Below are 71,486 nucleotides of genomic sequence, written 5' to 3'. Positions count from 1 at the left end.
CAGAGCTGTTCTCAAACTGGTTGCTGGTAATGGGGGTCTACTGCTTCTTAGTCTTCCACTGAATCCAGACCTGCATAAAACCTTGCAAATAAAGGAAATATCCCCAGAAAAGTTAAAAAAAAAATGCTGTGAAAACTTAACATCTACCAAAGTTGCATGAAGTTGCATAGGTGTTAGCCAAATATAGCCAACTCCAGATCCAATTTAGGAAAGTCCTTAGTCACGTGCTTACGTCCTTCATGCCCTTTGTCTGGAGAAAAATTTAATGTTGTAGTAGGTTGAGTAACCAATACATATTTCTGAAGTTTAATATATTGCCTTTTAATCATTTCTAAACTAGATGCATACCAGCTAGGGACAGAATAAAAGGCCTAATTCTCTGAACCCTACTCTAAACAATGCTGGAAACAGATTTAGGGGAAAACATCATCCACAGAATTTATCAATGTTTTTAATTAAATGTTGATTCAAGATCTCTATTTGCGTACTTCAAGCCGCTCTTCCACATTCTTCCAGGCTTATAGCCAAGAGCAGATAAATAGGAATTAAATCTATTGCAACAACACAAAGAGGGATTCCTTCCTGTGTAGTCACCTCAGTGGATTTCAAAGTCTCAATACAGGCAGAAATGTCACAGTCACCTAACATACAAATTGGCAATTTTGGTTTAAGAGCGTTTAAACAAACACCTAAGACTTAGGCAATAATAATATTTCTGCTTCAAAGGCCATATAAAGAGTGAGCCAATTTAAAACAACTCATTTAAAAATAAACTACCTGAAAAGGTTGTAAAATGAAATTAGAAGAAGGTTTTTGCTATAGAATTAAAGTATTGTAGTTAACCTATCTGCAATTCACTCTAAATACATACATAGCTTGAGTTTTTCCTCCAAGCCGATCTGAGGTAAGAGATTTTAAAGAAATTTACAAGGTCTTGTAACTCTCAGAAATGTACTTACTTTAAGAAAGCTCCACAACATACTAAGAAATGTATTCAAAAACATTTGGAGTGAAATAAAAGTCTTATCAGAACACAATTAACGATTTATGCTGTTGGTTTTGGTATTGAATGAAAATGAGTGATTTTTATTGGGGCTCTGAATGTTAGGATGTTAATATTTGATGGTTCTTGACATTCTTATATTGCTTTATTAGCAGTACCCCACATCAGTGCACAAACATCAACGCAGTGCCTTTTAAAGGAAAAAAAGGGAAGTCTTACTTTACTTCTCCATCAAATAAAATCAAAAAGATGTAAACAGTAAGTTAGAGTTGCTATGTGACAAAAAAAGCACTTACGTGAGCTGCAAAACTCAACTACTTCAACAAGACATGAACAGTGAAGGCATAAGTTTTGTACAGCCTCCATAATAAAAACATTCTCCATAAGTATAAAGAAATGTAAATCTCATCACCCTAATTCAATTTAATGGCTTTGTACTGTTTTGATATTGGAACCTACTAATAAAAGTCTTACATATGCCTAATTATTTTGAAAGAAGTAAAAAAAAAAATCTGGTTCTTGCTGAATAGATCACAGAATGGTTGAGGTTGGGAAGGACTTCTGGAGATCATCTAGTCCAACCCTCCTGCTCAAGTAGAAGCATCTAGAGCATATTGCCCAGGATCGCGTCCAGGCAGGTTTTGAATATCTCCAGCAAAAGAGACTCCACTACCTCTCTGGGCAACCTCTTCCAGTGCTCTGTCACCCTCACAGGAAAGAAGTTTCTCCTCATATTCAGACGGAACTTCCTGTGTTTCAGTTTATGCCCGCTGCATAAATCCCCCCCTCAGTCTTCTCTTCTCCAGGCTGAACAGACCCAGCTCCCTCAGCCTTTCCACATAGGAGAGATGCTCCAGTCCCCTCATCATCTTTGTAGCCCTCCACTGGACTCAGTCCAGGCGCTCCATGTCTCTCTCGCACTGGGGAGCCCATAACTGGGCACAATACTTCAGATGAGGCCTTACCAGGGCTGAGTAGAGGGGGAGGATCACCTCCCTTGACCTGCTGGCAACACTCCTCCCAATGCAACCTAAGATACCACTGGCCTTCTTGGCCCCAAGGGCACATTGCTGACTCATGGTCAATCTGTTGTCCACCAGGACTCTCAAGTCGTCCTCCACAGAGCTACTTTCTAGCAGGTCAGCCCCCAGCCTGTATTAGTACATAGGGTTATTGCTCCCCAGGTGCAGGACCCTGCACTTGCCTTTGTTGAACTTCATAAGATTCCTCTCTGCCCATTTCTCCAGGCTGTCCAGGTCCCTCTGAATGGCAGCACAGCCCTCTGGTGTATCAGCCCCTGCTCCCAGTTTTGTATCATCAAACTTGCTGGGGAGGCACTCTGTCCTTTCCTCCAGGTCACTGATAAATAAGTTAAACAATACTGGACCCCTGGGAGACACTGCTAGATATAGGCCTCCAACTAGACTCTGTGCCACTGATCACAACTCTCGGAGCTCTGCCATCCAGCCAGTTCTCAATGCACCTCACTGTCCACTCATCTAACCCGCACTTCCCGAGCTGGCCTATGAGGATGTGATGGGAGACTGTGTCAAAAGCCTTGCTGAAGTCAAGGTAGACAGCATCCACTGCTCTCCCCTCGTTGACCCAGCTAGTCATCACATCATAGAAGGCTATCAGATTGGGTAAGCATGATTTCCCCTTGGTGAATCCATGGGGACTACTATAGATGTTTGCATGTTGATAACGTAAAGATTGTGGTAAAATATCAGTCTTTATTGAATGCTTAAATAAATAATGGCTGTATAAGACTAAACAGAAATAGGAATTTTTATTTTTTATTTTCTAGCTTTATGAAAGTATCAGTCTCAGACAATCCTACAGAGATGCAAGCATTCTTACACTTTCAGCTATTTGAACTAAGTAAAATAACATCACCTGATGTTATATGCCTTTTTACAGTGCCTGCCTTTTTAGTGAGAAGATTGTCTTGACACTTTGCTGGTGCTACTCAAATTCTACATATCAATTAAATACCTACTTTCTGCTGGTAGATGTGCAAATCTCAGCATTAATGCAAACACTTATCATTAACTTTCAGGATATCATTCAATTAAAAACTGTGTTTAACACTTAGGAGTTCCTACTGTGATAATTTCCTAACTCCTGATTTATTCAGGAAAACTCTAGTCAGGTCTGCAGATCTATGGGCACTCTACTCTCAAAGGTGTCCAAGAAAGATAAGGAAGAAAATGAAGCCTATCATCAGTAGGCGTGAATTTGCTATAGAAAGGCTGGTACATCCAATAGCAAAGCTCTGCAAATGGAAAAGGTTGAAAAACACTAGTAGATACAGCAGACAAGAAGTGGGAAATAAGCCCTATCTTTCTTCCAGTCAAGCAGAATTTTATCTTTTGGGACAAAGGTTAAAAGGGTTTATAGGAATAAGAACAAAATAAGAGATCTTAGCTAACAGATCAACAGAAGCTGCTTTCACTAAAACAGACTGTTGTAGTCATAATCTGGAAATATATTTAGCATTGTTGCTTGACCACATTTCTGCCCTAGGGGAAGATAAAAATGTAAGACATCAAATATGCAACAAACGGCAAAAACCTTGATTCACCAAATTGCATGAGTGTGTATATCTTTAAGTGCAGGCAGAAAGTTAAGTGATATTTGATAAATATAAGTGATATTTGATAAATACAGCTGAACAGTAACACGAGCTTAAATACTTTTTAATAACAGAATCTAAGTTATTATTGGTCTCTATTTACAGAATTTAGAGTACACATGCCGAAAGCTTCTGAGTCTGCAGATAAAAAGGATATTCCCCATCCAAAGTGCACACTGACTTCAACAGGATTAGTTGCACTAATAGGAACGAAGAATTGCCTTTAGAGCTCTAAAACTGCAAGTTCACAGATGTTACCTGTTGTATACTTTCCCTTGCCATTAACTACTGTAGATTACTGTAAATTGAAGAATCAGCATCCACTGGAAGTCACATAGCTGAATCTTGCTCCCAGTTTATCTATTTGCATTCCACTTGAATATAATACTATTTTAGATCAGCATCCCATGAACAAAGGAACTAGCACTACTAGTGCTACAAAGGGACTGAGCTTTGCAGTGATCCACCTAAGCAAATACTGTCCTTTGACAGATAACTAATTTCAAGATCAAGACCTATTTCCTTCCTATTAGTGCAATGTGTCAGGCAAACAGTGTCCCAAATCACTTTTGGAAAGAAAGGCTAGAGCCGAGGATGTGGTAAAAAATCCAGAAGCCCATGGTGCAAAAATACTCTGAGGCCAAACTCTGACCTCATTTCTGTGTATGCAGCGACCATCAAAGCTAATACAGGGGAAGGCAGAATTTGGTCCCAAGGGGAATACATAGCAGGATCTATCCAGAAAGCCAGAATACTAGGGAAAAGAATGAAAGAGAAGGGAAATTGACATGCAAGCACACAGAGCCAAAAATTCATAATTTCACTGCCAAACTGCAGAAATAGTTAGGGGCTGAGCTTGGTCACTTTTTTTTTTAAAGCATGAAAAATATCTTGCATTCTATTTCCCGGGCCACAGTGTGTTCTTTTAAACTAATATAAAAAAAATCAACTAGATTTCACAAATTATATCAGACAACTTAAATCTTCCTTAAGCCAATTTATTTTTTTTATAATTAGAGAAACTGCAGAGCACAGAAACTCTTTGCTTGTCATTTAATTAGTTATTCCATGAACAGCAGAACTAACAAAAAAAATTTTTATGGATTCATATCGTTTGCTCTTTACTACCTCATTACAGTAACTCCAGACCTTCCTACCATGTCCTCTATGAACCAGACCAGACAAGAGACAGCACAAGTTACAGCTGGTCTAGAGCCAACACATTGAATTGCCAGCCAATTGCATCCCAACATGATGTACAAAGGCTGAATTCTTCCCGATTTTCCTTCGGTGAGAGCACGAGCTTGGGTCATTCACAGCTATTCATTCGCCAGTTTTCACAAGACTCATTAAGTCATTCTCTCAGCAACTACTACTCTTCATTTAAAATTTAATAGCCAACTGCGAAGAAGGGACAGGTAGATAGGCTGCATAATTAAGTAAACCCTATTTCCATAGAGAAATACATTAAGAGAAAGACAGGTACTAAACAGAAGCAGCAGTTCTTAATTTTTTTATTACTCCCTATTTTTTTCAGCAGTGGGAAAAAAAAAGAAATGAGATCACATATCTGCTGTTTCAGTAGCTTCTCCACACAGCTCTGACAGAAAAAGAACATGGATTCATCTTTCAAGTTGAAAAGCTTTTATTCCCACTTTCATACAGTTCAACTCAGTAAATTGCTAAGAGGATAATTTATTCTCCCCTAAGTCCTCCTGAATATCCATATATTCAAAAAAAATGGCTGCTGGCAGGCAGAGCTGTCACTAGGAATTTCAGCATGAGTAAATTGTTTAGTACTTGTAATGGAGTATAATAGCTATAATTTCATTTGAACTGTTGCCACTAACAAGCTAATAAAATTGTGAGTCAAGACCTAGCCATTCATCATTACGCACAGCCACTGGGAATTTTTCTGTGCATGCTTAACCACAGAACAGGTAACTCAGTCCTTTAAGTGTTACTATATCTGAAAAAATGATGAGCCAGGCCTGGCACATTCTCTCTTGTAATGGTGAAAGGCACAGCTGCATATAAACTGCAAAGGAGTTTCCTATCAGTATTTAAATAGGTGTTTTCACAGCTACCTCAATCCTCTGACAGAATGCAAACTAGCAATTTAAATGCATATACAGCTGAAAGTGTTTGAAAGGAAATTCAAATACATAATATAATACATACACTGAGATACATATAAGTGTGCATGTCCACTGCAAATTAACAGGGCAGGAAGCATGTTTTTCTGAAGAACTCTGCAAAGGGCCATAAAATATGACAGTTGCAACATACCTACTAATAGAAATTCTCATATATCAGTTATTGGGCTGAAGATACTATGTAATGTCACTAGATAATTTTTCTTCACCAAGAATTATGGTGAAGCAACTATAAAATTGCTTTAATCTAAATGGTATGATTAAAACAAAAATATTTATTTTCTCAGACCAAGAAAATAAAACACTTATTAATTCTGTGATGTTTACACATGCTCTGAATGACAGCACAGGATTAGTAAATGACCTATAAGACAATAAAACATAACTGATTGCAGAAAAAAGGCACTCTGACTGTAGTCAAGCTTACTTTTGCAATGGTACCCATTCTACCTAGAAACTGCAGATATAGTTGCCTCTGGTACGTGAAACTAAGTCACCATTGTGCAGGCAATCACAAAGATCTATATGGGAGCCCAGGGGGGCTGAGATGGTGAATAAGCTGTGTTGATTCTCTCCAGAAGAATTAATTTTATCCGATATGCATGTCTCATCAATGCTAATCAGCCAAGATACAGATCCTTTCTGCCAAACTCCCACTGAGATAAATGGGCAGACTTCTGCAGGTCATGAAGAAATTCGATGCCCATGTCAACTTCTTGCCATAATAGGCAGCACAACTGCACAGTGCAGACAAGCAAGACTGGCTAGGAACTCAGGGGCTGGCTCATGAGTGTCTCTAATTCAGCATATGAAGATAACGAGGGCTGCTGTAGGGAAAGAAGAGCAAGTATGGAGCTAGAAGAGGGTGTAAAAAGGAAAGACCCTTCCTTTTGCAAGGAAGGATACAAAGAGTAGCAAACAAAAATTTGAAAAGATAAGGAATAAAAAATAGAAGGACATGGAATAAGACATCACAGAGAACAAGACAAATACGAAGGCAGACAAAACTCCCTCACAGTGTGATATTTCCTGCCTACATCAGGTGGTATTTGCAAGAATTCATTCACTCAAGTTAGTGTACCACTCCGAAACCTAGTATGACAACTGTTACAACCACTAGAGCTTATGTGCCTTCAGGCCATAAAAGCATACTTCATGCCATCACATCCTGAACATGATGCATTCCCTCATGTTGTGACTACCACCTTCAGCTTTTTCTGATTATTATTCACTTCAGCTGTAGGAAGAATCAAGAACATAGTAAAAGGACTGGGAAGAAAGGAAGGGAGACAAAGAGGCAAAGCAGACAATAAAATCAGAATACTTGCAAAAAATTATAAACAATTATGCCAACCTATCTACACAACATAAGAGCCCATACTCTAGTAAACGCCTTAAGTATGAGTGAAAGCACATCAGTAAGTTTAGCATTGTTACTGTTATTATCATTTTCAACATCTTTTTTCTGGCTTCTGAAATATTTAGTAAACACATAGCCAAACAAAAGTTCACTCTTGAGGAAGACATTTGCACTCTCAAATAGAAACAGATCATAGTTTCATCCTCTAGCCTCACATTTGTTCCCATTTTCACTTTTAACCCATATACATTTAACAAATTATTCAGTAACTAAGCAACCAATGCTGCATAAATTACCAACTCCACGCTTTAGACAGGCCAAGGAATGAAATCTTGAGATTTATTGTGAAGCTGTTTACATATTGCCATAGCCACATCAAGGTTAGAAGCAAACTCAAGAGCAATCCCTTTAACACTAAAATTTATAGTATGCCACAAGAGGGAAATTTTGTCTCCTCTTCAAGGTAGGAATGAGCTGGTGCTTTCCATTTTAGGTGTGAACAATTATGTATACCATCACCTTCCATAGCAGAGAGCACACTTCATTGTTGTGGTGATTTTGTGCATCTGTAAAGTCTGTTTCAGGTATGGACTAATTTTCATGCTCTTCCATAAGGCTTATGGCACTAAGATGAAAGCCTGTATACTACCTTATGTATTAGCTTTAATATTGTCAACGGTTGCATCATGAACACATGTCTGCATATGGATTTCTGGGCAGAAGTACCCCCATCACCTTTGGTTAGCATAAGTAACAGTCACCAGAATGTTAATAATGACATTTGCAAACCCTTCTGGACAAGCTAATCGCTGATCTGGAGAAATATCAGTGTGCGGGAGGAAATGTAAGCAATAAGAGGTCAAGATCATAGATTTTTCACACTACTAATAGCAATTATTCACTTACTTTAAAAATACTTATTAAAATGGAAACTTTCATTCTCCTAACCAGTTCACGTAGGTGGATCCTTACAACTTTATAGAATTTCATTAATCATAACAGCTCTGCAAACCTTAGAGATCAAGGTCAGGGTCAAACCTGTGTAAACAAACCTTAGAGATCAAGGCCCCAGGAACTAGATTTTTAAAGCATAGGCATAATAACATGCTTCTATACTTTTGTGGGCAATTTTATTAAAGTCTACTTCACATCAGAAAAGCAGACAACTGGTGCTTTTTCTTGTGCTTATACATTTAGAAGCTCTTACCTAGCACTTTCTTAACACACTTTCCAATAGGGAGCAGGAGCAACAATGTTTCATTAGCCCTTTCTATTAAAAGTTAATATCTGCATTGACTAGAATTTCTCAGAATTGGTGTAAGAAAACCCATCTGCAAGCAAGAACCAAAACAAGCAATTGTATGGAAGGAACTGGAGGTTTGTTCCTTAATACCTCTGCTAATGAAGAAAAATTATTGTGAAAGTTTCTTTAAGATTCTAGCTCTAGGGTATGCTCACAAAGAAAATCTAGAAAACATGCTACAACTATACAGCAAACAACTCAAAAACTAGAAGGAAAATAACGATTTGCCTGGGGAAATTCCAAAGTGACCACCTGAAGACTTCTTATTGTGCCAGGGTTCCACACTTGCAAGCACTTACTTAATGACTCTATTATCTCACTTCACTACTACTGCTCAAGAGAGTTGAGCTGAGCATCTTTCTGATTAATTGACAGATTTAGACCTTCATATTTTGATTCCTAAAGTACATGAGTGACATATTAAACAACTCCTAATTAAATCATTTCTGAAAACTAAACTATTGGCTTGTAAGTCTAACTTTAGGAGCTAATTTAGGCATCTCTTTTTACCTTTTTTCAAAGGTAGGCTGGAATATTGTCAAACAACATTGCAAATTCTCATACCTGAGAATCAGGTTCATTCTGTTACCCTGAGGGCTGTGTGAACAGATTAAACAGAGACTTCCTAGATGATGTATGCCACAGGAAAGTGATAAATAAGTAACATACATATTTATATGATAAATGTGCAATAGAGGTTACAAATATGCAACATGCAGTGCAGCCTTGTGGCCAACAACATCCTGGGCTGCATTAGGCAGAGTGTTTCTGGCAGGGCAAGGGAGGTCATTCTTCTCCTTCACTCAGCCCTGGTAAGACACACCTGAAACTGTGTCCAGCTCTGGGCTCCCCATACAAGACAGACATGGATGTACTGGAGCAAGTCCATTAAAGGGCCACAAACCTGATGGAGAAAAACAAAGACAGAGCCAGACTCTTCTCAGGGTGCCCAGTGACAGAATAAGGCAATGGGCACAGATTGAAACACGGGAAATTCTGTCTAAACATAAGAAAAACTTTTACTGGGGGAGTGATGGAACATTGGAATAAGTTACCCAGAGAGGTTGTGGAGTCTCTGTCCTTGGAGGTATTCAAAACCTGACTGGACACAGGCCAGAGCAACTCGCTCAAGATGTCCCTGCTTTGCATAGAGGGGTTAGACTAGACGGTCTCTGGAGGTCCCGTCCAATCTCTGCCACTGTGTATTTCTAGACTGCTCAGAGCTTTAAGCTTTTGGGAGCACAGACAGGAACTTTGTTACATGAATTCCCAGAGGAACTCCAGTACCAAAGGTAGACTTCCTGACCATCATACATTTGTTGTTCTCTCTCCAATAAGTCACTAGTGTCATTGAGACTTTTACTGTCAACAATGGAATATCTACAGTAATCCAGTTGGCAACATTTTGATATGATGTATCTAGGTAAAATGATAGGGCAATTAAAGTGCCACGAACCTTGGTACTTTGTCTATACGAGCACTACTAGTATTGTTAAAAGCTACACTTGTACTTGAAGAACAACGTGAGCTTTTCAGGTACTTTAGTGTAGACATGTTCAAAGAAAAAGTGAGAAACCTCTTTGGGTATATTTGACACCGGGGTCTGTCAAAGTTTTTAGCGCAGGATTTTGAGGGGAAAGAACATATGCCAATTTCACCTTTTTGGGGATGAGGTCGGGCTGCCAATTTGCCTAAAGACTGCTCTAATTTGTGTCCGTCAATCCAGGACATAAAAGATGAGTTTTACCTTCTTTTTCTACCTGCTATTGACCTACATTAGGACCTGTGTATTTAGCCAGCTAATGACCACTAGCCCTATTGTAAAGTCATCAGAAGTACTACCTAAATTAATCAGCTGCTAAACCAAAGAAAATATATTGCTGAAATACACCAGTATCAGCCTCCCAACATGTGAAAGGAATTCTAATCAGACAGCTATTCTGAAAAGAGTGATTCAAAGCACACTGCCTAGCACCATCTTCTGGTAAGCAAGAAGTTCAGTTTTTTCTCTGAAACTTTGAGTAAAAGCTTTAATGAAATCAAAGAAAATTTTCATGTAAGAAGTAATAATGTTACTAAGTTTTAAGAATAACCAATTTAAAATAAGCAACATCTATAAATCATCAAAAAAGAAAAGATTACCAAAAAATGGTAAGCCCATTACTTCTAGAAGCAAAGATCAGAATGAAAAAAGCATTTCCCATCCTTTCCATTGCTTATTTACTTAGTTCACTTAATTCATTATAGCCCTTGTCAACACTTTCCTTTTTTCTGATACTTCTCTGAGTGAAATACATAGAGCTCTGCTTTTTGTACTGAATAGAGCTGTATATTTTCAATAACATGTGAAATGTGCATGACTGCCCAAAGGGGTTAACCAGTGAAGCTGTTAAAAGCAACAGTTTGAGGTCCAAAAGATCTAGATTCTATTCCAGATTTTGCCCCTGGTTTGCTAGGTGGCCTTCAGAAGGTCACTTTGCCTCTTTAGTTCCTGTTAAATGCAGATTTGATGATAACCTTTGACTGGAGGTCTGAAACTTACCATGGATGTTTTTATTGAAGTGAGAAAGTTGCATTCACTTGCAAACAATGAGAAACTGTTCAAAAATCAATTTATATCCCTTCCAGGTGACAGGAGAATTACTTGAACTCTGGAATCTTGTCTCATGTAGTTTATCTGCACAGAGGAAGTGGTATTCCTAGGTGGCACTCAACCTGAGAATTTTATAGCAGCAGCTATTGTTTCCTCTGTGAGGCATTACCTTTCCTGCCCTGCAGGTAGTTTGTAGTAAATGTGTTTTAAAAGCCCTTCTCCAAGTGTAAAAGTAGCAATTAAGTTATCTTTAATGTTCCTATCAAGTATCTGGGGACTGCATACAGGTAAAGCAGTATGTAAAGTACATAGATAAATTACACCTGTGAATCAGTACATGTTTTTCAATAAGAATAATTACACAGATACAAATTATGTGATACAGGATTTGCAGCAGAACATCATACTCACCTAAATAGGAAAGGCAAAGCATGACACAGCAGGGATCAGACTGATTTGCACTGCTAGCATAGGAATGCTTTTCCAGGCTGTCTGTGCCCAGCATACCTTTAAGTGACTAAAACCTTTTTTTTTTTTTTTTTTTTTTTTTTTAAGTCTAAAGCTGATCCATCTCTTATTTGCCCATGCAGTGGTATCTGTTTCAGAAGTGCACACTCCCATCATTAAATATGCATACCTTACCCACATATACAAATAGATGCACATTACATTCATATATACACAAACACATCTACACAAGAATGAGTTGTTTTTTTAAAAAACAAAAATAGTAGGGATGCTTCGCAAAAGTCAGTCAAGACACTACTCAATGGTTAGGTTTCCCTTTAATTATCAAGGTGGAAAAGACATTATATGATTTTATAAATAATCTTTCAGTATTCATGAGACTCTTGAAAAGCATGGCAGGTAATTAAATTCTTTATATCTGAAAATTTATAGGAGATTTTATAAGCAATATGTAACAGACTACAAAAAATACCAACCTATTTCATACTGTCTTCTAGAAAGGAGGGGTTCACACAGCCCTGACACATTCAATATAAAAACCACACATATTCTATGAAACAGGATTTTTACTAAATTTAGAAATGTTTTTCATAGGAAAGGATTGTAGTAGGTGCACTCACTGAACAATGAAAATAACAAATAAAGCTCAGCTCCTCTTTCACCATACACTAGGCAATCTCAATATAAACGAGGCTGAAGATAAACAGAATACAACTGCAAAATAAAGATCATATTAGCATACACAAGCACAGGTACTCAATGCAAAGCTGGCAAAGCATTCTTAATTTGTATTGAGTTTTGAGTACTCCACTTAGTTTTAAAGCTCCACTCAGAATCATGATTTTAAGGAAGCTGTTTAAGTGTAGCTTCTTAAAGTGTCCAAAATTCTTTCTCTCTTCTCCATTCTAAGCACAGGTATTTCGTAAAGTTTCCTACGAAAGCCAACCTGACAATCAAAAATCTGTCAAATAGTCTGTCATGCTGTCTTAGGCTTATGCTATTTATCATGACCAATTATTTTCTTAGGTTTGTACCTGCAAGGCCAAGATTTTGTTGAGCAGCCTCTACATTGTGTAAGTTATTTTTGTTCCCAGGGGAAAAAAATTTGCAGATACCCTTTGTAAGCTCTCTTTTTTGCAACATACTCAAGCAGTCTACTTTCTATTGCTAATGCCCTCATAATTAACTATTTTCATCTTGGTTCTTGCTACAAACTTCATATAAGTATTAGGAACTGACTTTGAAAAATGACTGTCATGTGAACATGGCCACGAATTTCAGCTGGACTTAGAGATGACTGTTGCAGGACTGGAACCAAATTCACTTTCTCTCTCAAAAACTACAGTCCATTTATTATTTCACAATTCTTCCCTTACAAATTTGCAGCAGGTTGAAATAAAAACAACTACTCGACTACCATAAATTCAAGGAATAAGTTTCTATCGATTTCTTGTTCAACCACTCACTCTCAGAGTCACCAAGCAAAAATATTTAGAAAGAAACAGATTCTTTTCCTGTTGCTTTGTTTGCCATGTAAAACACTCAGTTTTTCATCACAATGCTACACCAGAAAGCTTTTGCTTGATGTATTTTTTCTTTTATAATAGCAGTAACATAACAGGAGTAAAATAAGCACACCTAAGTTTCCTTAATAAACATAACCAGCCTCTTCAGAAAACAACTGAATCCACATACCTCTCTCTGTTTTGAAATGAACTTTGCTGCGCAGGGGGAAAGACGCCCCAAAGGGCTTTATCTGCGCTACCGCAACACGCAGGAGGCTTCCTCAGGTCAGAGCGTGAAACCCTGCGGTGTTTTCTGGCCTAACTTTCCCCAGGACTTAAGGTATCAGCGCTGTTTTCAAGTGAAGGCTGTGCCGACACTAACTGGGCACTGTTACCTCGACTCCCCCTAGCAAAGGCCGGGCGAGGCCGAGGGGCCGGCAGCGGTGCCCCTTCGCCCCAGGGGTGAAGGGGAGAAGAACGCAGGCGAGCCCAGCTGAGCGAGTCACCTGAGGGGATGCAGAGGGAGACTTCGAGAGGCCCGGCCTCCCCTACGACTCGGCCCTGACAGGAATTGGGGGGGAAGGAGCGCTGAGGGCGTCGAGCCCCAGCCCCCGCGCACGAGCCCAACGGCTCGCCGCTTCCCGCCGCGCTCCTTTTAAAGGCGTCCGCTGACGTCACGGCTGAAGCGGGCAGCCGTTAGGCGCGCGCGCTGCCCCGCCCCCGGGCGGTTGGCGGCCGCGCGGCGAGCATGTGCCCCGCCCCCCCGCCTCCCCCCCCGCGGGGGAGGGGGCGGGGGCGGGGGCGGGGGCGGCCCGCTAGGCGCAGGCGGCGCGGGGGCTGCGGGGCGGTTGGCGCGCAGGCGCGGTGGGGGCGCGGGGCAGTGCGGGGCTGGCGGCTCGCATGAGCAGGCGGTGCCGGGCGGCCGCCGCTGCCTGGCTGCTGCGGGGTCTCGCCGGCCCCGCCGCCCGCTGCCTGGGCAGGAGCATGAGCCTCTGCGGGGCCCCGGCCGCCTGCGCCGCGGGGCCTGCGGGCGGCGGCGGCGCGGGCTTCTCCTCGGCGCGGCTGAGCCCGCCGTGGCTGCGGCTGCCCGAGGTGCCGGGCGCCGAGGCGCAGCGGGCCAACGAGCTGCTGCTGCTGCTGCCGGCGGCGGCGGCGCCGCGGCGCGGCCCGGAGCCGCCGCAGCACCACGTCGTCTACTTCCCGGGGGACGTGCAGGTAGGCGGCGGGGGCCGTCGGGGCTCGGCCGGGGAGGAGGCCCCTGTGACGGCCGCTCCGGGGCGGATCTGGCGGGGCTCGGCCGTGCTTCACGGCGGCGGGTCGGGCCGTCGTTCCCGGTGGCGATGTCTGAAATCAGGGCGAAAGGACTCGGCCCTGCGGAGAGGCGGTGGCGAAGCGGGGGGGGGGGCAGCCTGCGCCGCGCTCCCCCGCCGCCTCCGCCGCCGCCGAGGCGCCCTCGGCCCGCCGCGGCCCATGGGCTGGGCTGCGATGGCCGGGACAGACCGGGCGTCTCTGTTCCGGGTGTGGCTTGTCAAGGGCCTGCGTGGCTGGTAGCCAGAGGCGCTGGTCCATGTATTGTGGGCCGGAACGCGCTCAGCGGTGAGGATCGTGAATGATTCAGGCGTTAACTTCTTCCTGCCTCTGTCCGCTGTGGATGCGAGCGAGGGGAGTAAACGCTCCCGGCAGCTGAACGAGAGGGAAATGGTCTTCTGTCTATAAAAGACAGAAAACGAGTTACTAAAGTCTGAAGTCTGTTGTTTGTAATAAAGCCATCGGTATTTCTGCAGATGGAGAAAATACAGTAAAATGCTGTATTTATGTCACGTTAAGCTGATTAATCCTTTCCTCTTCCCTTGGAGTGAAGTCAACAAGAAATGACGAGTGCTTCCGTGTGCTTATTTTTATTGTGGTGATTTTGTGTGATAAAATTATTGGGGTAGAATAAGTAGTCTAAATATGCCAGTAATTAAACAAATTGTTTCTTGTTCTGGGAGCCTAGCAAGCAAGTGCTTCTCTAATGTAGAATGTTTCTCTGTTAGTCAGCCGCAGTCCTCCCTTATGAATATACACACACGCACACACACACACACTCATATACCTGCACACTAGGCAGAGTTGACGTATTTACGCAATGTACTAATGCATCTTTTCTATTTTTTAATCTTTCAGAACTATCATGATGTCATGTCATGCCACCCAGAAAACTTTCAGTGGGAGCAATGGAGTTTTGAAAATGTTGCTACCATACTTGCTCACCGATTTCCTAATAGCTTTATTTGGGTTGTAAAGTGTTCTCGAATGCACCTGCATAAATTCAGTTGTTATGATAACTTTGTGGCAAGCAACATGTTTGGAGCACCAGAGCACAGCACCGACTTTGGAGCTTTCAAGCATCTTCATGTGCTGCTAGTTAATGCGTTCAGACTCGCTCAGAACATGCTGTTGTCCCAGAAGAGCACGTATGGTTTCAACAAGGGTGCAAAGATAGCTGCTTGTAAATCACAGCCGCAGTCTGGTCCTACAACAAACGGCTGTTCGTCCACAGAAAGAGAGAGAGACTGTGAATATTCTAATAACTCTGCCATGAACTTCATTATGCCGTCTGCTGTAGGTGCAGCGTCATTTACTTTGATTGGCTTCAGTAAAGGTTGTGTGGTTTTGAACCAACTGCTCTATGAGCTGAAGGAAGCTAAAAAAGACAAGAATACAGATGCCTTCTTAAAAAACATAAAAGCAATTTACTGGTTGGATGGTGGTCACTCTGGAGGAAGTAATACTTGGGTTACTTACCCTGAAGTGCTGAAAGAACTTGCGCAGACAGGAATTGAAGTTCATGCTCATGTTACACCATACCAAGTGTTTGATACAATGAGATCATGGATTGGGAGAGAGCATGAGAAATTTGTACAGATACTTGAAGAATTGGGTGTAGAAACAGATGATCAACTACACTTTGCAGATGAAGTTCCCTCTTTAGATAACCATTTCAGAGTGCATGAAGTATTTTGAGACTGTATATATCTCTGTATTCACTGCAAAAGCCCTTCTGATGCTGTAAATCTTGATTTACAACTTTGAGCGGACACTCTCTGAAGAGTAATAGTAAATCAATCTTGTGTTCTCAGTAGATATTGTATATAAATTTCAATGGCTTAAAAAGGGGGGTTTGGGAATGGGATCCCATATGTAGAGCAGATTATGTCTTTTGATTCCTGGTAAAATTGCTATGAAGGACTGTGTGAACATTTAATCTCAAGCCGTTGGCAAAATTTTTAGCCCTGGATGTCCAAAGTAATATACTGCCTTTAATGGTAGTTTAAAAGTACTGAGGATCTTTGTAGGTCTGGATGTTTCTGTTTACAAGCTTCCAGGGCTGAAAACTGTGGTCTTTGTCAATAACAGAGACAACATTAGTTTTTTGGCTTAGAGAAAATGATGATTGTTGGAGCAATCCTAGTTAAACATTGTTGAAAAGTGTTTCAATTAGATAATTTAATCTTTCAGTTTTGTAACATTTCTCCTATTGAAAGAAAGTCACAAATATTTACTTTTGGAATAATAGTGCCAATTTATTTTTCTTCCCTATGTATTCCCCATACCTTGCTTTTTCTGTGGCTATAAAATTTCATTAACGAATTGCTTAGTATCTGGTAGTGAATAGCCTTTTCATCTGGGACTTGAATTCTGACATAGCTATGTGAAGTGACCAAGAATATTCGTAAGAGTGTAGTTTATTGCTGTTTCAACATACCCTGCTCTTGCTTTGACTAACTTCTATGAGGACTGGAAGTAATGTGTGTATTTGCAATTTGAGGTGTGTTTATCTCTTCTGTTCTGGAACTGGTGAGGTTTTTTTCACAAACTGCAGCATTGGTGTTGATCTAACTCGAGCCATAAGTACATGACATATTAACGAGTTACATAAAATGTTTTAGAATATGTTGACTGCAGCTGTTTCAAAATGCTTCAGTTCGTACAACTATGATTGCCTTTAAATGTATTGTAGTAGTTGCTTCTAGAGCCACCCAGAAATCTGTTTTCAGAGCATAATATTTTATACAGAAGAAACATACCCTCTAAATAAATACAAAGTCAAACAAATCAGATACAGAAGATGTCATCTAGTTCAAGCCCCAACCCTGAGTATACTTCAAAAATAAAATTACTGCAAGGTGGACACGAGAGGGAAATACTGGAATTTTTCTTCTGTTGTACGTTTTCCCTTTTATCTATAAACAAATCTTAGAAAATCACTCTTAAAGATAACTGCAGCTATTAATGATAAACTAGTAGCTTAATGGTTTTGGATTTCCTGAAAGTATAGAAAAACAGAAGGTAGCAAAACAGTGTGATAAATATAGCTCAAGTCTGGAGGAAAAAAAAAAAAGCGTTTAATTCAACTTGGTTCTAATGTTTGATTGCTTAGCAACGCCTCCCTTCTTCTGGCTTCCTGTTACTTTTATTCTGTGGAAGGACAGATCTGGGTCATCTTTCCTCTGTTAGCATCACTAAAACTTCCGAGGTTCACTGGAGACAGTATTTTCACAACTCTGGCAGAGGGTGTGCACACGTTGGTGATCACTGAGGAATGAGAAAAGCCCACCGAACTCTTAAAAACTTTTTTTTATACTTGAAAGTATTAAGGGTGCTAGAAAGGAATGAACATATAAAAAGTAGCTTTTACAATATGAAAGTGAATTCTCTAGTTAATTAGGCTAATGGAACTATCTGTTCAAAAGTAGAAATCTACATTAAATGATGGAGAGAAGTGCAACATGCAAACTAACTACAATTTTATAAGAGAATCTGAAATACAGTTCTATTTGCTTTTATTAAACTCTTTCTTGGAGACACTGTTCAACTCTATTATCGATTACCTTATCAATGGACTTTAAAACAACTTGCTTATGTGTTTCAAGGAAGGGTGTTTCCCTTTTTTGACTTCAAAGGTTTCTGGATGGCTCTCCTATGAAAATACTATTTGATGGAGGTGGTTTACAATAGATGTTAAATAAAATCATCTCAAGTTTTGCTGCGTTACTTTGAAGAATTAGCACTTTCTTGTAAAACTAATCTTGTTGTAAGACTTGATGTTTCAGAGGGAAAACAGACTGGTTGTTTTTTATTCTCTAAACAGTTGTAGTACTGTGTTGGAATGTGCTTCTGTCATTCACTACAATGCATGCTAAAAATAAAATATGCAGACAATGTAGAAAATACTATTTCAAATGGGTGAAACCACTCCAATATGAATGTAAAACTGTTAAATGAGGAATGTGCAGTTAAGGTCTGTGCATTATGCTTTAGCATGTGTTTGTGGAGACCTACGTTTAAAACAAACAAACAAACAAACGCCACCTATTTCGTAGCAGCTTTTCTTCAAGGCAGGCTTTGTATTTATACAGTCACCGTCTACCATCGTAAAACAGCTTACTGGGATCTTGCCTACATGGGAAAGCTGGCATGAAGTAAGCAAAGGTGTGAAGTTTCTGTTAGGGTGAAATGGATCAGGATGAAATGGATCATAGCTTGTAAATACCTATTTCTTTCCGTTAACTATGAAGGCAATTTTGTAATAAACTTAAATATTAGTGCCTAAAGTTAGGTGAGGTGAATTCCTGTTCTCATGCCTACTTACAGTGGTTTAGTGCAAGACACTTTTCTGTTTTGGAATGGAGTAAGCAACATTACATTTTGCATCCTTAGTACAAGCTAGTATGTATTAGCTCATAAACTTATATTTTCTTGTACATTAGACAAGTCATTCTTCATACAAAAAATGTCAACCTTTCTGTCTTGAGAAATGCTAAAATGTTTTAAGCTACATCTATTAAAAATCCCTTTAAAACAAGGCTTTCTGTGAAATTGTCAAATCCACATAACTTAAATGATACTACTTTTGTGTTTATCTTAAATACTGGTAAATTAGCTGACCTTCTTCCTATGTCTAACATAATCACATCTCTGTAACTGCTGCTGCATAAATCAGTATCAGACATTCATTTTGAAAAGTGATTACAGATACAAGCCTCAACGTGTTGCTGAAAAGAGCAGTCTTTTTTGTCCTCACACTGAAAGTGTCCTGCTGCCTCCATAATGTTAACACTAGCACTTTATGGTGAGCTATTCTAGCTTGCTAAATTAGCGTTGTTGCTGATAAAGAAAGATAACTAACGAGTGCTGTGTATTTTAATGTTCATAGATCTTATTTTAAATAAGACTGCAAAGTCAGTCGGGAGTTAGGATGTTACAATTGTGGATATTCACAGATAAAAAATACATGACTGTGTTCTTAAGTTTTCTCAACAGATCCTTTTTGATTTGCAGAAGGAAAATGTCACCTTTTTTTTTTTCCCTTGTCCAGTGGGACTTCTCATAGTGTTGTCTTTTCTAATCTAACAGTTACTTTGACATCTCTGCAGATAAACAATATTTGTTCTCCTGAACAGATGGGAAGTTGAAGCACTGAGATCAAAGTAAGACCATTCATTTACCCTGAATGTTTATTTTAAATTACACAAGGCCTTACTTTCCATATGCTCAGTGCTCAGATGGAACTGTGTATAGTCACTGTTTCTTGATATGTGTGGTTCTACGGTCTCAAAGTGGACATCCATGAAATAAGCAAAATAACTGAAAGCTATCTGTTAAAAAGCTGACTGGACATATCTGACATCACATAGGAACACAGCAGAAAAGACCGGGGAAAGCCAAAATCTCCAAGGTATCGTTCAACTTGGTCAGAAGGCGATTACTTTTCCCCTTCTCATCTCTGTAGATGTCTTTGTCTCTGTCTCTCATCCTTGTCAAGTAGCCTTGGCTTTTTTTATTTCATACCTTTGAGGGTAATCCTCTTCCATGTGGTCACTTTGAAAAGATTTCATAAAGTTATAAAACTAATTTGGATTTATATGGCATTTTATATCCAGGTAATTTACATTGCTTTGCAAATGTGATTCTGCGATAACAGTGATGAAAAACACTGGAAAGGTAAGAGAGACATGTTTCGTGGTATTGGAAAAGTCATGGGACGAGTCAACAAAGTTTGTATTTTTTAATCAGTTTACGTACTGAGCTGGCATAACTCTAATATATCATTCTGTAGTACTGACTACAGTATTTGTTGCATATTGTCTTCATAATACTGAAATAAGCTGTGGTGCTATATGTGTTCTAATACAGTATAACATTTCTCACTGTGTAGCACACTGACTTAATGCTGCATTAAGTTAGAAACAAACATGGCTGCATCAGCATAAAACCTGTGTAGACCAGTTCTTTGATTGCCATTACTGTAGTAGCCAAGAGACTCACAATTCTTAACATACCTACCCACCTGTACCAGTCTCTAGATAATATATAAATACCGTCCTTATTTTCTAATGAGCTGAGACAGAGAAGTTAAAGGGTAGTACAAAAGAATTTTAGCATGTGTATGCTCTGCTGTGCACCAGCCTTTTAGCTACCTCACTGCCTTGCAGAAGCCGCAGCAGACACCTGAATTGTCTGGTATCCTTGTACCGTACAAAAGCAGAGGTGGGTGCCTCAGACTGCACTCCGCAAAAGACACCTTCTTCAAATCCTGTTTGGAGTTGACTTCTCCAGAATCCTTTTGGTCTTACAATGAAATTTCACTTTTGTAAGGATGGCAGATTGAAAGAAAAAGTTACTTCTGATGGCTTTGTTTTACTGATCTCTTAACTTTGTTAATCAAAGATGCAAGGTGAGTGTCTTTAGCTTGAGTAAAATAATACTAAATCATTAAGCAAATTGTCAAAGATCATCTAATACCTATGTGGCAGAGCCAGGCACTGTGCTTCTGCCAGTGCTAGACATACTGTTTCTGACCAGATTCATTCTATCTGTATTAAAATAGCATAATTCGCTCTTCCCACTGACAAAAATTTACTCCGTATTAGCAATATAATAGCTATGTTACCTATACATAATACTTACTCAGTATTAGCTGTTCCACATCGTTAAGAGTCACAACGAGAAACTGACTGAGGCAGGCATTTTGCACATAGTCTAGCCTAGGTTATAAAGTAGTGATGGCTTTGCAGCCATTTCCTGTTTTTAGGGCTTAAAGTTTGTTTCTGAGAGAACTCGGGAAGTGCCAAATTCTATTGAAGCATATGACCTGAAAAGCATCTGTTACAACAAAAGGGAAAAATATATTCTCATTTACTTTTTCTTCATGTGAATAGACATCTCATATTTGAAAAGCAGAATGCATCACTTAAAGGTTTAGAATAGATTTTGCTTCTTGCAGCAGGCTTCCTGAGGACACTTTCAGTCATGACTGCAAGCTTCCCTTTTTTAATTTGGCACTTCAGAGCTGAGTTGTTTCTAATGAAAGTGTTACTGCAAGATACAGAAAGTCAAGAGACATACCAGAGTTGGAGAAGAGCAAAACAAGGTTCTTCACATCCCTCGCACCACAGTTTACCCTGTGAGGAATTCTCCAATGCATGGGAGTCAGATGAAGCTGTTGCTAATACATTGAGTTTGTACGATGGAAGTTTTAAGCAGTTCACATACTGCTTGACATTTGAAGTAAAATACCTTCACAGCAATAATTGTCCATTACTGTGATGTGCCTTACTACTGCAAGCAATAGCCTCTGAATATTTTTGTCCAAACACATGGAGCAGCACATTTCATATGGTTGAGCAATTCTTTTAATGTTTTCAGTCTGCTCTTAGAAATGTTGACTACAACCATATCTGAACAATTAAAAAGGAAGTAAGCTGGTCTTGTAGCTCTCAAGAATCACCACATATGGAGATCAAAATCTATCCCCAGTCCTCAAGTGACCCAAACAAAATAGGAAAATTTAACATGCAGCTTGTACTGCAAACTTATACAAGCGTTTAAAAAAAATTAAGATTTCATCCATTCTTCTCTTCTTCTACTAATACTGGCATCTTTGGTTCCTGAGTCTGATATAGTAGTTTCCATGGAATGTCTTGTAAAAGTTTCTGTCTTTGAACATACATCTTCAATACGTGTGTTTTCTGCATGGAAACATCTAAACATCTCAGATTTGGTTAAACACATTTTGGCCAGAGGAAAAAAGAATCAAGTCTACACAGGTTTCAGAAGCTGAAAAGTATATTGGGATCATGCCATATGTAATATAACCTGCACTGTCATTAAAATCATCCTTGTCTTAGTAGAATTAGTAATCTCATTTTGGGACTATCAGCATGAATGAACCAAGTAATTTCATCCTGCATATTTAAAAGGGATTGCAGATATATTCTGATGCTTCATGACCAAGTCAAATCCCTTCATGTTAGGTGTTTAACTTGATGCCTATATTAAGAACTTAGACTAAGGAGTTCCTGGAGAGAAACACATCAGAGTACACCAAATCTTCAACACACACATTAATGTGTATTCAACAATGTGAATATTGCCTGAATTTTGAATTGCACTTGTGTTTCTTGGTGTTCCCTCTCAGTTTTGATCAACAAGCCATTAAAATACTGAAACTAAAAAGAGACAGGCACAGACGACTAAAATATTAATGTCTTTTGGATACTCAATTGCCAGAGATCTTTACTTCATTTTTTCCCTACCATTTGGCCAGCTCAGTACTCTTTGATGGGCCGATTTTTGATGGCCTGTTTAAGAGTTTGACAGGAGAATATCTTGACAATGTTTTTCTTTGATTTCTTCCCACAGCAACCACGCTAAGAAAAATATAAAACATATACCTTCTGAAATCAACTTGTCCATTGTATTTCACTTGACCAAGAAAAATACTGAATTATTTCCAGATGTTGGTTTGCAATGAACTTGATTACATTTTAAAAGCATCTGTCACCAAATGTTTACAGTAATATAAAGCCAGGGGCTAGCCAAGTTTAAACTACTGATTTCAGAAACTGTTGATATTTAGTATCTTAACTTTCTGTCCTGAACAGTCTACATCACCTAACCGTGACCCCATTTTGCTTTACATCTCTAAAGGACAAACCCCCACAGAACATCAGTGTCTCTAATTTTGCATTATTCCAGTAATGGATTTTAAGCGTGGCTATAACTAAAAGATTAACTTTGAGCTTACACAGTGAGAGAATGATGATTTCATCATTCATTCATCACTGCACTACTCCAGTTTCACACCATGTTGCACAGCACTATGGAAGGGCCAGTTAATTTTTTACATAGCATCTGCAAGACATTTTATCACTAGTAACGTTATGCTCAAGTTAAACAGTTTAAAACTTGTTTGCTTGTTTTCTTCTTTAATAGCATTTCAGAACAGCGTGTTTTATAAAAGTTATTAAACGAAAAATTGGAGAGACTAGTTCAAGTGAAACCAGGGTGGCACTGACAAAAAAAACTACTTTGCTGGTCTTCCCACTGACCTGCACGGAATACTTTCTGTTGCTCTTTCTAGAAGATGCATTTTCATCTCCTCTGTGGCCTTGCTGCCAGTTTTCTCAGAGAAGTTGAAAACTGGAAGGGCCATGGAGAGGTAACAAGTATTTCTGCAGAGATTTCCCATAGGACACTAGAAGGGGAGCACGAACAGGGTTGCATTCTCACCAGCTGACCAGGATGAGAAGACCCAATTTGCTGTCATATAAAAATAAAATAAAGGCCTTACTTTAAAGCTGTGATGTGAAGAGCAAATAAGTGCGCTCCTATAGCACTCGGCTCACAGATTAATTCATTCAGTATGACCCTCTTCCTCCTACCCAGGTACACATTTTCCACTCCAAACTTTACAGTAGTCTAAACAAGAGAATTATTGCAGCTTTCCTGCTGGACTACCTCAACACTTAACTCCAAATGAGCAATGCCAAGAGCTTTGTTTGGTTTAAAGTGTTTAAGATTAATAGTCCCTCTTACAAAAAAGGAGATTGAAAAGTATTCAGAACAGCATTTTGCATACTTTTGGGTTGGCAGGTGCAACCTGGGATCTTATTTATGCTTCTTACATAAACGCTATAGCACAAGGAATATTGAAAATCTTAACATCACCAACAGGTCGCATAGCACTGAAATGCATTTGTTCCACAGGATTTTCCTCCTTTTACTTTCTTGGGTCCCCAGGTATCCCAAATGGCTTCCACTTTCCTCTCCCTCTGGAGCACAGCAGGCACTTCTCACAAGCTGAGACACAGGCAGATCTCTCATACACTGATTTTTGTTCCATAAAGCTTCTCCTTATTTATATCTAAGTGTTGGGAGGATGGAGGGGTGGAGGGGGGGGCGGGAGAAATGACACCTGAAAACACCAAGCTAGTGCATCCTCTTTGGGGAATGAAGGATCAAGAAATGGCAGAATGAGGGATCAGCACAGTACTTCCTCTGTACTAGCATAATGAGAAGCTGCCAGTGGTTAGTTAACAGAGAAAGCCACACAGGCACAATGCTGGAATGCAGCTTTGTGTAGCCCTGCAGGCTCTCTGAGCCTCTCCATTTACTCCTAGCACCCAAAGAATATGCTCTGTATGCTCTGTACACCTCTGCAAAACAATTCATAGGATGCCCTCTATGCTACCAATCTTGACAAAGCCAAGATGCTTCCCCAGCCTAACTCTCAGGCTCACAGATCCTGTCTCCTTTAACCACAGAAGAAATTTCGAGAGACCTATTTCTGTTCCCAGGTTTAAATTCTGCCCTCAGAACGTACAATGATGCCCATCAGGATCGCTTGGCTGGTTACATTCATGCCTATTCATTAAGATGGCATGATGCCCACTCACATGGCAGCAGACTATTTTCACTCTGTTAAACTACCAAGAAGAATGGGTTTAGAAGAATAATTTGTACAGTGTTGCAAGCCCCTGCTCCCTTGGAGAATGACGTTTTTCAGTGCTTTATTAACACAGCATATCTATTCAGTCTGACAGCTTTTGACAAGTTACAATTCTCCAAAAACATTGCAGGAAGCAGCAGACTGACCCAAATGACAGGTAAAACTGCTGGGATTGTGTCTTCTCCAAGCAGCACAAGTAGTAACAGAGAGATTTCAAATGGACAGCAACCTATCCTATTTGTGAGATGCCCATCTTTATTTTTCAAGGCTTCTGTAAGGACCACAATCTGCCAAAAAGCAACCATCAGCAACGGGGCTCCACCCTGAAAGACGGCCTTTCATATGGTAACATAATGCATCTCAAATACTGCTCCCAGTAGATTCTACATCTATTCCAACATTATGAAGAATTTCATTTCAGATTCTACAGCTGTAGCCTGTTGGATTTGTGGGTACATTAGCTGCAAATATTGAACAGCTGCAGTAACAGCGATACTGCCTGACTGTATTCGGGGAGCCACAGTGGTTGTGACAAGCAAGATTTCCTGCTCAACAATTAACCAGGAAAGCGGTAGATCATTTACCTTGAGGCCAAACAGCTGCACAATTTAAACTTAATCTTGAATGATTAACCTTTGCTTTTCTTCATGTCTGCTCTGCAGTTTCACCACAAGAGGGAGCTGAAGCCCCCTCCCCCTTACCACAAGGCTATTACTCAAAACCAAAGAATGACTGTCAGTACCATCCCCAACCCCTCCCTTGGACCTCCAGAGACCACTATGGCTTTGTTAAGCTTTAGTAAACGAGGTGGCATTCAGGAAGATGTGCAGTTACTTCTAAGCATACATTCTGTCAGGCCAGCCCATATGTCAAAATTCTCATTCAGAAATATTTAAGCAAAACACTGCAAAAGCTAAGAGTTAAAAGTGCAGATGCTGCAAACATGTATCTCCGCAAGAAAAAGATCTCTGGATCAAGCAGATTACACATTGCATGTGAAGAAAAACAAGAATAAACATCTACAAGATAAACATTCATCTATAACAAAGTTTATCAACAACATTTTTATTAGTCTTAGAGAAAGTATATTTATGTACATGTGGACAGTATCCATATAAATATATATGCTTCTCTAATTTCAGAGGATTTGGGTGACTTGCAATGTGTTATTTTACTCATAATCAGTCCTATAGGCTTTTTCTTGGATGCGTAACACCATTCTCCGAGCATAAAAATCCCTATATTCCTCAGGCAGTTCTTCAAGTGTTTTCAAGGCTCTGTCCAAGATTTGCAAGGCTCTAGAGGCTGCTGTGGGATCTTTATTTCCGTAAGTGTCATTTTTATCATAGTACTCAGAGGGAAGGTGCTTCCAAAAGACATTCAGTCCTACTCCAAATTCCTCAGAAATTACATTATGGAACCACAAAGCTGAAGAAAGAAAAACGTCTACAATGAAAATTAGTATCTAAAACTTCTATATGATTCATAACAAGAATCAGAATCACCCAGAATAAATCTAGTTGAGGAAAAGCCTCAAGAACCTTATTTTTTGTTTATCGATAGATATTCATATCCCCTAATAAGTCTTATTGTGCCAAATTTTAAAAGTTCTTGAAGAGGTTTACATCCATCCGTAACTTTATACAAAAATAACAAATCATTGAAGTCTGAAGTGATACTCAAATGCAAACAAAAAGGTAAGTGTGTGTAAGATGAAAGCGAGACACGTTCCTTGTCCACCTCATTCTTCTCCTACTCTAAATCCATACATCTATTTTTACAGAATTAGTCCCTCACCTTGCACAGATTGTCCAATTCTTAACGTAAACCACCAATATCAGTCAGGTCACCCATGCAAAGTTGTTAACTATTTGATGGTAAAGGCATGAGGCTTTTCATCTGAATCATCACCATTGTGGTAAGGATGCAAAGACATTTTTGCCTCATCTAGTATATTTTCATAATACATTTATTATGAAAATAGCTACCCTATTTCAAATTTAAACTGAAAGACAGAACACTGCTTGTTGCAGCTTAGTTGCTTGTACATACTGATGACATCAGAAAGGCCTATTCTGAAAAATGAACAAGCAGTTTCTTTCAGGTTAGGAAGAGAATCTGCTTCTACCTTCTCAATAACAACTACATTCAGTTCTCAAAGAACATCTCCTTTTTCAGTGATAAATATCCTAGAACACTGACAAAGCTAACGCCATTCTCTGGACTAAAATATCTATACTACCCAGGAGTTCTTAGCATGTTAAGTGTTTCAAACTTTGGACCAGCACACCTACTGACAAAGTCAAATCAGTATCTGTACTACATAGAAGAAAATTATGTATGCTGACATTGATGTAATGTACACAAACTGTACCAAACAGTTTCTTGAAAAAGAAAACCAATGGCAAGCTCAAAATTAAGTAACAAGTTGGAGCCTAAGAATCTATTTTAAATCATCCTAAAAAGCTACAGCTTTCTTGTTTACTGCCTTGTTTATAACGCCCAAATAACACGAAAATGAACAGAATAAGTACCTGTCACGAACTCACGATGAATGGAAAAAAAAAAAGTCATAACAAGTAGGAATAATTCAAACACCTTTCCCTGATCACACAAATTGTTATTTTAATATAGGAAGCAACTTAATATTGCTGCTTGTGCAGAAAGATGACTGGGACCTGTCTTTCCATTCTGCAGAGGTCTGTGGATTGGAGGATTACAAATTTTTAGAAGGTCCAGTAACTCTTCCATCCATAATTCTCATCAAGTCATCTGCCTCACAGCTCTGTAACACTAAGTGCCAGAGCTACAGAACAGAAATGCCACTTCACTCACATTCTGTCATTAACTCTGTGACCTGATTTTTCTAATTACAGATTTCTCAAGTTGCTTTTAATATTCCTTGTCTATTCACATAAAAATGTAGATGCACACAATGTAATTCTGAGGAAAGTAACATCTACAGGCAGGTGCAATGGTACCTTTTATTAGGCCAATTAGTCCAGTTGGAAAAACTTTGATCTATTATTTATTGTCCCTAGAAATGAGAAATTGCAAGTAAAACTCTTTAAAAACTGAAACATGGATGAGAGCTCTTGGTTTCTTACCTGGAATAAACAACACATCTCCTGCTTCCAGGTAACATTCATAGCGCTTGGCTTTCACAAAAAGGGGATATTTCTCAAGGTCTGGATTATCCACCTCCAGCACCTCTGATTTAGTACCTTAGGAAAGTTTTCAAAACCAATTAATAAACATTCTTAGTCGCCCAAACAGTAATAAAGCATGAGCAAATTACTAGAAATGATAGTTCTTGAATCAAATATATAATTCTGGTTTACTGCTCTATAACTCTTCTAAAAATCAGACAACTCTGATGACACTCCTCATAAACTGAGGAGGCATACTCTCTTGTCTACGTTTCTCCTGTAGCTGCAACCTTATTAACACTAAAGGAAACTTCCTCTGACATTTAAAATGCCAGTTGAAATCCAAGCGGAGCACTGTACTCCTCCACAGTTAGGTGGTGGAACCACAACCAGACAGAGAATGCGGGCTGCAGTGCTCCTTTGCAAATTTCCTAACCTGCCCCACTAAAATTCCTTAGTTTTGACTGATAGCAAACAGCATCAGAGTCAAGACAGCAAGTGACTTCTTTTACACCAAGGTGTTAGCTAGTGATTTTTTTTCCTACAGTGCAGCACTAGTCAGTTGGAAAGGCAACTATGATCACTAAATTCTGAACTAGAGATATGTGATATACATACCTGATAAATATAAATATGGTGCATCTTGAGGACTATACAAAACAACTCGCTTTTTCCCTGTTATTTGGATTAAGAAGTTATCCATTACCTGGAATGAACATAATTAGAAAGAAGTCAGCCAAGAGTTAAGAATGAATATATAGTCTGCAAATAATCTAAAATATCATCAGCACAAAAACCAGAATATTAAAACCTTCGTGTGTTAAGAATTAACTGAAAGCGCATCCAAATACAGAATTAACCTCGCCGCAAAATTAAGAATTTATGTCATTTTATCCCTTAACTGCCTTTTTTTTATTTTTTAAACAAACATCAGATATGGAAAAAAATTGTTTTCCAACCACCCTATCTTTTTTTCTTTAGGGAGGAATCATATTCTCAATCTTAAAACACAAAGACACATTGTGCTTTAAATACATCAAACAGCAAAACATAATGCAGAATACATTAGGAATTCCTTTTCTTTTTCTGTATTAGTCCTACTTCATTTTGCTGACTTTTTAACCAATAAAGATTTATTTTTCCCCAACTATAAGAAAAGTACTTTTCTTACAACCACATTTATTCAAAAATACACCGCATGATCTTAGAAGACAATCTTATTTGGGACCTATTGCACTGCAGCAACAGACTGTCCAAACCACTGTAAAATTATCAACAGTTTGGTCTTCAGAATGAAAAATGAAGGTAATCTTGAAGACAAAAATGATAAAAGTGACTTTGTTTTGGATTTTTAACTGAAATTCAAAATAAAACAATCAAGAATTAATCAAACAACTTTTAATCTTGTAAGTATGGAATTTCAGGATTAGACATAAAATCAGTATGATATTATGCCCACAAACGACTTCTATTTAAAATCCACTACACTGAACACGATGTAATTTAAGTGTTTCAACATAGGCAAAGTGTCTCTCATAACAGATCTTTGTCAATAGAGATTTGCTACTTAGTATTTCAGTCCTGCAATGTTATCTGCAACATTTAATGCTAAACACATGAATTACTTACATCATAGTGTGTCCACAGCTGCAATCCTGCTGAACTGATGCGGAAGACGCTAGAGAAAAACTGTTCTTTTTCAAAATACTCTGGAATCTGAATATCTTCTGCCAAAATAGGAAACTGCTTTTTGATATCTGCAATATCCTGAATCAAAAAGCAAATAACCCTTAGAAGGCCATATACGTACATTAAAATAAGGAAGCAGCTTATTATCACTTCTCATCATAGGGAACAGAGGACTGGAACTTCAGGCACAGCCTCAGAACATTCCAGCTATTTGCCTGTGCTGAAATATTAATGCTTTTTGATGGTCATCCTCCTTTCAGTGTTGACTCAGTCACCAGCAGTAAGAACTGCCAGAAAGCTGGTTTGAACTATAAGTGCTACAAATTGCACTGAAGCAGCCAAGAGACCATCAGAAACCTCTTTATATTACCTTACAACAATTAGCTACAGAACAGCAAGTGAAGGCTTCAGTAACTGCCTAAGCTCTTGTATAACTGCACCTTGTTTTAGACACTCATGTTTAAATACTCTGACCTAAATCCAGTCAAATTCACAGGCCAACTGACCATAAACAAGTTGTATGCCTGTACTGCACAGCCAGCAGATGACAACAGGCTTAAAACATTCCTAAGCTGCTTTACAATATTAGAACTGCAACTTGAGGTAACTCACCTTTCTAGGATCTTCACCCAGGGATCGCAAATAGTACTTTTCATCCTGAACATAATACAGAAAGAAACTTATGTCTTCCAATATAAATTACAAAGACACTTAAAGAAAGAACCTGCTTCTCATTAATCTAATGTAGGGCTTCATTAAAATATGATGCACATAAGTGGCACCCCCAACTTCAGCTACTTTGTTATCCTGCCTTTTCACTACTGCTCTCTGCTGTTGATCTCGAGCAATGAAAAAAAATATGTTGATTAACTGAGAGCAGAAGAGTGAGGCGGGGGAGAGTTAAAAGCCACAACCCGACATCTGCTTCAGTATTGCTCTTTCCCGGATGGATTCAAAGTAAGCATGAATTTTAACTTAAGCTCTTCAGAACACTGAGGCAGGAAGCCACTACAATTGACTTCAAAACTTACTGCTTCTTATATACGTAAAGGATGAAATGCATGTTTGCATTCAGAACTTTTCACTTCCTTAGTCACAGTTATCTGAAAAATCAGTATTTTGAACACTCTCTTGTAAAGGTAGCCCCACATATGCTTCTCAACAATCATGTCACAATATTTCTATATTCATATTTTGATGGCAGATACAGTCAAACTAAAATATCTGCATGACATATTTTTTCAACACACCTACATTATACACATTTTAAAGCAAGGTTTGATTTCTGAATTTGGGGCTGGAACTTTTGTTCATGTAAACTATCTTTGATAACAGGAACAGGACCACTGAAGTTAACCATATTATACTTATAAAATAATTTCCAAGGAAAGCTTTTTCTTCTCTGGCTCCAAGCCACATCAAACAGTTATATTTAAGATCAAGGGCTTTATTGGAATGAGACCTTAAATTACAAGTCATCTTTTTCCCTCCACATACCGGCAGAATAACTGATGGAAGAAACTGTGGCACTAAGCAAATTACCTCAGACAGAAAGTACTCTGTGTGTTTGACTTCAGCTGCTCTCTGTACAAATACATCAAAAGGCAGAGTTCTGAAACATAAACATTAAAATTCATACAATGAATCAAGGCAACCAGACATGATTTAAATACAGAATTTAAAATCATAAGCTCTCTTACCACAACTAGAGTAGCAAAAAATGCAACTTTTTTCTTTTTAAACGTGGTGACTAATCAGTGTTTGCAGTGAGTGTGAATCTTTTTTTAAGATAAAAATCGTACATTTACAAACCTCTCTGCTTTATAGTCCCACTATAGATCCAAACAGAGTCACAGAATCATGTAATTGTTGAGGTTGAAAGGGACCTCTGGAGACCATCTAGTCCAACCCACCTGCTCAAAGCAGGTCAATTAGAGCAGACCATCCAGTAAGGTTTTGAATATCTCCAAGGACAGAGACTCCACATCCTCTCTGGGCAACCTGTTCCAGTGTTCAACAAGTAAAAAGGGTTTTTTGAATGCTTAAGTTTAATTTCATTTATTTCAATTTGTGCCCATTGCCTCTTGTCCTGTCACTAGGCACCTCAAGAAGTCTGGCTCCATTTTCTTTATACCACCCCATCAGGTATTTATATATATTGATAAGATCCCCCTGAGCTTAAGGGGTCTCAATGGTCTGAGTCACAGAGCAAAAAAGATCTTTAGAGTAAATGAAATTCAAACTCTGGCCTACACCTGATAATACTGGATTAGATAGATCGTTTCTCTAAAAGGATGTCATTTTTGGGCTTGTTTGTTGCCCATTTCTGTAAATTTGCAAAAAAGCTCAGCACCAAGAACACTGCTGCTAGGCTGAAGGGGAGCCACTGGATCCAAAACGCTTTTAGGTGTATAAACGGAAGCTGAACCTTACCAGGAAAAAGACAAAAGAAAAACTAGACCACTCTAAATAGAGTACGACAATAATTATGGGTGATATACATATGTTTAAATACATACATTTCTGCTTTTAATTTATATGTGAACACAGATATCTATCTCCATTTGCAGATATATAAAACTTTCTTTCATTTTTTTTTTTTTATAAATGCTGCCTCAGCTCAGGAAAATGCAGGAAGTTTGGTTTTTTTCAGTGGCTTATTTACAGTTTTCTTGGAATCTATTAAATACAGTTTCAGAAGTTTTAAAAAAATATCAGTAGCCATTAGAGACTGTACCTCTGAAGTCAGTAACAGCTTTACATATTTGTGCAAATAATAGGAGCTTTTCATAAGAATTACAGTTTTTGACCTCGGTTGATGGCTGGGCGGTAAACCAAGCACATATAATACAACATATATTCATTGCTATGAATGTTTTGCTATCCACAAGAACCATTCAAGTTACAGTTCTCTGTCTTGTTGCTCATGCATCTATACTTAAGTGACTACTTTTCATAACAAACCAAAGCAAAGGGAGGTATTTTCCATATGACTAAAATCAGACTGGGCAAAATATGAAAACGATTTACAAGCTCCTAAGAGACACAGTCACACCATGGACATTATTTTAGAATTCTAATTTCTCACTAGTGAAGAGTTTCTTCCCAAGATGATACATTCACTCAAGTCACCATCTCACTCTAAATGGCACTGCCTAATGGCTATATTGCATGTAAACATCCATCTCAAATTTCAGAGCAACCGCTATGTACTGACGGTTAAGAAGAAACTCTCCTCCTCAAGTAAAATTATTCACGACCCTCCACTTCCTCTCCTGCCAGAACATGGCCTTCATCTGACAGTACTTAGACCACTTCTCTAAAAACATGTCATTTTAAGCTTTTTTGCAATATAGTCAAATCCAGTAACCACTTGAGGCAACAGGAGAGAAAAAAAAAATCTGATGTCAGCTGAGCTGTTATATCCTGCCCACTTACACCTGCTGCTGAAGGAAAAAGAAACTTTGTTCCTTACACCTCTCCAAATCACATCATCAGCTGTGAGTGTACTTCCACTGCAGCTTAAATTGATGCAAGCTGGTCCTGCCATTTTTCTGCCCTTGCTGTCCCCCCTAGTCATCTTATCTCCATTGTGGTAGCACTGGCACTCATCTGACCACTTGGTGAACCTTCTCAGGATGCTAAAACAGCAGGAAAAAACCACTGCACCAGCTCACACAGTGGTTGGGTGAGTGACAAAACCAACATAAAAAAGTGGGTAGAATCAGGCAACTCACAGTGGGACTGCCGTGGTACTCACATCAGTTTAAAATCATGAAGCTGCATGTGAAGTCTTCAGTGTTTCTGCTCTTCTAGATCTACTTACTCCCCCTTCAGATTAGAAAAGGAGATTTGCTATGGAAAGTCTCCACACTTTCTAAATTTTTCGTGAAGTAGATGAAAGTCTTTAATTCCTAACACCTGCCAGAAGGAAGCGCCACCAGAGCACCTCTATATACCTAACATACCTGATCAGCTGTATGTCTGTGAATCTCACTGTAAGAGATTTTATAATAAGAAACAAAATGGGTGAGGGGAGAGGTACGGAAATATGGAGGTAAGACAAATTCATTCAAGTATAATCTTATTTCAAAGGTTCAGAAGTTCAGCGTTCATACGAGCAGAATATAAAATGAGCAGGATTATATGGTGTTTTTCCCCCCACTTGCACAGACTTCTGGTTTGTTTACACTTACGGCACATGCTTCTGCTTTCTTAAAATTGTAACAGATCGAACATATCTTGTTCCCACTTAAGGAAAACAAATGACAACTAAAATAAAGGCATTTACCCTTGAAGAACAATAACACAATGACTGAGATGAGATGAACTCTAAAGAAATGTTTTGGCAAGCTACATGAGAGTAACTTTGAAGGAGACCAGGAGTCTGTAAGACCCATATCAAGATTAAAGGGCTGGTAAAACGTGTGGTGTCCAGTAGTTTGAACACATTGAGGACTGCACATGCTAACTTTGAAAAGAGTTTGCTTTTTAATTAGTAACATCCCTCTAGAGTAAACACACTGGAATAGCATGCCTGCCAAACGCCATTTCAGGCGCAATATTTGTCAGAAACTAGCACTATTCAATAACATTGAAAAGACACCATATAATTAAAGCAAAATAGCATACTATCTAGAATCAAGTTTCTTATTTATGCCAGGAAATGACAGGCTCAAATTTCCTCCAAGATTGTTCTGTCAAAATCTCTTTACATCACTTATCCACGTTAACCTTTTTTAAGACACTCTTTGGCCTCTCCTATCACACTGTAGCATTTATTTATAGTATTGAGATATTTGTGAAATGAAGAGAAGAGTGGGAAATCAAGGACAGTAATTTGATACTTAGTTTGAATTTTTCACAATAAAGTATCTTCACCCTCCTACCCTCAAACCGATTAGTGTAATTCTTAAAGGCACATGCATTTAAATACGAGAGGCCTTGGAATGAAGTACCTATATATAAAGTTCTTACTGAGGAAATCCATCTGTGGCACTGTAGAAACATGAATCTTTACTTCTTTAGATCCTTCTGCTTGGCTCAGGTAATCCACTGTCCATTTGGTTGTGCAAGTACCCAGTTCTATCCCTTTCAGCACTACTGGCTTTCGCTAAGGAAGCAAACAAACAAAAATTGTGAAATGATTGTAGCATCCAGCAAAAAAATCCAGAATTAGTTTTTCAGACTAAGTACGCACAAACAACTCCGCTGAGTACCAGGACCTGCAGCACAAAGTTACAACTGAATAACTGCATGAATCAGAATCCAGAATGTTGAAAGAAAATACAGCAAATCATGAGACTGTTTCTCTATTTACTGCATGCTCTTCCATAGTGGGAAAGGCAATGATACGGAGAGGTAAAGACAGCTTTAACTCTCAGTATATTCTACAGCCACTCTTCCGTGGCTCTATCTAGCTAGGCTAAGTTTAGCCATTCTAGCCAGAGCCTAGCAGAAAACAGATATAAGACCATACATTAACAGTGTAGTTTGTGGGCTGCTGTGGTGCTGTATTTTCTCAAGAAAGAAGCTCTTTCCACCCATTTTTAAGGGTCATTGATGCTGACAACCATGAATAGGTTTGATTCAGTGCATACAAAACATCAGTAGAAACACTCTTTTGCTTTGAATCAGGACCTTGGAGAAAAAGGAAGCAGCTGACAAGAAAAAGAAATGGTAGTCACACATGTTTTCTAACTGGCATTAAAGAAAATAAGTCACAGATAGATCAACTGCTTGGGTTATTCCGTATATGGGAACTGGTTAGCCACCAGAGATTCCTTGCTCCTACACCTACAGTTATTTTAATGAATCGTGGTGCCTGCTATGAAAGATATCAAAACCAAAACTGATTGATTATCTTTAGTACCAGGCTGCTACAGTACTAACCCAAACCATTTCCTTTCATTTGTTGAATCCTTCTCTGATTAACTGCTTTGGAGAGTACCTTTATTTTCTGTAAGTAACTTTTACTACTAGAAAAACACACATATTTTCATAAAGGATAGTAGATCTATTTCATCCCCAGTTTTAAGCAAGATACCTAAAGATGCATCTTGTTTGCAAGCAACTCCCTGTGGGGAATAAAAAAAAAAAAAAAAAAAGATGTGGATTAAAAAAAAAATCTCCTTGGAAGGAGCAGAACCCTAATTTCATTATCCTTCTCCATGAGGGAAGCAGAGGTCTGTGCAGAGATTTCTAGGGCTTGCCTGCACTACATTTTACTGCTAGATAAGGCCCTTTGTCTCCCCAAGCCGGTAAGAAGAGTTTGTCTGCTCTTTACTAGGCCAACACGGGTTCATCAGCAACGGCAGGACCCCCGAAATCCCCACTCTCATCACTCCCCACCTTCCCGCCGCTCCCCCACAGCGGCCGTTACACCCTTCCCGCCGCCGGCGCGCGCCCCCACAGCGGCCGTTACCGCCCCGGCCCCAGCCGCGCGCACAGCCGTTGCGGGCGGGAGGAGCGACTCTACCGTCGCCCAGGTGCCTCCCAGGGCCCGAGGCCAGAGAAGCCCTGCGCTTCGCCCAGCGGCACCCCGCCGGTCCGGAGCCGCTACCGGCGGGGTAGGAAGGTGCGGACAGAGCCGTACCCGGGGGTAGATGTCCCGCAAGAACCGCTCCCGCGTGACCCCGGCCAGACTCGTCACCAGCTCCACCGACTGCCCCCGCTGCTCCATGGCCGCTTCCGCGACGGTGAAGCGTGTCCGTCTGCCGCCAGCCCCCGGAAAGAGGGAGTCGCGCACAATCGTTCCCCTCACCCCGTTCGGTAAGGGCCGGGGAGACAGTGAATTCAGGCTTTCTCCGGCAGAGAGCCCTGCGGAGGGCGTCGCGAGGCGGGAGACGCGGGCGGCTGCGCGACACTGTGCGCTCCGCCGAGCGAGCGCGATCCAGACCCGCCGGTTGCGCCGGGTCCCCCCGTGGCGGGGGAACTAGCGGAGGCGGCTCTGTTTCCCCCCGAGCGCGCTAGGCAGGGCCCCGGCCGGGCGGGTTGGCGGCGGGGAGGGCTGCGGCTATGGCGCTGTGCGCGGCCTCCCGGCGCGGCCGTTGGCTCGTGCGCGCGCTCGCCGTGCCGCTGGCGCCGGCGGGGGGCCGGGCCCCGAGGCCGCTGCCCGCCGCGGCCCTGCTGCCGGCGGCGGGGCTCCGCCTGCTGCCGCCCGCCGTGCGGTTCGCCAGCAGCGAGGGGCGCGGGCCGGGGGCTGACGGGCCGCAGCGGAAGGTGGTGGTCGTGAGGATCACCAGCCCCGTCATGTGGCTCCGCACCCGCTTCTATTATCTCCTCATCCGCCTCTACTTCGACCAGGACTTCAGCATCGAGGAGTTCACGCGAGGGGCCAAGCAGGTGAGGCTCCTGCCGCTCCTCGGCGGGGCCGGGCCGGCGACAGAGCCGGCCGGGGCTGCCTGTGCGGGGGCTCGGCCCATGTGTGGGACTGAGGCCCCCTCGCATGCGGGGGCGCGGCCCCGGGGGTCACCGGGCAGCCGGGAGGGCAGGTGGGCAGCTATGGCTGGTGGTACCACGTCGCTGTGCAAGAAGGCTGTGTTCACGTGCTAGACTTCTCCCCTGGTTCCCAATACACATTTGAAATTATGCTGCTAAAATGGAACAATGTCTTGGCAACAAAAGGTACTGGTTTATGCCAGGTGTCTGGCAGTATAGAGATACATGGCCCTCTTGAGCGCTCTGTTAAACTTTGTACTGCTGGTCAGCAGAGATAGGTGTGTGTGTGCATCTCCTTTTTCAGCTTCTGGAGTCATAGCAAGGGAATCTCATATATTTTATATGCAGAATGAGATGTTCTGAGACCATGTTATTATGACAGAGCTGAAAATGTGGCTCTAGTGAGTCTCCTGAGGTAGTACTACAGTAACATGAGAAGTGTTTGCCTTTCTTGAGGAAAAATTTGTACTGATTTCTGTTCTTTGGACTCCACCCTATAGACAGCACCCTAGAGCAGCCTTGGCTTGGTTGATCTTTGGTGCTGACATCATTTGAAGTCTGTTGAATTCACTGTAGAGACCTTCTTTAACTTTAAGTTAAATGTTAAGTTAAATGCATATGCATTCAGTAGGTACTTGAGTGTAAAACAAGTGCTCAACTTTTTGGCCTTTTGGAAGAATTGAGAATAGTCAGAGGTGTGCTTTTTGTTTTTGAGGTTGAGTTTGGGATTTTGTTTGTTTTATTTTCCCAGATCCCAAAATTATCAGAATAGTATGAAGAAAGGCATTTCCAGATGCTTTAGGGGAAAACTTATGTATTTTTACCTGGTTTTCCTAAGATGGCAAAGCTTAGGCAGTCATAGAATGGATGCACATACTTGTTCCTTCAAGTTTTTCAACCCTATGAGCCTTTTCAACAAAGTAAGTCAGAGAGGTAGAGATCTTAAAGCTAATTTTATAAAAATTAGTGAGTTAACTGCTGTGAAACTTCAGTTATTGAATTGAGTTTATTTTTTGAAAAAGGCCTGAGATCCCTAATCAAGAGAGACGAAGAAAACCACATTGAATTAGTTGCAGTGCATGCAGAACTGCATGTCCTTCCTTGCCCTCATTCTTTTTTTTTAATGTAGAGATCAACATGCTGTCAGTGTTTCACAAGTACACTTTTTGAATACATAAGGGCATCATCATACGTAGCTGTACCTGCAAAATGGGGGGTGAGGAAAGAGAGATTGAGTTTCCTGAGGTGTAGAGACTAACCCAGACTCATAAAGACATTTGTTATTAGCCTGAACTTTTGTTTTGACTGAAACCGAGATGGGCTAGGAAAAGGGGCAGGGGAACAGAACATTTACCGGGAAAGATTTAGATTGTTTGAATTAACCAAGAGAGCACATAAAAACAAGTTGTATAGGTAACTTTTTTAGTAAGTTGTGCATTTACTTTCCTGTTTTCAAAGGGCTTGATTCTCTGAATGAAGCTGAATTTATTATACCTTTCAAATTACTTTCTTTAATAGAAAAGAAACCTTATATTTTGATCAATTTTTTTTTTTAATTAGACACAAGGATTGCATTTCAATGATGACATATACTGCAAACATTGAAATCTTCAGTCGTGGAATATTTGGGCCACTTGCAGACGATGGATTTTGCTGAAAAATAAGCCAACCTAGAATTATCTGTTCACATATTTATCTTTTTTTGCAGGCCTTTTCTCTTGTTTCAAAGCTGCTGTCTCAGCGTAAACTTGATCTGCTGGAAGAACTTGTATCAGAGGAGGTAAATGCTTTCCATCTCTTATTCTGCCAATAGATTTTCAGTTATGAGATAATATACGTTCCCACCTGTCAGTATTTGCAGACGCTACCAATTTGGTATAATTTGAGAAAAAAGATTCTGACATTGGACAGGGCAATTCTGTTTGTCTTGCAACTTTTATGTGTAATTTCAAGGCATGAAAGTTAATTTAAAGTTACTGTATAAAAAAAATATTTGTAATGGCTCTTGCCATTCAACATAGGGACCAAATGCCAAGAAGACTGGTGTACTGGAAAGGGTTAGAAGTTGATGGATTCTGGAGGGAGGGCAGAGTTGCATACCTCTATTGGTATAAGCAAATAGTATGGTCGAATGTCTCGGTGGGTGCACCAGGATTTAGGTGGCGAATTTTTGTTCATCCCTGCTTTCCTAATAGGTGTGCAGCCCCAAAGAGATCACATGGCCAATTATTGGTCTCATCTGGGAGGCCTCAATCTTGTGTCATGATCTCAGGGATGTGACTGACCTGGCTAGTTAAACATCAGTGCTGTGTGTTCTATCTTTTTATGAATTTTTCATTGCTGAAGTTGTCTTGGCCTTCCCAGGGGACGGAGGTAGCAGATGCAGCAGAGCCAAGTGGAGGAGCTACTTCAGGTCTATGTCTGCCCTGTTACTGGATGTCAGCTTGACCTGCCCTATTGCCACCCATGCCTTTGCAGCAAAAAATTTGGTGCTATTCTAGTGCATCCCTACTGGACAATCTTGTCTTCTCTCTCTGAGCAGAGATAGCAATAAAATGTGAGTTTGTTTCTTATAGTTTTTTTGAAAGAGCACCTCCTCTTTCTCTGCTCATCTTAAATTCTCTGGGTGATCAAAGCTAATATAAATCCAGAGACCTCAGGTAACCAGAGCGTGAGCTGACTGAGGCTGTGATACCAGACCATTTTTTTGTGAATTTTGTATCTCTTCCTTGTAGATAAAATAGCTTCTAGTGAAAATTGCCTCTTTTGCTTCCATTTGACCTCTGGATTTGTTTATTATTCAAAAATGGCAACTTAAGTTAGGCTAAAAACTAAGTCTGAGTTAAAAATAAATGTTGAACAGCTTCATTATTCCTTCCTTGTGACCCCACTTTCTCATGTGGTGTTTGAGGTGATGCTCCTGTTCAGTTCATACACCATACCCATTTTACTTAAGAGTTGCATAGGTCCTTAGGACAATCATATACTATGGCTATGAATGTCATATGAAACTTAACTCTAAAAGCAATGATTTTCCCATCTTTTCTGGTTTACAAGTTTCTAAACATTTTCCAATGGGAATGTGGTTCCCTGAATGACAAAAATGAACCTAAGGGTAATGGAATTGCTTTTCAAAGAAATTTATGAAAGATAACTAAGGAATAATTGAATCAAAACCTAAGGAATATATCTATAGAGAGAAGGCAGCAGAAAGAAGGCAGAGTGTAAGTATGACTGTAGAAGCAAGCTTAACTGGTATTTTTTAGGCTTACATGCCTTACTATCAACATGTAAACTGCAAAGTAACTTCTTAAAAGATTTTTTTAAATATTTAGGTTTCATTGCGTTTCATTCTGCTCATTAAATAGATCTTTTTTAATAGGGCTGAATTTGGGATTGGGAGTGCCCAAGTGCTTTTTCACATCCTCTATGTTGTATATTTAAATGTTACAGTGATAGAGCTCTTTTTATTAACTGCAATAGAAAAGATTGTTACTTCAGTTTCCTGATAAAAAACTAAGCTACAGTTTTTCTAAATTTAGGCACTTAAGGTGTTGAAGGAAAAGATTTCATTGCTTCCTGACAACCACAGGGATGCTTTAGCAGCTGACATAGATGCAATCATGTACACAACAGAAGGAGATGTTCGCATTTACTATGATGATGATGGTATGTTTAGGCTTTTAAAAGGTTTGATCAATGGGCAATCTGTTTTCCTGGTTTTACTTCTAGCAGGCATTCTCCTTACAGATGTTTTTTTTTGAATTCTGTTTCTCATTTCTTATTCTTCTATTTATAATTCCCAGATTTCCTTTTAAACCAGAACCTGAGACATTACTATTAATGAGTCATGGTAGTATTTTGCATTCTGTTTAAGTTTTGCTCATTCCTCTTCTTTTCTAATTTCATATATTTACGTTATTTGTCCTTACTCATCTCAAACCATTCAAAAACAATTATTCTTTATTTCTTTACTATTTTAATATATTTGTATTTAATTTTAAAAATTATTTTAATTATAGAAAAACAATTATACTCTATACAGAAAGCTGTTTGCTTGAACCATGAAAATACATCTTGCAAGAAGAATAATGAAGGCTGGATAATGAAACAAGTTTTATTGTTTTCACCTCTCTGCTTTCATGGAAAATATTCTGTTCTAGGACATCTTGATTTTTAAACTAATGATGAAGTCAAATAAGTTTTTCATTTGTTTAACTGCTAGCACTATGTGCTTGGTCCTCTATCACACGCAGTTGAGGTAGTTCGTAGTCTAAGCCTGAGTCTTCCAGTGAGCGTTTCAGGTTCTCAAGCCCAATGAGGTTTTTTTCCCCTGTTTTTGGATTACAGTTTTGGGATTTTTTTCCTCTCTCTATGCTTGATCCTGAGGTTCAGCTCCTCAGCTTTATGTACTTTTGTGGTATCATTTGTAGACTTTGGAACCTGTAGCAACCTGCTTTTCATGCAGTTTGACTGTATACCATGTCAGGCAAAATTCATGATGAATTACATAACTTTTTGCTGAACGTAATTTTATTTTTGCTAAACAGCATGAATATAGTTTTAAATAGCTTTATTGTTCATTATTCTATCATGCATTCCTTTTGGCTAAAGTCGGTTGCTCTTCCTGGGTCTCAGTAGAACACATGCTAGATTGCAAATAGGAATACCTGACCAATGACAGACATATATTGTTCGAGAGATCTAACTTATACTTTGGTTTTATTTCCAACAGGAAGAAAATTTGTTAGTATACTGATGCGTTTTTGGTATCTGAATGGTGCTAACTTACCTGATGAGGTGCCAGGTGAAACTAAAGTTTTCCAGATTATGTTTGGAGATGAAAGTACAAAAGAAAAAAAGCATCTTTTAACAGCAAACTATGAGTAAGTGTTCTTGTCCTTTTCTTTGCTGTAAACTGTATATAGGCAAGTACATGGGCTAGCTCGGTGGAAACTAATCTGGGAAGTGGAAGCGTTCTCAGCAGGACAGTGCAGAATGTGGTGTGTTTTTATTTACCTTGCTTTAATCTAAGTGAGCTCTCATCCAGTTTCCCAGTTTTTATTCTAGGGGCAAATTTTTTAAAAAATCCATTAAAGTCATCATGCTTTTACCTTGTTTCTGAGTTTGAGATTAATGGGAACCCTTTCTCTGTCAGGAACGACAAAACTTGGAGCACCAAATAGGGTTTCTGGTTTTTTCCTTATACTGCTCCTGCAGCTTTCAGGAAAGAGGCCAGTATCAGTCCTTGGTTCCTGTTTTTTGCGGTACGGCTAACAGCAATGCAGTCAAGCTAAGCAGTCAAGTGCAGTTCTGTTGACCTGTCACTTCCCACACAAGAGTCAATACTGCAATTAGCTCAAGAAAGTAGCCTGTAAAAGAGGAAAATATTAGCCAAATCCTTTCCGCGAAAAGACAGAACAAGGCAAACGTCACTTGGTGTTTGGATGGTTCATGCCACTGTAATCTAAGCCCTTGAAGCACAAACTAGTCAGGTAGATAGATTTTCATTGGAATGCTTATAAATAGTATCTGTGTTCGTTTACTGCGACAGAGCAAAGCAAAAATACCTGCACAGTTGGCAACATGTACTGAATATAACATTCTCAGAAGCTGGAAAAAGTGAGAGGTTTTGTCTGAGAAACACAATATAGTCAGTGACTTCTAAACCCGCATTTGAACTGGAGAAATTGTAGAGTCTATACGACTTGGAGCCACAGAATAAAAGAAGCATTCCAAGGACACAAATGGTTTTCACGCGGATGGGTTTTCCTGGAGCCATCCCTCAGCCATATTCAGGATCTTCCTTAGAGTTGGAGGCTTCTGATGCCCCCATTAATTTCAAGAGCCTCCACTTAAGGCATTGAGTATGAATTTGTAATTCCTCGTAGAGAGTTATCTTTGCAAGTAGGTGTTCCTTCTGCTACTTACAGTGCTGACCTAAACTCAAATGGATGAGGGTACTAGAGACTTTGGAAACTAAATGTTACTGTAGTGTTTGGGTGTTTGGAGAAGGCAGTTTCCAAGAGTAAACTGGTATGTAATAGCAAAGCAATGAGGTTACACTGCTCTTGTCCACAGTCTATAGATGACTTGGGAACATGGATATCGAGCTTGGATTCAGACTTACCTTTGTGACAACCAGCCAAAACTGACAAGGTCAGGGGAGAAGGTATTGATGACTACAAAAGGAAAGGGGAAGACTTTTTTGAAAACAGAGGGTTCATGTTTTTATTTTCCTGTCAGCCCCTGTGGAACTTACATTTAGAGAGATTTCGTACTACTTGTACTACTTTAGTACTAGCTTGATTTTTGTTATATTTCTGAAAAAGTATTACTTCTAAGTATTTAAAATATAGTTCAGTGAAAATGCATTTTTTTGGGTAGAGTGCCTAGCATCTGGCATGTTCATTTTACTACGCAGTTACTGTCTCATTGAAATGAAACCCTTTATTTAGGATGAAGATTTGCCACAAAGCATATTCATGGTTATTGCTATGGAAAGTCGGTACTCTGTTGATATCAGGATCTTTACTCTTGCTGCTTGATCCCATCTGTGGGATCTGAGCCAAAACACTTTGAAGTCAGTGGAAAGACTCCTGATAAATTCAGTGAGCTTTGTTTCTTGCGGTAGGAGTAATTCTAATTTTCTATTTTGGGCCGTAAGCATCAGAGCTTAATGAGCTGTAACAGGAATAATGACCAAGTGAAATGTTTCTTCATGTTTTCTTGTTGCTGCTAGTAACTCTTTAAGGATCAAGTGAATTTTAATAACTCTTCACTTATTGTGCTACCTTTTCCAGGTTTCAGAGAGAATTTACAGAAGGAGCAAAACCAGACTGGACTATTACACGGATTGAACATCCAAGGCTATTAGAATAAATGTCTTCTGCAATGTCTTTATGTACCATTATAAATGTTCTGATGTAACACATCAGGCATTTTTTTGGTCTCTTTCCCCTATCTTACCCCAAAGAGGGATGGATTTTGTATGTTTGTTTCCCAAACTTGTTTCTGAAATTTACACTATGCTGAAGTGTTGCAATAAAGCCTTTTCCCTGGAACAGGCTAATACAAATTTAATGGGTACTAGCGCTCATCCAAGGCATTTGCACGGCACAGTTCTGCACAGGCCAATATTATGAGTATGCCAACCTCTTACAATCTGAGAAGAAATGATGCTGTTTGGAGATAAACAGCATTTTCATGGCTGGTGGCCCTCCTGAGTTATTTTCGTATTTCTTTTTTCCTTAGGGACTGTACAATATTTAACTGAATAATATTTGAGATGAAATAGAGGTAGATGGACTTCTTAGATTGTCTGGTGTCAACTGTACATTTTGAGGTAATCTTGCTTTTGAATGTATTTGAGATCAAGAAACTTAGAGCTATTATCAGTGTTCGTTCTTATTCCAATCTCTCTTGCACCAAACTTCTAGCATTGCACTGAGAAAACGGATCCATGATTTTTTTTGGACACTTTTGATAAGTAATATGAGCAACACTCCTTTCAATTCAGTAACATGCCAGCAGTTCCAAATTTAGAGGCTTAAGGAGAAGAATTAATCTAAAATCTGAATTAAAAGGGGGGCCTGACCGTGTTACGGTAAAGCTAAACGAAGTTGTCTCTGTTTGTTGGAGAAGTAAGCAAATCATTAAAATTGGATGTTGCTGTCTCTGGAACAGCTAGGTCCACGGTCTAAGTAGCTTGAGATAATTATGTGCAGTTCAACAGGAGTTCATGGTAACGGTTGTGTGTCCCCATCTCTGTTTAGCATAAAGCTAAACTTCTTGCCCAGCATGTTGAAAGGATTTGTACAGTGTTTTGAAAATGTAAAATAAGTATAATTAATGTGATTTACAGGAGCTGCAATTGGAGAGTATAAATTAAATGTTGTATAGTTCAGCTCCTTTGATGATGAAGTAGTTTAATGACAGGACTGCTTAAACCTTTTCAACAAATTTTTTTCTGCCAGGTGTTGGTGAAACAGTGAAGGTGTTTTGCTCGTGAGGTTATGCTTGCTCTTAAGGTTAGCAGCAGCATGACTTTATAATGGAGAATTTGTGATTTAGCCTCTGGCCAAAGTTCATTGATGACAGAGCCTTGTCCTGAGTGGAGAGAACAGAAAATTCTGTTTTTAAAATTGCATATTGTCACTTTGGAAAAGTTTGAGGCAAACTAAAAAATATTTGTTGTTCTGTGGGCTGTTTGCTAGTGCGTTTCTAAATGGTGGCATGTCCAGTTTGCCACTGAATGGGGTGCTGCAAGAAGCTGCGATCATCAGTCTTATTTAATGTAGTCACAGGAGGAATAAGCAGAATGCTAGTGCTATGTGCAGATGCACTTCTAAAATAAGTCATTTTTATACAGCAAAAGAAGACAAAACTATTCTGAATGTGTGTTGTCAACAAGAGCCATCTTCATATTCAGGAGTGTCTGCTTTCACGTTAAATCAACGGGTACCCATCTAGAAATGCTGGAATATCTTAAAATGTTTAGTTTTTAAAATTACTTATGTTGGACTGGATATGTCAAAAAGGACTGTCATGACAATATAAGGATTACCCTCTTAGTAGTGAGTGCTCCATTTTTCAAAATGAAGGTGGGGCAGACACTACAGTAGGGCTAACAGTGAAATGAATTGATATTATTTTCAATAGCAGCCTGGTTTTGTTCACTATAAAATGGTGACTTGAGATGAGCATGCTCCAAGTTGATAATAATGCAGTTTTGTTGAAGAATAAGATATTATTTAGAAAATTTTATGTACTAACTTATGTACTTACATACAGAAGTATTTATATGTACTATCTTATCTCTCAAAGTTGAGTTTGCTTTGTTTTGTTTCTCCTCTAAGATTCCTTAAAAAAAATCTATGCTGGAGACTACAAATCGCCATCAGGTGCAAAACTACCCACAGCCTTAATGTATCATAAATAAATCTGAAAGGCACCTGGATTACTAAACGTACTGTACTGGAAAGAACGGTTTGCTTCTACAGTGAATAAAAGTAGTGTAATTAAAATAATTTACTGTCTAATATTAGTTTCCTAAAATTAACTTCTGGAGGAATGGACAAATATACTTCTTAGAGAGTATTTAAAGTTTACAGCAAATTTTGCTGGCTTCTTTTCACCTGCCATCCATAAATTCTCAGTCTTATAGAAGATGATCTTAGGAATTACTCAGACTGAAGTGCATGTCAGTAAAGAGCATTTGGCATCTTACAGTATCAGAGCCTTATTTGCAATTAAAGAGACAGTTGTCTTCATTTAACTTTTTTTTTAAATGTCTTTTCCTTAAGTGAAGTTAGCATTTTCACTCACCGTGCTACACTCATCACTCATCGTTTTATGGATGGCTCTAGAAACTGATTTTAAGAAAAGGTGTAAACAAACACCTCTTTTTCTTAAACCATTCTCTTTGTTCTCAAACCATTATGATTCAATGGCTAGGATTACCTCGTGGAAACAGACTTTTTTCCTCCATGTCACTTGTTTGTGTGGAACAGAAACTTCTGTTTTGTGCATAGCCAGCCTAAAATAGCTACCCCCGCTTACATTATCTGTAATAAATGATTTGGTATCTTCAGCCTAGCTCATAGCGAATAAGTTTCTGTAGGTTGTAAAGACTTCCAAATTCTCATGGCAAAAAGGAGAAGGACAAAACAGTTAAATTGGTTTAATCCTGATCTAAGTAGACTTCCTAAGACTCATAGACTAAGATGGAGGAGGAGAATATTGTGCTATAATTAGGAGAAGCAATTTCTAGTGCCATCATTCTAACATCTTTCATTAAAATCATAATATTAAGTGTTACAGTACTTTAAAAAAGAGCTAAGGGAAGTGTTTTATTAGATACCTCTTCATGAATTAAGAATAAGCAGTAGGCACTCTTAAGTAGCATGCAAACCATACTGTGTGGAATTTCTGCTATGCTTGTTGTCAGAGTAAGGCCAGCAAAACTGTAACCCAGGATTAAGTACTGAGAGTTTTAAGTAATATTAAAGAATGGATTTACTGCCCCTGAAGATGCTGAACAGGAGACACTAGAATGAGGTGGGGCTCTCTGTGTCACTGCACGTTAATGCTCTTGCTGATTTGTCTCAGCCCTCTCCAGAGGAATCACAGCGCGTAAAGATTTGGGGTTGCTTTATTTCCCTTCCATCTCCTTGACTGGCTTCCATTTCTGTTGTTGTAAATCGGGGAGGGCTAGTAAGACTCTAGTTATGGTTTACAGCCTGTAGATGTCCATACATAACAAACTAAAATATTTGCTGCTTTAGCCTGCAAACTTCATTGTTCAAGCCCCAATAGCTCTTGAAAACAGGGCTACTAGATTTGGGAGTGATTTTTTTCAGGGTAAAATCCTTATCTTCAATAGCAAGGCTGACACCACTGATTCATTTTACACAGAGCAATTGAGTGTCAAGATAAGTAGGCCTGAACTGGGGAGGCAGGGATTAAAGATGCCATATCCCTGGATGAAATCACATTTCTTTCGGTTCTTGGGGAATTCAGGAATGCTTCAGTTATTTACTTGTTCATCAAAAACTGTGGTCATGCTTGCTAACTAGACATTGCTCAAGAATAAACAGCTGCTTGGCACAGTTTTCCTGCATGTTTCTGTAAATTTTGACAAGCTCTAGCTAAATCTGGCTAACCCAAACCCTATTAATTTGCACATCCCATTCACCAGTAGATGGCCTTTGTCACAAAGCTGTAGAAGCTATTGTGAATGTGAAGTGATTAGCATTAATGAGAAGTGGAAGATGGATTTGATAAAATGGTAGGGGCATTGGTTGCCACTTAAGCACTATTTAAATCATGTACTTTTGTCTTATTAACAAGTCTTTGTATTCTTACTGGCTTGGGTCTTGAGTCAGCCATAGTGTCTTGTGTTCTCTCTGTGCAGTGCGTACTCATTTTAAAGTGGCAATGTAGCAGCATTCCTAGTATGAAAGCCCAGTTTGTACGTGTGAATTCCCCCAGGCACCTTAGTGCCTGTCAGATAGTACCAAATCTTGGTCTTGTATTTGCATTTCAAAGTATGTTTATCATGTTGATTGTGATTCCTTTCTCTTCTGTCCCAGTGTTATTCTGATTAATTTGAGGGTCCAATTCCGCTTTCTCCATCCAGTCGTTAAGGCATGTTCTAGCTTAACCTTACCCTCACTTCGGGTTGTACTTACTTACTGAATTACTTTCAGATCTCCTCTTACAGCTGGAAAGCTGCTTAGTACTAGCACTCACATTGACACAATAGTGATGATATTCTTTCAAATCTTAATGAGTCTTGTGTTTCTCCTTAGTTGTGTAGCTTGGTTATACTTGGTTTCTGTTCCATGTGCTTCACCTTCATCAGCTGCAGGTGAGGGCCTTTGAGATTCTTTATAGGCTGGACTGACATGATGGCTCCCACCTTGATGTGCTGAGATACAAGTTTGTGCAAGGGGAAGTGCTTCTGGCTTCATCCCTTCCTCTCACATGGACGTGACAGCTTGGTCTCTAAGCTCTGGACCATGCATAGGCACAGGAAGAGGTACACGGCTGTCAGAAAAGCAAGCATCACCTACACAGCTGTTCTTTCATTTCTCCAAGGGAAAAGCAGCTGAGCCGAATGGAGTTGTACAGTGAGTGATGACCCAGTTTGCAATAAGTCATAGGTATTTACCTCCTTGTCTTTCACCTTTCTTTTCTGCTGTTGATTTGCTGTCTTTTCATTTTTCTTTCAACCATGCCAAATAGAGTAGAGGTTGAGTAAGTCACTGTGCACAACTACAGCTCTGTTTGAAACACTCCCTTTGCCACAGTTCTGTCTCATAAGTATGTTATCCGAATCCAATGACATATGCTTTTCCTAGGCCTTGCTCCCACTGAAGTTGATAGGAAAATTATTGCTGGCTTTAATGGGAGCAGACTGAGTGTAGTTTTTCTGCTGCCTTTGAAGTCATTCCATTAGAAATAGAGGAGAGCTAAAATTAGACACACTGTGTTTTCTCTTGTGTGCCGTTTCCTCCTTCCCTCGTGGTCACAGAACAGGGCTCTTGATAGTGAGCTTGGTACTGTAATGTTCAGAAAATGGGAGGGAAAGGGACAGGACAAGCATAGCAAAGTGTATGTGTAAACAAGGTCAGATCCCAGTGACACCAGGCTGTCAGGACGAGATTGTCCACCTGGACAAATCTGCCCTTTTGGCAACAGAAGCCTTCCATCCTTGATTTGCTGCTGTTGCAGGGTCACCTGGTAGAGAAGATGGCATTTCGGCAAGGGTACATCTCTCTGCCTCCAGGACATGAGAGATTCAGCATGTGTCAAGTGATGACTTTAATGAATTTTTTCCACTAGATTGTATTTTGCACTTGACAGTAGCCTCTTAAATAGCAAGCGGTACTGACACTCTAATTTGTATTTGAGGGAAGAATCTTGAGTTTCCAAGATCAGAATGGAAGTCAAACATTCTTAAGCCTGCAGAGATTTCACAATCTGACTGGTGAAGCGTAGGGGAGGCTGCCCAGGTAAAGCTATGTTAAAGCAGATCAGCTACAGGCTTCTCTGCCTTATGCTAATTACCAGCTGACGCATGCCTAGGAAATGTCTTGACTAGTCCCTCTTTTCTAAACTTTTTGGAACCACATGACAGCTGTTCAGTACTAGCTGTCAGATATGGATACTAAAGCCTCTGCAGTGCAATGCGAGTATGTGGGTAGCCTTGTTAAAGCCCATGGGTGTGTCAGAATACCAATTTCTGCGTTCACTGACGTTATTACTGATTCAGGACCTTCAAGCTTCATATATGCAGTACAGCCAAGCAAGATCATTACTGGAGGTGTTAGTTTTTAAAATGTGTGCATGGTTTTATGAACTGAGAACTGATGAATATGAATAGTGAGTTGTTTTGGTTTTTGTTGTTTTTACTTTTGGAGGGAACAGGGCATGAGAGACTGCAATATAAAGCAAAGAAAAAGCCGATCACAAAATGGGTTTGTGTAGTCTGTAATTCATGTAATGCAAGGCATTGACCGTTAAACAGGTGAACATCTAATTACTGCTGATCTGAGCTGGATGGTGCTGGCTTGAGCTGAGTGGAAATTAAATCATGAAGAGGTCTGCCTTGGATTGCCAGTCACCTGAAATCTCTCATTTCTTGTATGGTCAAAGTACACATATTATTAAGATCTATAATGAGCTCAGTTAGACACGTTCTGCTTTTAAATTACCAGTAGGATGACTGTCTTTTAGCTCTGTCTCAAGCCTACCCCCCTATAGCAGGACCTCCTTAGCCGTTAGCCTGTTCCCTTCTTTTTTGTCGTTATTGCTCATCAAGTCAGCCTTTTTCTCTGAGGTAGCAGGTGTTTTTTCATAAATGCCAGGTGGAACCAGCTATTTTTTTAAACCCCTTTTCTTTTGTTCCCCAGGACTGCTTTTACTAAAAACCCAAAGAATTAGCACTTTCCCAAGTATTTACAGAGCTGCCACCACAGCTTCTACCCTTAAGAGTCATAGGAAATAGCTGATCCTCTGGGTGCAGTGTGCACTGCTCATTGATATAGATTAGGATTTCCATTATTAACGCATAGAATTTTGTATGGCCTTCTGCTGAGAAGCTCTTCCAAAAGGCACCATTCCTGCTGCTGTAGTTGAATCTCTACCCCCGAGAGCATGGTGTAACCCAGTGGTGAGAGAACTAAGCTACATGACTTCACTCTTACTGTAAGGCTGCAGTCCTCTGTCCGAGAGGGTAGTGAAACATTTGTACAGCTACTTGGAAAGATGGTAGGTTTACCACGGCTTGGTAAATTAATTTACAATTTAATTGATACATAAAATTTCTGTGTTCACTCAAGCATTAATTTAGCCAATTGTGTGAGCACAAAAGGCCTAATTGTTTTCACGTTAACTTCTATGCTGCTTTACTAAGACAATGCCTCTTCAAGTTACATTCCCATTGCGTAATCTTCCCTTAGTGCTAAAATTTTTATTGAACTTTCACTAGACATCTGTTTAATAAAGAACCCTCCCTATACCGTTTGAGTGCAGCATGAGCTACAGAGTAAAGAGGGTTTAATTAGGTCTGTAGTGTTGCTTGGTTTCTCCTTAGCTGATTTGTTGGACTTTGTGGTTTGCAAGAGCTTTTGTGGGGAGTTTGGAATCCCTTTCTGATCTCTTTTAAATTCTTGTTTGCATTCACAATAGGCTGCTTGTTTTAGTAGTCTTCTATATTTTTCCGTACTGCACTGTATTTCCTGTTTTCTTTGTGGGTAGCACCATATGTAATTGTTTTACTATTCTTGCCTTCTTCCTGAATGATTTGGGGGACTATTTTGGAGCCTTTCTTCAGATATGCATCCCTTTCTCAAGGTAGCTCTCTGTGTTCCCCCTTTAGAGTCCTGAACAGTGCTAGTTTGAAATCCGCGTATGCACTTTCATGTTTATTGCCGTTCTTCTTGCCCACATTTCTGTTGTGTTTTCTTTGTGAAGTCCTGACAGTGCTATTGCAGTGTGCCTTAATTGAGTCCATGGTAATTTGGAGCATAAAGTAATCCAAAGGAAATGGCTTGATGCTATCACTTCAGCTGTTTTTAAGCTGCTAGTCCTGATTTTTTAAGACCACATCTAGATAAATATTTTTTTCCAAATACTGTGTCCAGCATAATCTTCATAAAGCAAATCAATGACTGAATTTGTAATTTTTGTCATCAGGGCCCCAAATGCTCAAGGTGCTTCCTGCTTTGTATTCACAGGACGGAAGTCACACACAGTTAAAATCCTGTCATTTTAACATGCATTATTTTATTAAGTCATATTTTATTCATATGCCTCTTCTCATTCGGGGTTTTCTGGTGTGCTTCAAACACTTGCATGATACTGCTGCAGTCTACTGTAGTAGCTTGACTTAGATTAATGTTTTATGCTTCTTAGTTGTGAAACATCTATGTTCTTGTGTTTTAACTACTGTGTTTTCTACACTTCCCCTCTTCTGGTTTTTATTCCCCTAGAAATTGTCCAAAAGGATTATATTTTTAGTGGGCATTTAAACGTCTGGTCCTTAATGCAGGTCAATGATCTTAAATAGGAAACGCTCTGTTTTTAGGAGATTTTAATGTAATATGGTTATTGTCATTTGTTTAAGTAGGTTTTTGTATTTTCCATCCCATTGTTCATAATGCCGAATTCCATTCCAATATTCTTAATGATGATTTCCACCAATGCAAGTGAGAGTGACACCAAGTAAATGTGGACAAAAAGTCACTTTGAGAGAAGAGCAGTGCTGTCCCTGGGAAGAGAGCACTGAAAAGCAATTTGGATTTGTAATTCTTCCCAGTTTTTGTTCTCCCAGGCAAGAGTGGACCTCTGTACTCTACGGAATTTCTTCAGAAAGAGTATACAAGCTACCACACAATTGATGCTATACTAGGATGGGTTTGCCAATTGATAGATGATGTTCTGTAGATTTCAGATTATATCTAATAATTGATCTTGTGAAAGGACTTTTTCAGAGTGACATCTACAGGTCATGATAAATAGGGTTTGAGACTTCATATTGCAGAAGAGGATAATTATAAAGAGCTATTTTTTTCTAACGTACTTAGCATCCTGTCTGGACACAAAGGCCACATCTAGTTACCTGCTTAAATGCATACTTTGCTTTAAGTAGGCTATGGTGAGACAGTATGTGTGCTGAAGTTAAGCATTTGCTTTGTTAAATGAAGGCCAAATTCACTTCATAGGGTTGATCCCTAATGAGGCAAACAAATCATAACTGTAACTGAACGAGTACCTTCAGATCAAATCTTCCTAGTTGGACTTCTATGAAGCATTGGAATATACCTTTTATAATTGGCTGCAACAAACTGAAACGCTGAATTTCACAGCATCTTCTGGGAAAGGAAGCAGAAAATAAATCACTTGTAGATCTTTATACCAGAGTGTCAGACGTTTTCAAAGACCCTGATCCTGACATTGCAATAGAGGCTCAGCTCTTTGAGCTGTTTTAAGTCTGAATGTGCACTGAGTGTGTTGAGTTTGACTCTCAAACTGATATTACTTTCTATGAAAAAAAGGAAGTGGTAAATTGAAAACTGTATACCGTTGTGAATAACATTGAAAATTTGCTCTTGCTAATGTTCTTACAGAGTGCAAGTTCCATTGTATATTGGAACAAAACAGCTAAATAGGTCTTCATAGCTGTAACAGGTAACAGATATTGCTGTTGCAGGATAGGAATGAATTAAAATGTGTTATTTTCTGGAGAGCATTCTGTTACATGCTGCAGGCAGTGGAAGTCTAATCCTGCTGAATCATATCTTTTCATGACTTTCCACTTGTGTACTGTCAGATTTTCTCTGTATAGCAAGAAAGACAAAAAATAGCCTAATTTAAAAAAAAAAAGTTTATAGTCTATAGGACATATGTTAAAGTTTTCAAAATAGGCACTGTAATACAGGAACTCAAATCCTAGTTTCCAAAAGAAAGTATATAGGACTCAGACTCTTAAACAAGGGACTCAGACTCTTAAACAAGGGACTTAGGATTTCTCGGTTGCTCATACACTTAAACGTTTGGACTCTTTTAAGAAAAGAAGAAAAAGCCCTCTGCTTTTTTCCAAAAGCCGGAGTTTTTCATTGACTTAGTGAATGGTATCAAGCAGTTGCACTGCTGAAGTCAGCTCACAGAGGACATGACTCAGAACCCATTCAGAGTCTTATAAATGACTCCCTTTGATTTCAGCCTGCTTTAGAGTATGCTGCAGCTCACTGAGGAGCCTGGGCACTCAACAATGTAAGGTGCTGTAGAGCATACTGTCCCCAGTCCTACAGAGTACTTTAGCAGGAGTACCATGGAGTCGCCTAGCTTTACTCTTGCTCTTTAAATTTTGCATGTGTCTAGGAATTTTGTTCATTTTTCAGAGTTATAGCCAGAGTGCCTGCCAGATTGCAAGCATTGTAATTCCAGTTTTAGGTTCTTTTTAAAAATCTGAGTCTTAATTCTCAATTTGACACGATTTCTTAAGAACAACTTGGAACATGTTCTTGAGTCTTACCCTGCACGTTACTGTCACATAATGGGATCAATGACTTTCCTCTCTTCCTCTGAGTGCAGTTCAAAACCCAGCTTTGTATGACTCTCTGAGCGGCAGACCTCTCCAAACCAGGTCTCCCCAAGAATCAAATTGCCCAGTGTTTGTGCTTTGCATACTTCCCTGACCCATATACTAGACTAAAGCTTCCTGTTCTAATATTGATTTAAGACTGAAGTGTCAGTGGCTTGTTTTTCTACGTTGTAATTCTCTTTCCTGTTTCGCAGTCGTCTGGGATGTGCAGAGAGCCAAATTCAGACTTCCTGGCAGTCAAGATAAGAGGAGACAAAAGGCATATGTGGAACAGTGATGTAAAGGGCCAGAGCCTGAATTGCAGTGCAACACATAGAGTATTTTGCTTCAGCAATCTAATTACGTGGTATACTGCACAACTAGCCAAAAGAGAAGAAACGCAGCACTCATTCTCTTGCAAGCCCTCTCCTTTCTTTGTTGGCTTACCTCAAAGCTTCATCTTCCTTATAAGCTCTGACCCAAACGTCTCATTAACTGTTCCTGAAACATTACAGAGGGAAAGCTGAAGGTACTTCCTGCTTCCTGCAGCCATCTGATCAACAGTTGTGCCCGTTTTTTGGAAAAGAGAAAATAGTCCATGGTGACAAAAACTCACCATGCAGTAAGCAGCCCGCCACTGTTTAGCTTGGTCTCTGTGCTTGAACCAGTGGTTGGGTGGCCTGCTGTCTACAGATAAATTTTGTTATGTCAGATCATTATCTTAATAATTGATGGTATCCTGGCATTACATGCTGATGTCCCAGTATTGCTGACCACAAGCAATCAAAAATCCTGGAAGTGGCTTTGTAAAACTTTGTAAGTTTGTAAAATGTACTTGAAAAACAAAACAAACCCTGACACCTGACTGCTTTTGGTTTGTTTTATTTGAGCTTTCTGAGCTCGTTAAAGGTGCCTTTTTTTTTTTGAAGCTTTTCTCTGCAACACTGAAGGCTAGAATTGTGTATCTTGTGTATCTTCCAGTGCCTCTGGGGCTGTCTCCAGTGCACATACTTCTAAGAAGTTGGGTTTTAAGATCTGTGTGAAGCACAATAATAATCATAGGAGTTGAGAGCAGAGCTGACTCATGTTTGCAGTTGGAGAGTTTATACAAGCATGAGCTAGCTGACCAGCCCTACCTGTGGCAACAAAAAAGACTTTAGATCTTTTCATCTGTGTATTGGCACCTGCGATTCTATTTTCACTTTCATGAGTGCCGTTGTACCTTACTTTAATGAGATGGTGGCAGCCTTGTCCAAGCTATAGCTCTAATCTTGTTAGCACTTGGTGAGCCAAAGCTACTTACATGCAGTTCTGCCTACTGCTGTCTCCTGAGGTTCCAACTTTTCACCTTTTCTGGCTTAGGGGAGTATTAAAGTGCTGTAAGGAGCTTACCTTGTGTACTTTCTCCAGTCTTATTTAGAAAGGGAAAAGATCTCAGATCCTGACCCAGGAGAATTTGGATACACTGGGAACAGAGAGAGTATTCCTCTCAGTATTCCTCTTTAAAACAATAATTGATGATTAACAAAACTGACCACTAGTTATTAAAACTACATCTCTCAAAGGGTCAGGGTATATAACACCTTCTTGGATATAAACAAGATCAATACCTGGCTTTTTTAGGGGGTAGGAAGCTCAGAGTGCAGAAAGATGCTTTGCTCCTATATGGCAAACTTCCTGAAAATGTTTGATGCACAAATGAAAAAAAATATGACTTTATTTAAATTACCCAGTTTGAATTCCTCTGTCTCCAATATTCCAGACAATTTTTATAATTGTTATATAACTTACTTCTCACTAGACAAAAAAACAGGCTGCACAATGGAACTGGATCACTTTTTTAATAAACAGAAAATTGCCTTGACCAGTTTAATTCCTGGCCTAGACTAAAATCTATATGGCTCATGCATATGCATGTGTATATGTACATTTATACACAGCTGTGAAAGGTTGGAGGAATTAAGACAGACTCTGAAGTAATTTAGGGAATTTTTAAAGAATAAATTTCTAACCCTAAGCTCTCGCTGTTACGTGGAATTTGCATTACCACTGGTAGACATTTGACTGAAAGAGGCAGGTCCCAAGATCAAAAAGGGTTTTTTGGAGGATAGCCTAAAGGTAACTGGGATCAAATTGTTAGGCATGTTGTTATTGGTTAATGTGACTGTTAGGATCTGGAAGAAGGTTATCTTTATGACCCCAAGGCTGTGCTGTTGGCTGCCTGCATAATTAAACATCCCTTTGTGGAGGTCTATGCATAGTCATTTTAGTTTCAATTGAACTTTAGGTTGATAAATCTATTTGATAACGCTGTTAAAATGGCTTATCTTTATTCTTTTTTTTATTCTTTAAACCCCCTCCCTTTTTTTTTCTTTTTTTTCTTTTTTTTTTTTTAACCACAAGACAGCCACAGTTTTTGCTGGACATTAGTTTTAGCATCATCCATTTGAAATGCTTATGTGTCAGGTGTTGCAGAGAAATGGTGGATGTCAGTGTTGTGCTGAAGCTATCAATCAGTTAGGATCACGGGTTTTGAGATGTGCTGTTTTAAGCGATGCAGGGCCCTAACTCTCTTCTGACCTGTACCAGCTGGGCTTATCTAGTTCATAAGGGGGGGTGGGGGGGGTGGGGGGGGTCAGACCAAACATGATATGTAACTCTTTCCTGAAGTGCTTGTATTTCACATAGTGACGCAGCAGAGGCAAGGAACGGAGCAACAGCGTTTCAGAGTAACTGGCTTTACAGATTAGGGAACCTTGCCTGGGAAAGAAATGAAGCACAGGATGTAATTAGGTTGGTTGGAAAGAAAGCTGCCCTGAAATACTGGAAGGACAGTGCAGCTCCAGTTGAGGCAGATGCGTTTGCATGCTTCTCCCAGATGACTTCCTGTGATTAGACTGCATTGACTCAGGCTGAAGAAGAAAGGGATTCTTGAAAGACATTTTTGGAAAGTTGTTATTGTTTCTGTATGGAAAGCGTATGTTTCTCCTTAGCATCACAGTTGCATTCTGTGTGTCTGCATTCACTTACTTGAATTGACTGTTTATGAAGACTATGAAATGCTCCCTGGTGGTAGCGTTTATCCATTCCCAGTTTCTTCCAGGGACATGAATTGCCTTGCCTGTAAACATAACTCCTGGAGCTGGAAGTACGAGGGAGAATGGGTTTGTGGGTGGGCTCTTTGATATTGCCAGAATCTGCAGAATACCTTTGTGCCACATATCTGAAGATTCTACCTGAATTTTTGCTCAGAAGGGAAAAGGGAAGATTTACTGAGCAGCAAGGAAGAGCTCGAACAAGTGCAAGGAAAATATCACAGTGTACAACGTCTCTAACCTGACAAGTCCTGGCAGCTAGATGCGGAGTTGTGTCTCCTTCATAATGTGATGATTAATTAATTGCACAGGATTGTGATGTAAACTCAAGTCTATCCTTCTAAAACGTTCTTGCCTAAACTAAGGCTTTTGATGTTCCCAGTACAAACAATTGCTGTGAATGCGGTGCAAACAGTCACCCCTCACTTAAAAGACTGAGGCGGTGATTTTCTCCAGTGATAGATGTGAACAATACTAACATCATGGACTGTCCAGTGTTAAATTTTTGAATTTGGTTTGCTTGCTTGCTTACATTGTGGGCTAAGTGCAGTTAACTTCCTTAAGGAAACATTTCTTTGGATCTGGTAGAAGGCACTAATACCATTTTTGACTTGAAAGTGCAAACATATTGATCTCTGGATGGATGGATGTGCACAACTGTCAATGGTTAAAGATTGTTCAAAATTACTTTTTCATTATTTTACATTAAAATTCAGGTGGTTTGAATTTAGACCAAATTAATCTTTGCTGTAACTTAGAGATAACTTTGGCTTTGTGTATTTATGGAATTGTCCTGTTGTTCATTCATGTAGATGCTAGGAAAGAGTATTCAAGTACTGAGGTAGTTTAACTGAAAACTGGTAAATTAAATATTTGGCTGTTTTGATAATCATCATATTTTTCCATCCGTGAAAAACCGTCTAATGTTTGGTCACGGTGTCAAAAGCCTTCCTGGGTAAGTAGAGCACATGACTTATAAGGGAGCAAATACTGGGCAAAAAGTATCAGCATACATTTCTATAGAAGAAAAATGTAACTCAAATAATATTTTAAAAATTACTTCTCTGTACTCTTTTCTCTGTAGATCAGTATGTGAAAATTGTGAGCCTGGTTTATCGTTAAAGGAAGGTAGGCTGGTGCATTGTTTCCTCCTCCTCAGCCACTTTGAACTCTTTTATGTTGCTCCTGTTATCCAAAGTTGTAGATACCTGGAAAATGGAAAGACTGTCATGTGGTTTATAGGGTGACCAGTCACACCTGACAGATAATTGTTAGTGATCTTTTTCCTGTGAACAAATGCTTTTGTACATGAACAATGTTGATAACACAATTATAAAAAATATGCTTAATTCAGAGGTAATTCAAAAGACAACATTCGTCTTTGTTTTTTTGTTCTAAGTAATTTGTCTTAGCAGTAGATGCTTATATAAGTGTTGATAGAGGACTACAAACTGATGTTTATTTTCATACAAAATTTGATAAGGATACTCTTACTGTGATCTTGGAAATATTTATAATCACTCCTGTCAGTAGGAATTATTTTGCCCTTCTGTGCAACTAATATAAGAAGTAGTTTCATAAGGCAAGGCAACTGTTTAGAAAAGGAAATTAAATAGAAATGCTGTGTAATTTAAGAAGCTGTAGGCAAAACTTAAATTAGCAGGCAGCTCTCATGCAGGATGAAATGTTGCAAGGTCACCGTGTCCTCCATGCCTCTTATTTGCTTAAAGAATTTCAGGAATCCTTGATTATGGTCAGAAATAAGGACTTCTTATCTGAATTACAGCATATATCAGCATGATGCCCTTAACATTATGTTTTGGGATTAGATCTTGAAAAGTGAGGAAGACTTGAAGACTCATCTTCATAAAAGGGTTTCATACTTTTTCTTTTCCCTGATATTTGATCAAATCCTTTTCAAAATATCCCTTTAAAACTCCTATTTCCTTGTACTGATGTATCATAAATCAATTTAAAAAACTCAAATACTGGGAAGGAGATTAGATTTGAATGAGGAAAAAGTGTCTTTCCCCTTCACTGTGTATGTGTGGAATAAATATCTCTATAGCCCTGAATCCATGTACTTGACAGCAGCGTATACGTATTTTCAGGGAATCTTCAAAATAGCATGTTACACGCCCGTGCTGCCATATCCCCAAAACCTCACAAACATAGGAGGTGAAATGTACCTTCCACCACTCTCTGAATGTTATTAAAGATTAGGTGGACTAGGATGTTTCCATAGTGAGGCTGAGAGCAAGTTCCAGAGGCAGGCTCTGAAAAGAGGCTCAATGTATATTGCCAGCAAATTTGGAACACTTGGCGCCTCTTTAAAATCCCTTCTCAGAGAAGAACAGCACTTAAAATAGACTGCTTTTCTGTAATGCCATATGTAAGTTATTATCAGTCAAAACTTCTTTCCAAACTTATTGTTCAACATTCTATAAAGGGAACCTTCTCAACCAGCAAGGAACCCCTGCTTCATAAAATGCAAAGGAAATGTGCTCAGACCAAAGAAGGAATCCTCCGTTTTAAAGCCCAGACAAGGATTTAGAGGTACAAGCAACGACGTTTCTTATGATTATGTATTTTATATTTCAATCAGTGTACCCCCTTATGTTTAATCTAAACATATCAAATCATGCAATGTTATTCTAAGGAAAAGGGCTCTCTTGTTCTTCTTATATTTTTCAACCTCTTTGTGTAATAAGAAGTTAGACTGTGGCTTATTATTGAAGACATAGCTAACCCCAATAACTTAATAACAGCAACATCTTTCTGTTTCTTTAAGCCCAAAGCAAGCTCTTCCTTGGCCTGTTCCATATGAAAGCATACAGTTTATGAAGCTGTAATCCCCATGTCTTATTCCTTGTCTGCATAGTCTAAGCAGTACAGAAAAGCTAGGCAGTCTGTTGGCGCTACCTCACGGCCACTACCATTCACAGGGTAATTCTGAAGAGTAATTGTGGCTTAGCAAGCATGACTGGGCATGGGGCAGAGCAGGTAATGGCAGCTGTGCTGCCAGCAGCAAGATTAAGGATGTTATCTGAGACCTTTAAAGGGATCTTCAGGCCTGTATAACTATTGCTGCTACTTTATGGCTATGGTAAGATTGTTTACTTCTACTTTGGAGGTTTGCTGCAGAGGGAGTAATTTTAAAGGTATCACGTAGGTTACAACAACCTTTCATACTGATTGCATAACTGTCACCACTTCTTGGTGTAACTTGCTGTGCAAACATAATATTATCCTCTTCAATGAAGTGTTAGCTGAGGCTATCAGACTCCACAGCACGGAATCCGCACAGAAGAATGCCGTGTGGCTCTTTGCCACCCTCTTGGGGCAGGAACATGTATAAACACCCAAGTCGGCTTTTACCTGTGAAACCTGAAGTTGAACCTTACACAGTACTTGGACCCTGAATGAAGCTGATAGGTACTTAGCAAAATTTTCAGTTGTGCTCAGGCAGGGTAGATATCTAAAATCCATTTGTTTTCACAATTTTAAGTACCAAACCTGGGTAGATGGTCTTGAAAATCTCAGTAGATATCTAAGTAACTTTGCATATCTAAGCCCCTGGGTCTTCGGGGAGAAGCAGTAGGGACTTGTGCTTTTGTGTTCAGGGATCCTTGGCTTGGTCTTTAGATGTTGTCACCTGGGACCTCATTGAGCAGCTCCAGTTAAGTGGCTAGTGACCCGAGACCTTTTTTCTTGAAAGGTTGATGGATTGATATTGCCAGTTTCAGCACTTTGATACCATGTTTGGCTGATACACTCAATGAAGGTATTAGTTCAGTTTTGTAAATACTGCATTAGCTTTAAAATGTCACACGTGTAGCTTTTCAGATTATATTCTCTATAGCTGCTTAGCAAGCAATATCTTTGAGCCTGGTCTGATTTATGAAGTGATCTGTGTTAATCCATAAGCTTAATGTTTTCATTTCTTGCTAAACAGTTATTCATGTTGGTTATATGTGTCTAATAATCATCCAGGAAATGTGCCTAGTCCAAGAAATGGTCAGAGAGGCTGAGAGGCTCTGTCTGAAACAGGATACTAAAAAGATTCTGGCTGAATTATCCTGTATTTCCAGTGCAACATTTTGTAGTGCAGGACTGAATAACTCAGCCTAGAACAGCTTTTTTAAAATAAAATTCTGAGGTTTTGGTGTTCACATCAATGATTGATTCACTTAATCTTTCCTATGGAGTAGTGAACTGAGGACTAAACAGAATTTCATACTGTGCTTACAGAATTTGATCAGTTGCAAACCAAAAAGTACATTCACAGTTGCAAAGAATTATGGTTTAAACCTCCCAACTCACCCCCCCAAGTGAATAACTTTTCACTAATTTTGGAAATGGTGAATGACCAAAATAACAAATTTGATCAGTGGAGAAAGTCCACTTCCAGAAAGTTGAAATGGGGAAATAACTTAAATCAAAGAAGTTCTTTAATACATGACTTTGGACAGCAGCCCACTTAAAAAATTGGATCAAATTCATAAGTTGGAATGTTACATTTTTCCACAGAGCTGAATCTCTGCAAACAAAAGTGATGATGGCTTGGGAGTACCTGTTTTCTCTCAGATTCTGCTAGTCTTTTGAAAACTTCAGGGAATGCTTTATTTTATTGCAGATTTTATGGAGTCTCCACAGGGTCTCACTAAATTAGTGTTCCTCTCCTCAGAGATTTCTTTCCTTTCTGATCTCTGTTATAAACAGTTAAACAAAACAGAGTTAAGTAAAGGGAACGTAAGACTGATGGAGAGCAAGTGGGCTTGAAAGGAGAAAGTACACACGTGCTGGACAAAGTTCTGACTCTCCTGTTTGTAGTGCATACACACTATAACATTAATGCACATTAGCTGTTCTGGCAGGCATGGCTCTGGCAGATGCTGGAAGCCCGGCTAGCTCTGGTCATGCTGTAGAGCACTGGACGGTGTAGCGTGGGCAAATCCCAGTGTGAGTGCTGAAACTTTTCTACAGAGAGCAGCTGTGGCACTTCCTGTGCTATGCAATTTGGGGGATGTACTCCCAAAACCAGTGTTCTTAGTCCTGGAGACATTCAAAACACTGAGGGAACGATCACAGTATTGAGCTAGAACTCCTATTTGTCATATGCATAATCACATTTAGTCCCTGGCACTGCTTAATGGTACATCTCCTAAGCTTATAGGAGATGTGTTATTAAATTGGTTGGGTTTTTTTCATTAATACTTCCAGCAGGTTGTAGCGGGCGCTTTAGCAGGTGCCAACTAACTTCCAGCCTACAAACTGTGTGGCTCACGTTTCCTCGATACCACCTTCTCTATACTGCTTGCTGTACCTAGACAACAGTACGAGCATGAGCCTGTCTTCTTCAGATATATTTGCAGACATTAGCCCTTCATGGGAAGCACAGGTGTTTGTGGATTGTGGTATGAATATGTGGGTATAATTGGGATGCTGAATCTTTCTAGAAGTTTCTTGAATGCTTATTATTAAGCTATATATTTTGAAGCCCCCAAATATATTTTTAAAAGCAAGAAATAACTTACTTGTTAAGCTTTTTCTCAACTAAAGCCTGGATTTTGCTGCAATACTTTCTACATCAGGTGCAGCTGATAATGGTGATCGATTTTTGACATTTCAATCTTTATGCCTTATTCTCAGCCAAAGCATTTAGGATTCCTACCAAACCTGCAACTACAGAGAAGAGGAATGAACAGAATAAGAAGTATTTCTAGAGAGGAATCGTGAACTTGACAGACATGAGTGAAGTCTTGACTCTGCAGAAATGTCCCCTGTAACTTCTGTATGGTCACAGTTTCATCCTGTATGTGGTCTTTTGAAAGACACTGCACATATAACTTGAAAACTTTTTACACCTTCAGATTGCAAAGAGAGAGCAAATTAGAGGAAAAAAGAGGCATTTTGTCTTCTATAAAGGTGGTTTCCTTAGAAGATGGCTGCAGTTTCATTATTTCATAGTAAGAAATTTTTCCAAAACAAAGTCTAGCAAGTTAATATTATTGTCCCCTTTCTTCAGGTGACCTGTCTTTTGCAAGGTTGCAACATGGCTGCAAATATCCTTACTGTCTTTAATTATCCCCTCAGCTTGCAATATTTTTAACGCTGCTGGCTCTTTCTTAAGAATTTCATACTGTATTTGCTCTTTCTGTACAGTTAATTTTCTGTCAGCTTGTGATCAGGAATCAAAATTACAGCCCTCAAGAGCATACCTCAGCTTGTCAAACTGGGTTTTATCAAGTTCTCCAAAAATATAAAGCTCATAGATGATTTTTTTATATGTATTTATCAGTGCTGACTAACATGTAAAGCCATTGGTTGTTTAGTTCATTGAGCACCTCTAGGTTTACGATCAAGTGACTCATCCCTGTGTTCAGTTACTTGGCCTCACGCCCAGAACTTCGTCATTTGGCAGAAAGAGTGGTTTGACAGTACTGTTCCAACGCTGTGTGTGTGCTTGTCTGCACACGTACCTACAAGTATGTACAAAACCATCTGTGTGCGAACTTTGTTATGTCATACATCATATTTTAAGAATGACGGTGACCTGTTCACGTGCTGCTTCCACTCATGTCCATCTCTCTTCTCAGGCTGATCATAGCTCATCCTAGTGGTGAGCTCAACCAGTATTTATGTGGTTGATTAAAACTGTTTCAGGTGGCTTTACCTGTCTTTATTACAAAAAGCAATTTATCCTGCTTGAAGAAATTCCACGTTTCCCTTTTTCACTCTTCCTTTCTTAGGATTGTTACCAGGCGCTTTTCACCTCTTCCTACTCCTGCTTATACCTGTACAAATCACAAATAGCACCACTGGAAGAAGTGAAGTCGTACTAGAGTAAGCTTGGAACAGTGAGAGGAAGGTCTCTGCTGTGACGTGTCCTCTTCCTGACAAAGCAGCCTGTATGTGCGTTGATTTCTCTCGCTACCTTTCTCCCACCCTAATCCTATGAAGTGCATTAGCTTCACTTGATAATGAGTAAAATTTTTTGAGTGTGAACTTAGGTTGTGCAGGGCCCATGCATGTCAGAAGTATAAACTGAACTTGTGTGTGCCTAGTCCGTCACAAACACAAAGTAAAATGGCTTAGGTTAATCCACCATGAAGGCATTTAAACAGCAGGTGATAGTACCCAATTAATGGGCTGTAGCTCTTTTACTGTCATGGAAGCATTCCCTTAGTTTGCACAAAGCGCACAGATACTTCAGTCTCAGAAATATAAACCATGGGACTGTCATAGCTGGAGCTACATAGCTAAAGTTTGCTGTTTGTTATTGATCAGCTTTCTAATACGCATGACAATGAGAAAGACATTAACTCAGATCACATATCCTTACTTATCTGTGCAGGTTCAACCTTCCTTATTGCTGTGCATGTTGCTCTTTTTTTATTCCAGGCGTTAGTTTTCCTAGCAGCATTTTGGCAAACTGTGCCCAGAGAAGCATTCAGTTTATAGTAAAACAGGGCCATTAATGAGATAAGAGGAGCAGACAGGACAAAAATGATGTCTTTGTTTTTTCCAACCGCCTGATAAAAGCATGAAGGCAGTACATCTCATCTGTCATGGTTGTCCTGGGACTTACAGGGCAAGCCTCCAGGCTGTGATTGCTGCAGATTTTGCTGCAAGAAGTCACAGCTATTTTTGTTCCCATAATCCTCAACTCAGTCAGGGGTTTTAACCGGCTTTTCCTCATCCCTGCTTCCACTTCTGCAAATTATAACAGGCCTGAGGTAGCTTTCAAGTTACATGTGCTGCCCACCTATGGGCTGCATGTCTTGCTGTGGTTGCCTGGAACGTTTCTGCTCCGGACCTGACTGGAAATATTTTGGGCTGGAGAGTGTAGGCTGGGTAAATCCAGATTTGAAAATATGTTGATAATGTTTGACTAAGTAAAAACTGTATGGAGATCGCCTGACTCTCCTCACAGAAGATGTCACCAACAAGGAGTCAAGTTAGGGTCTCTGTTGTTGTGAAAGTCAGAAATACCAGTAATCTGTAGCCTGCCAGATTTTAATTCCAAGTATACACATTTTTCCTGTGTTTCAAAGGGGGCTGTTACTGGCTTTTTATATGCACTGAATGTTTAGAGCAATCTTTCTGCTCATAAAAATAATATCAAGAGGCTGATAGCGATGGCCAAGATGTGCATAATACAGACAGCTCCTCCAAGCACATTCCTCCTGACTTACACCACATCCTTCTAGTCCGTTCCTAGAGCTTGTGTGAACAGATAAAGCAGGTTAGAGGTTACAGGCACCCTAAACTTTCTCCAAAGACCTTAAATTGCAATTCTACCACCAGGACTATTCATTAGAATTGGTCACAGTGAAAATGTGAATGTAGACCCAGCTTTGAACATTTTCCTTGCTCCTTAGAGGAGGTCTAAAGTAAGAGTAAGAGATTCTTAACTTCAAAGCAAAGCAAAACACGCAAACAAAAAGCACTCCCTTAGGGTACGTTTGAATAACACCTACTCTGTAGTAATTTGATTTGGGGTTGTTAGTAAGGCTAATACTTGGGATTAAAATTAACACTTGAGAGGAGGAGTGCTATCCAATATATGAGCAGGAATAAACCTTTTGTTTAGGCTTGAGTCAGACGTTTGGTCATGAGCAGACTAGATCTGTGCTAGGATTTCTGCCCGTGATGAACTCTCTTGGGGAGGTACGGTGAAGATAGTGGTGGCAGCTGTGATCGGCAAACTTGTTTCTGTTTCCCATCCGTCTGAACGCATTTCCATAGGCAGCTATGCCTGTACAATACAAATGAAATATATCACCAGTTAGCACACTGCAGGAGTAATTTTATTTAAGATGAGGGGAGCAAAAAACCTGTTCCACTCAAGTCCTTGGAAATGTTTTAGGCTGCTACTTCTTTCCTTTCCCACCCCTCCCCAATTTCAGTCTAAACAATTCCACGATGATTTCCTTCATGAATAGTCTTACTTGTTTGTGGGTGCTCTCTCTTCGTTCCTTTTCAGATATAACCCTCAGATTGTCACAGAGCTGTATGTATTTATCTTTGTGGCATTTGAAAGTATGTAAATGATTTGCAGATGTTCTACTGTACTGTAACCAAACTTGGCTCTGTCAGTTTAACGCACGCATGACAAAACCGCGTTGGCTCTGAACAGGACTCAGCACAATAAGCTCGCTAGGTTCTCCTTCTACATAAACACTTTTATGTCCTTATTAATTAGAAAGGATGTCCTTTCTTAATTAGAAATTAAGAGCCTATTTTTTTCCAAAGTTTATATGATAGCAACCAGTCCAAAGAATGAGGCACGTGCAACATCTTAGCGGTTTTATGATAATACTGCCAGAGATCTGAAATTTATTTTTGAGAAACATGTGTGTGCGTATACACACATATGTGCATATACCTATGCATATATATAAGTTTATATAAAAGTTAAAGAAGCATATCCAGTAAAGCTTCCTGGAACATTTAATGTGGTGCATTTACAGTTAATGCATTTCTGTATATGTTTCACGTGGCATATCACGGACCTTAAACTTAAGCGAATATTTTCGTGCCCTTATAACTTGAATATCTTTCAGCATGAATAGATCTTGAAGCTGCTTTATGAATTGGCAACTGCCCTGTGGTTTACTGACATAAAAATATGAGAACAATATGTTATTAATTATATAAATTCCTAGACAAAAAATCCTTCAGGTTGACCATAAGTATATATCAGTAACTTTTATCTTATAGCACTGCTTCATAATATGGCACTATTTGAACTGGGCAAGTGGGGAATAACTTCATTACTGATAATTTATTGACAGATAAACTGGCACAAGCAATTGAGAGTATGGTTTGGCTACATCAGTCCAATTACTCAAGAGTTTCTTGATGAAAATTGCTCCTCTGCTGTGCAGATCAACAAACAAATAATTTGCAAAATGTCCTTTGACAATAAATCAGCACAATCTGCAACTTTCTGTGCATGGACATTGCACAGATTTCAGACTGGTAGTTGGTACAGAGGCCAGGAAAGAGGATGAAGAGAAGGCAGAAGGTAATGAACAAAGTCCTCTCTTGCACAGAAGAAAGTGTTTACAAGTTGCAGTGATGATGGGGTAATGAACAAGCAGGGATTTTGTCTCCATAGCAGACCTGTCTCCAGTGTTGTGATGTTACTGGAGAGTACTGGGAAAGTCAGAGAAATGTCAGCAGAAATTCCCTAAGCTAATTGAAAAAGTCAGGAATATTGATGAATTGAGCACTAGTTAGTGTGGACTGCTTCATGAAGATAACAATATGGTCTGGCGTGGTACTATAGTTGAATCTAGTTCCCCTTAATAACTCATCAGCATCTCTTTCAGAGTCATGATCACATTCTATCTCCAATTTGTACCACTTAAAACTGTCCCAAAACACCAAACTCCTGTTTTTTGTTTAAGTTTCTTTCACAATCAAAATCCCAGACCAGTGGAAACAAATCCTGCTCCGTGTGAATGATGTGGTAACATTTATCCCAGATGAACTTTTCCATTTAATTCTTTTGAGTATGACTTTGTGCCTGAAAGGAATGTGCAATTATTCTCAGAACCCCTTTATAATTCAAGGTTTTTGTTTTTCAGGAATATTCTGTAGTTCCTTGCACTTTGTAATTCATCCTCCTGCATCTTCAGGAAGATGTAAAAATAGCTTTTTCAAGTAGATGCTTCAATACACCAATGGGAACTTGATTTACTGCACTGAGGCCTCTACTGATGTGAAGGAGGATGTTTCTGTTGGTTATCTGCCTTTCTCTTGACTGTAATTGTATAAATGTAAAAGCCAAGTGTAAAGACAGCAGATTCTTGCCATGTTGCTATTATGATTTGCAGGGTCTCAGTCTTCCATCTCCCATGTCCTTTCACTTCTCTTTAGAGAGAAAGTATTTCAAACATATTCTGAAAACTGGGACCTTATTTTCCTCTCACCTTTTGATTGTGTAATTAGAAAACACTAGCTGTATTATCAGAACTCTATTTACAGTTTTCATAATCTGGATTGTGAGGTGTATGTAGTATAAAGGCTTGAAAGCTGTGAGCGAGTAGTGAGATTGCAACGCTGGATCTGAAAGTTCTCAGTGCAGTTTCTATTCCTTCCCCAAGAGTTTATTTGACCTTCAGCAAAATTATTTCATCTTTATGTCCTTTCTCCATGTGAACAGTAAGAACTGACAATTCTGCTTTTCCTTCTATGCTTTGTGTGTCTGTGTGTGTGCAATAGCTTACGTCTAAGCAGCAAAGCACTTAAACATAGTTTTACTGGTACTGAAGTACTGAGATTATATAACTCTGTGTTTGTACACCACCTAGAAGACAAAAACCAGAGCATCATTTGGGACATCTAAACACTATGATGATACAAATAATGATAGTACCATTTACCATATAACAGAAAGAGCATTTGTGTTCTGGCTGTAGTGTCTGTTTTAGATAATTACCTGCGCAGCGAATTGGGAGGAATTTCAATTAGCTCCAACATACAAATGAAGAAGCATGACACTTTAACAAGGAAACATTAATTTTCAAACTGGAGAATTAGGAGATAAGACTGTAGGATGGATATCGACTGTCATTTCTGGAGGAAGCAGAAAGGTCAATAGTTCTGCTAGACTTTGTACAGCATTAGGGTAATGAGGTTGAGGTATCTTTTTTGAAAAGTCTTTTAATTGCAAGACAATGTTAGTTCTTCGGAAACTGTCTTACGCTGAGGCTAAAACATGATAGTGATATCAGTTCAAAGCTCAAGCTGATTAGAAGTTATTTGACAGGAAATAGATATTGTCCTGGTGTTGAGACACTTAAATACAACTGTTGTGGAATTTGTAGCATTTTTCATCTTGAAAAATATCATCCTTGTTTCCTAATCAGCTTCTGTCACTCCACTGTCATTTACATAAACATCCATTCTGCGCAAACTACAAGAAGAGCAAGCATTTCTGGGAACTTTCTGGTTTAAACGGGTGCATTTTTTCTCGGGATGATTCTGCTTGCCATTTGTCCCTGGCACAAATGGAGAATGGGATAGAGAGGCTCATATGTCTAATTCCAGTCAGCACAGTAGTCTGTTTGTCATGAGGGATTTCTTTATTTCACCTTCAAAGATGGGGCCAAAGAAATTGTATTGTGCAAATAGAACCTAGAAGAGCATGCGTCCTTTTCCATTTATACAGTTTTTTTCTGAATTCAAATATTCATAGTTTTTCTAAGTGTCTGTCATTTGAGCAATGGAAAATGTACCTAGATTTTCTGAATTTAAGTGAAGTGTTGTTTACCACCTCCTTGGCATTTATAGTGGGAGTAATGTCATCATTGCCTCAGGGATGAAGCTGGAATACAGTTAAAGCTCAGTCACAACAGAGTTGCTCTGTTTGAGCTTAGCCACAGCAAATGAAATTGGCCATAGAAACAGGTAAAAGGCATAGGTCTGAGAATCAGTAAAAGCAGTTTTAATGTGTTTTTTTTCTTGTTGACCTGCTTTAATACATTCATTAGGCACCTACTGCCCTTCAGTGTATACCCAGTCGTATCAGATGTGGCAGTAACAGGGTTGCTCTTAGCTGCCTCCTTAATATGACTCTTTTTTCTGTGCTGGACCATTGCTGTCCAGACAGGTATTTCTCTAACTCTTATATGAGTATGTTGGAATAAAAAATCTACTACAAAGTACCGTAATGCGCTGCTGATAAATTGCTTGCTCTTGAGCTAGCAGTGAGCTTTGCTAGTGTTAGATCCTTGTGATACGTCGCCCTTGTTAGAACATTCCCTCACTAAAGAGAAAGTTCCTGTGTGTTGGTTTCAGTCTTGGCTTGATTGCTACTTGCTATGAGGCTTTCCAGAAGTCTGTTCACCTTTCCCTCCTTAGTTTTAACTTTCTGTCTAGTTAGTCTGAAAGTCCCACTTGGGTAGGCACTGTCTCTCATTTGTACAGTTAGTACTTGGGATAGCAATACAACTACATGGTACCATGATGATATTGCTGTTTTAAGACTGATTGGTTTATCCCGAAGTGTGATAAGTATGGACAGATTCACCAAAAGGTACTCATGACATCCACCTAACTTTGTGAACTGTTTTCCCTAGATGACCTAGTTTGGATTCTGTGGAGAAGTTTTCTGCTTTGACTTGGTTCCTGAAAATGCTTCTCTTCCCTGATGCCAGGCACTAGTCAGCTAAGGTAATGTAAATGCTCTTCAGTGCGGATTGATCTTTCATGTTATTTGTCCTTAATTTTAGTGTCTGCTGCAAAAATCCCTGTAGCCCAATATCACCTTTCTGTTCTGTATCTCCTTTCATCTTGGTGAACAAGTGGTTTGACTATGTTTTTGTTGGTACAAAACAATGTTTTGCCTGAAAGCCAGTATCTGTTCTACCCCATGCTAAGGTGCTAGTAACTGAAGGAGTTCCCAGAAGCATGGATGTCTGGATTTACGTGTGAGGCTTTCCATTCAAGTTTGATCAGACAGGATTCTGATTATGTTGTTGAATTTGTAACACAGCATGGTCTAACTGTAGGTGGAGTAGCAGAAAAGATTACCATAACATCATTTATTTTTATAAGGCTGGGTAATTTCAAAGAAAACCCAAACTGATTCCCCATGCTTCTCTCTACAGGTTGTAAAAATATTCTTACATAATAATTAGATATCCTATCTTAGCTTTCATATGAGTAACAAAAATAACATGAAGTCATTCTGTGGTGGGGGGGTTACTTCCCCGTAACAGTGCAGATAAGCAAAAAGAATTAGCATTTTGATACGCAACAAAGATCATTAAATATTTTTGAAAGTCTCAGCTGAACCAGAAGTTGACGTGTGCATTGAACAGCTACCTGTGTTCAGTCCTCTTTCCATCTGCATCAAAGCACAGTCTGTGTTTTTCCACAAAGCATCTGATTCATGAGACAGCCTTACAGGAATTTAGTTAGCAAAGGATTGTGCAATGTGTGAGCATTTTGGATTTCATCAGGTGTTTGGAAGAGGAAAACTAACAGATGTCTGATTCAAAAGTGTTCAGTGGAAACATATCACAGCTCACATCATTTTTCAGTCTCAGATGAATCTTGGTACTCCCCCTCCCCCCTTTTTTTTTGCTTTAGTGACCTTCATTACTGTGTGTCCATTTTAGACTCATTTGAGTACAGAACTCAGATTCGGTAAAGACAATGTTGTATCTGGACCTCTGCACTCAGTCAGGACCCACTAGGGCAAC

The 71,486-nt window shown here is 39.5% G+C and overlaps 4 protein-coding genes across 7 annotated transcripts in view; 3 read left to right on the top strand and 1 right to left on the bottom strand.

Annotated features, from left to right (window-relative positions):
* Positions 1–13,906: 13,906 nt before the first annotated feature.
* On the top strand, positions 13,907–18,872 carry C6H2orf69 (chromosome 6 C2orf69 homolog). The gene is made up of 2 exons (XM_068948221.1): positions 13,907–14,238; positions 15,190–18,872. Exons 1-2 carry the CDS (start codon positions 13,924–13,926, stop codon positions 16,027–16,029), a joined length of 1,155 nt encoding a protein of 384 aa, XP_068804322.1. The 5' UTR covers positions 13,907–13,923; the 3' UTR covers positions 16,030–18,872.
* Positions 18,873–25,848: 6,976 nt separating this feature from the next.
* On the bottom strand, positions 25,849–36,520 carry TYW5 (tRNA-yW synthesizing protein 5). Of its 2 annotated transcripts, none has more exons than XM_068948218.1 (8): positions 36,233–36,520; positions 34,596–34,750; positions 31,180–31,249; positions 30,250–30,294; positions 29,578–29,715; positions 28,567–28,654; positions 27,907–28,023; positions 25,849–26,227 (listed from the first exon to the last, which is right to left on the bottom strand). In XM_068948218.1, the coding sequence occupies exons 1-8, from the start codon at positions 36,317–36,319 to the stop codon at positions 25,971–25,973; spliced, it is 957 nt and encodes a 318-aa protein (XP_068804319.1). In that variant the 5' UTR covers positions 36,320–36,520; the 3' UTR covers positions 25,849–25,970. The 2 variants fall into 2 exon arrangements, with proteins under 2 accessions (XP_068804319.1, XP_068804318.1); XM_068948217.1 differs by having other exon boundaries at positions 36,116–36,403.
* Positions 36,521–36,639: 119 nt separating this feature from the next.
* On the top strand, positions 36,640–46,304 carry MAIP1 (matrix AAA peptidase interacting protein 1). The gene is made up of 5 exons (XM_068948219.1): positions 36,640–36,981; positions 38,786–38,857; positions 40,620–40,746; positions 41,813–41,963; positions 43,881–46,304. Exons 1-5 carry the CDS (start codon positions 36,655–36,657, stop codon positions 43,957–43,959), a joined length of 756 nt encoding a protein of 251 aa, XP_068804320.1. The 5' UTR covers positions 36,640–36,654; the 3' UTR covers positions 43,960–46,304.
* A 24,059-nt stretch (positions 46,305–70,363) lies between these two features.
* SPATS2L (spermatogenesis associated serine rich 2 like) overlaps positions 70,364–71,486 on the top strand; it is a 137,964-nt gene continuing 136,841 nt past the window's right edge. Inside the window, exon 1 of one of the 3 annotated variants that reach the window (XM_068948201.1) lies at positions 70,364–70,452. The gene's annotated coding sequence lies outside the window, so the exon portion shown is untranslated. The remainder of the gene's footprint in view (positions 70,453–71,486) is intronic. The other 2 variants (XM_068948204.1, XM_068948207.1) reach the window with 2 other exon arrangements.

This window comes from Struthio camelus, chromosome 6 (assembly GCF_040807025.1).
Source record: "Struthio camelus isolate bStrCam1 chromosome 6, bStrCam1.hap1, whole genome shotgun sequence".
Classification (NCBI taxonomy): domain Eukaryota; kingdom Metazoa; phylum Chordata; class Aves; order Struthioniformes; family Struthionidae; genus Struthio; species Struthio camelus.
The sequence above is the reverse complement of the archived record's forward strand: the minus strand, read 5'-3'. Positions and strand labels throughout refer to the sequence as shown.

What these genes read in the sequence shown, in the direction of transcription:
- MAIP1 (XM_068948219.1), top strand. Translation starts at nt 36,655, where the DNA reads ATGGCGCTGTGCGCGGCCTCCCGGCGCGGCCGTTGGCTCGTGCGCGCG. An exon ending in TCACGCGAGGGGCCAAGCAG is followed by an intron (nt 36,982 to 38,785) that starts GTGAGGCTCCTG and finishes CTTTTTTTGCAG; the next exon opens with GCCTTTTCTCTTGTTTCAAA. An exon ending in CTTTTAACAGCAAACTATGA is followed by an intron (nt 41,964 to 43,880) that starts GTAAGTGTTCTT and finishes TACCTTTTCCAG; the next exon opens with GTTTCAGAGAGAATTTACAG.
- TYW5 (XM_068948217.1), bottom strand. Translation starts at nt 36,319, where the DNA reads ATGGAGCAGCGGGGGCAGTCGGTGGAGCTGGTGACGAGTCTGGCCGGG. An exon ending in AGTAAGAACTTTATATATAG is followed by an intron (nt 31,250 to 34,595) that starts GTACTTCATTCC and finishes TTTATGTTTCAG; the next exon opens with AACTCTGCCTTTTGATGTAT. An exon ending in AGCTGTGGACACACTATGAT is followed by an intron (nt 28,655 to 29,577) that starts GTAAGTAATTCA and finishes TGTTCATTCCAG; the next exon opens with GTAATGGATAACTTCTTAAT.
- C6H2orf69 (XM_068948221.1), top strand. Translation starts at nt 13,924, where the DNA reads ATGAGCAGGCGGTGCCGGGCGGCCGCCGCTGCCTGGCTGCTGCGGGGT. An exon ending in ACTTCCCGGGGGACGTGCAG is followed by an intron (nt 14,239 to 15,189) that starts GTAGGCGGCGGG and finishes TTAATCTTTCAG; the next exon opens with AACTATCATGATGTCATGTC.